The sequence below is a fragment of the Python bivittatus genome, unplaced genomic scaffold, assembly GCF_059951505.1.
Source record: "Python bivittatus isolate LINGU-HERP-01145 unplaced genomic scaffold, Pbiv_v1 ctg000440_np1212, whole genome shotgun sequence".
NCBI classification, from domain to species: domain Eukaryota; kingdom Metazoa; phylum Chordata; class Lepidosauria; order Squamata; family Pythonidae; genus Python; species Python bivittatus.
Window position 1 is genome coordinate 10814698 of NW_028277063.1, and position 72089 is coordinate 10886786.

The following is a 72089-nucleotide window of genomic DNA, read 5'->3' on the forward strand; positions in this document are numbered from 1 at the left end:
AAATGGAGTTGCACTCATAGTCAATAAGAGAGTGGGAAAGGCAGTAATGGGGTACAACCTCAAAAACGACAGAATGATCTCAGTGCATATCCAAGGCAAACCAGTCAACATCACAGTAATCCAAGTCTATGCCCCAACCACTGATGCCGAAGATGCTGAAGTTGACTGGTTCTATGAAGACCTACAACACCTTCTAGAACTAGCACCACAAAAAGATGTCCTTTTCATCATAGGGGATTGGAATGCTAAAGTAGGAAGTCAAGGAGTAATCGGAATAACAGGAAAGTTTGGCCTTGGAGCACAAAATGAAGCAGGGCAAAGGCTAACAGAATTCTGTCAAGAGAACAAGCTAGTCATAGCAAACACTCTTTTCCAACAACACAAGAGACAACTCTACACAGAGGTGGCAAGAATACACAGAAGAACTATACAAGAAACTATACATGGACATCACCAGATGGTCAGTACCGAAACCAGATTGATTACATACTTTGCAGTCAAAGATGGAGAAGCTCTATAAAGACAGCAAAAACAAGACCAGGAGCTGACTGTGGCTCAGATCATGAATTTCTTACTGCAAAATTTAGGCTTAAATTGAAGAATGTAGGGAAAACCACTAGACCACTCAGGTATGACTTAGATCATATTCCTTGTGAGTACACAGTGAAGGTGATGAATAGATTTAGAGGATTAGATTTGGTAGACAGAGTGCCTGAAGAACTATGGACGGAGGTCTGTAACATTGTACAGGAGGCAGCAACTAAAACCATCCCAAAGAAAAAGAAATGCAAGAAAGCAAAATGGCTGTCTGATGAGGCATGACAAATAGCTGTGGAAAGAAGGAATGTGAAAAGCAAGGGTGAAAGGGAAAGATATAAGCAACTGAATGCAGATTTCCAGAGAATAGCAAGGAGAGATAAGAAGGTCTTCTTAAATGAACAATGCAAAGAAATTGAGGAAAACAATAGAATGGGGAAACTAGAGATCTCTTCAAGAAAATTGGAGATATCAAAGGAACATTTAGTGCAAAGATGGGCATGATAAAAGACAAAAAAGGCAGGGACCTAACAGAAGCAGAAGAGATTAAGAAGAGGTGGCAAGAATACACAGAAGAACTATACAAGAAAGATCTTAATGTCCCTGATATCCATGCTGGTGTGGTCACTGACCTTGAGCCAGACATCCTAGAGAGTGAAGTCAAGTGGGCCTTAGGAAGCATTGCTAACAACAAAGCTAGTGGAGATGACAGTATTCCAGCTGAGTTATTTAAAATACTAAAAGATGATGGTGTTAAAGTGCTGCACTCAATATGCCAGCAAGTTTGGAAAACGCAACAGTGGCCACGGGATTGGAAAAGGTCAGTTTACGTTCCAATTCCAAAGAAGGGCAATGCCAAAGAATGCTCAAACTACCGCACAATTGCACTCATTTCACATGCTAGCCAGGTTATGCTCAAAATCCTACAAGCTAGGCTTCAGCAATACATGAACCGAGAACTACCGGATGTACAAGCTGGGTTTCGAAGAGGCAGAGGAACTAGAGATCAAATCGCCAACATTCGCTGGATCATGGAGAAAGCACGAGAGTTCCAGAAAAATATCTACTTCTGCTTCATTGACTATGCAAAAGCCTTTGATTGTGTGGATCACAACAAACTGTGGCAAATTCTTAAAGAGATGGGGATACCAGACCATCTTACCTGTCTCCTGAGAAATCTGTATGCGGGCCAAGAAGCAACAGTTAGAACCAGTCATGGAACAACCGATTGGTTCAAAATAGGGAAAGGAGTACGACAAGGCTGTATACTGTCACCCTGCTTATTTAACCTATATGCAGAGTACATCATGAGAAATGCCAGGCTGGAAGAATCACAAGCCGGAATTGAGATTGCAGGGAGAATCATCAATAACCTCAGATATGCAGACGATACCACCCTAATGGCAGAAAATGAAGAAGAACTAAAGAGCCTCTTGATGAGGGTGAAAGAGCAGAGTGCAAAAGCTGGCTTGAAACTCAACATTAAAAAAACTAAGATCATGGCATCTGGACCCATCAATTCCTGGCAAATAGAAGGGGTAGAAATGGAAGCAGTAACAGACTTCATTTATTTGGGCTCCAAGATCACTGCAGATGGAGACTGCAGCCATGAAATTAAAAGACGCTTGCTCCTTGGGAGGAAAGCTATGGCAAACCTAGATAGCATATTAAAAAGCAGAGACGTCACCTTGCCGACAAAGATCCGCATAGTCAAAGCTATGGTTTTTCCAGTAGTAATGTATGGCTGTGAGAGCTGGACCATAAAGAAGGCTGAGCGCCGAAGAATTGATGCCTTTGAACTGTGGTGCTGGAGAAGACTCTTAAGAGTCCCCTGGACTGCTAGGAGGTCAAACCAGTCAATCTTAAAGGAAATCAACCCTGACTGCTCATTGGAAGGACTGATAATGAAGCTCAAGCTCAGATACTTTGATCACCTAATGCGAAGAGAGGAGTCTTTGGAAAAGACCCTGATGCTGGGAAAGATTGAAGGCAAAAGGAGAAGAGGACGGCAGAGGATGAGATGGTTAGATAGCATCACTGAAGCAATGAGCATGAAACTGAGCAAACTCAGGGAGGCAGTGAAGGACAGGAAGGCCTGGCGCAATATGGTTCATGGGGTCACGAAGAGTCGGACACGATTTAACGACTGAACACAACAACATAAAGAGGGAGTGTAACCTTCCCCTCTTAAAACTTGGCTTTGCCTCCAATGCTGATCAATAAATCAATGTATACTTCAGTGAAAGTGTGCATCTCTCTGCTGTAAATAGACTCAGAAATTCTCCTATATTGTTAATGCTTAACTTGTTGTTCAAAGGTTGAGCTGCATGACTTTTTAAAAAACATTTATCTAGTTATATTTTTTTTCTTTGTTTACTGTATGTCTCCTTTTCATGCCTTCTCCTTCTCTTTCAACTGGCATGAATGAATTCCAGGAAAATTCTACTTTTCATACAGCAAGAAAATGGGGGAGCAGAGCAGTGTTAAATCTCTCCAAACATAGAAGATATTTGTAGAATGCAACTTTTATTCTTGTTAGTGTATCAAGAATTATACTTGTTATACACAAAAATGATTTTCACCAAGGGGCCACCATACAGTATGTATATCAAGTATCTTTCAGAATGAGTCCTGTGTCATGATGTCATATTGCATTTTGTAGTTTTAAACATGGCAGCCAACAGGAGAAAATATCTAGAGAAGCCTGAATGTATTGAGTTAAAACAAAATTTTAGCCATGTTTCTGCACTACAGACTGAATACATTTTGGGTAAACTTTCAGAATAGGAATCATAAACATAAATATCTAGCTTTTCTTTGTAGGGTTTATTTATATGCTACTTTAATAAGAAGAAATAATTCCATGTAACACCTCCTAGTTTAATAAGCTGAGACCAAAAACAGACTGTCTGTATATTACTAATATATTTATTCATAGCATTTTCCCCCTGAGAATTCCATACAGTCCTGCAGAAAAAAAAAAGTTAAGATTTTCTAATGAAAGTAATGATGACAAAATTAGGCATCCTTTAGAAATGCAGCAGACTACACACGAGCCTCATTTTAGGGCTGTTGTCTCAAAAAACTGTGATGGACCTTGGAAATATGAGGTATGGTCGATCCTGGATGATGCCCAGAGGCAGTGAGGTTTCGTGCATCTATAACATTTTCCTAACAACTAAAGGAAACAATATTTTTGACAATCAAGTTGAAGAATTGGATCAGACTCTATCAAAATTGCTACTGTGCCATTGTTCAGTTGTGCATAGATATATTTAACACTGCCTTATTATTCCCCATGGAAGTGGTTTTGAAAAGTTGAGGAAGCTCTGTCTGTCTGTATTTATTTGGCTTATGTTTCATTCCAATTAGACCAACTCTAATCTAGACATGAAAGGTAACCTTAGAATTCAGATTCAGAAGATGGTGTGTGACAGTTAATGAAATCAACCCTTTGGTTTTCTTTTGGTTTTAACTGTGTTTTATTAGTGCAGAGCTACTTGGGGAAATGAAAGAAAATATGTGGATGCCAAGATCAGCCAGGTAGCCATCATATGTCTGTATCCTTCATTCCTGCTCAGAACCAGGTTTCCTAAGTGTACAGCTATGGAGTCACAAGTGTGGAGTCTGAGTCTGCAATAAGAAGAGGAGGGGATGTGTTAGATAAGAAAGGATCACAAAGTCTGAAGAAAAGAAGAAAAGGAAATGAAAGGTGTAAGGTAATGTCTTCCTTATACTTTGTTGAGTAAAAGCTGAAGGGAAGGATGTAAAGGAAACATGGACCGTGCAAGAAAAGTAGAAATTTGTCTGCCATTTGCTGTGGATCAGTTTGATTTTGTCAGAGTCTGCACACTCAAACCCAAAATTCAGTAAATCCTCTGGAGACCAAAAGTTCCATCAGAGATTTCTTTATTCAGGAGAAGCATACAGCATCATAGTTTGTTGAGTCTAATTCTACATAGCAAAGCCTTGTCCTTTTAAGCCCAACTTCCCCCCCTTCTAGGTTTCTATTCCCGCTTGCAGCTCTTCGCACCTTGCCCTGGTTCTCACACCTCCTGGCCTTGGATGTCTGGTTCAAGATAGAGATAACGGCACCTGGCCTCCTTTTCCCCCCTTTTATGGCAGGTCAAGCAAACGGTTAGAATAACATTCCCAGTATTTCACTATTGATCTATGGTTAGCAATAAAAGCAAAAGTATGGTTAGCAATAAAAGCAAAGTAAAAACAATTGAAGGTTCTGATTTGCGTAGATCCTGACAGATTTAGTTTAGGGGAAAGTAATGCTTTATCTAAAACCTTATTTTTCCCCTTTAAAACCTTATATTACTTCATTCTATTGCTTTGAATGTTTTAAAGAATATCTGTTTTTTCCAACAGCATCTCTTTCTTAATAATTATTTATGGACAGTTTTAAAAATATGGCTTTAAAAGTGTGTTTGAGATCCTGTATCTCAACTATTTTAAATATTTACTGCCATTAGGCTATTTCTTCTGTCAGTTCACATGGTGGCCATGATAGCTACATCCTGAGAAAAATAGTTTGTTTTCAAGGAAGATCAGAGCATTGGTTAAGTTTGCATTCTTAAAATTCTTCTGAAGACGGCACATGCTGTGAGGTGGAATTAAACACTGAACACAGTATAACTTTTACATGATCTGCTGTCAGGTGGAATCTACCTTTGGAAAGGCACGATGGGAGATGAGATCAAAATTTGGGAGATAAAAAAAGAGAATTCTGACACATAGTAGAGTGAGAAAAAAAAAGGTAAGCTTAGTGTTGGTGCATGTTGTATAATTATAAAAATTATAATAATTTCAGGATAGTATTAGCTACTTCTTAAAGCTATATCTTCTAAAAATATATCATATCAGAAAGTACAGTGCAGAGATTGTGAAAAACTGTTATATGGTAACTGCTGCAATATAAGACATTGGTACTTTTAGGGAGAAACAGAGCTTCTCAATGTGAAATAAATCTATGTCTAACTTACATTTCATTTTCCAACAGAAGACCTCATAATGCCATGTTGAATAGAACAAGCATAGCAGGTTTTGTGCTTCTGGGATTTACTGGAAATCAAGAGGTCCAGACTTTACACATCACAGCCTTCTTGTTAATGTATCTTTTTGTCCTGGTGGGAAATCTACTGATTATTGTTTTAGTAGCAATCAATAGGTATCTGCATACCCCAATGTATTTTTTTCTAATTAATTTATCTATTGGTGACCTTGCTATCACCACCACAATTATACCCAAATCTATAGTTAATGCCTTGATGAACTCCAAATGGATTTCGTATTCTGAATGTGTGGTACAATTGTTTTTCTATGTTTCTTTTTTGTCATCAAATTTCTTCGTTCTTACTGTCATGGCCTATGACAGATACATTGCCATCTGTCACCCATTGCACTTTGCATCCATAATGAAGTGGTCCACTTGCCTCCACATGGCTGGAGGGGCATGGATGGTTGGATTTCTGCATGCAGCTCTACACGCAGGGAATATTTTTTCAATGCTTTTCTGCTCCAACATTATCAATCAATTCTTCTGTGAAGTTCCACAATTAATCAAGCTCTTTTGTTCTGATTCTTATCTTGGTGAAACCTGGGCTCTTGTCTTTGGTGCATCCTTGGGAGTTGGCTGCCTCTCATTCATTATCTCAACCTATGTGCGTATCTTTAGCACCGTGCTGAGAATGCCCTCAGTTGAGAGAAGGGAAAAGGCCTTTTCAACATGCATTCCTCACCTCATTGTTGTTTCTGTTTTCATTGGCAGTAGCCTCTTGGCTCACCTGATACTACCTGCTAGTTCTCCATCTAGGTTGGATGAAATATTTACTGTGCTCTATGCGTTGGTCCCTTCACTGATGAATCCAATAATCTACAGCATGAGGAACAAAGATGTCAAAGCCGCCTTTTGGAAATTTCTTGGTTGGCGGCATCTTAGCAAGAAAAATGTAAAGCTCTCTAAATTTATTCCCTCATCTAATTATGATATTAAGCATAATGACAACTTGTAAATAGATTAGGGTTCCTAATGTGGGGTTTTCTGTATAACTTGCTTATTTATGTGATTTACTCTAAATTGTGATCTGTTACATATGCAGAATTAAATCTTCCTTTATACACCATTTTTGAACATGAAACATGGTATTGAGATGGATAGTTAAATTAAGATTCTTGTATCTTGCTTTCTATAGTGTTTAGAAGTGCTTCTATATCCATATGCTATACTGAGGTGCTAGTATATGCTCTACTGTCACTACTGGACTCTGGGAATGCATTCTGGGTATATAAATAAGGAACTATAATTAAGAACCAGTCAGTACCAATTATTGTTTAATTCATGTGTTCAATGAGTTCCTAAAGCCACAATACTCCTGGATGTGGGGAGCAGTTCAAAGGGTAAACACAGGTATATTACTCTGTTTTCTGTTTTGGATGCAGCTGGGTGCACTTTGACATACCTGGCAGGCTCCCTTGAATACATGAAGATATTTATATAGAAGGGTTCTGTTTCCTGCAATTAGCATCTTTGACTTGTTGCCTTAATAATATTAAGCTTACTCAAGCAGCCAAATTCAGAGACACACTTTGGGAGCAGGGGGACCCATTCACATAACAAATGCATCAGTATTTTTTTTTTAATTAACATGGGAATGTTCTGAGTCTGGACAGTTAAGTTATGCTCCTTGAATCTAGCTTTCCATAAAAAAAACTGAAAACATGGAATTAAGATTGGGATCAGCAATGGCGGATCAATGCTTCTAAAGTTCGAAGACCCCCGAAATGTGTATTTTAAAAATTTACAGATCAGCCAATTCCCTATATTAGCAACTGAAGATCAAGTTACTATCAAAATAATCAAGGAGACCTCTGCTGTAGAATTAGTGGGAAAAGTATACTCTGTGTGAAAGACTTAAAAATTGTCATATATCCACCAGATTAAACTTGCAATGCTTTCTACATGTAGGATAACTTTCTAAGACATTCAAGATGTGGGAATTATATTTAGATGGAGCAGTGTCATGGTCTAACAAAAATATAAAATTTGATTGTTACCCATAAATATCTGATCCATTGCAAAAAAAGAAAAAAGATGCCCAAAGTTTCTATATAAAGTAACTGAATAATTCTTAGGAGGCCCATAGAAATTGATAAATTCAGTGTGGTTATCAAAACATTCAATCATATTGAGTTAAAAGAAAAATAAATAGTTCTGGGTTACATTTCTTGTGCCACTACAAATTTTTAAGACCCATTAATCAAAATTAATACATCCCCAGCAGTTCTTGAATTGCCACTAATATATTTTTGGTATTCCCATTTTTTATGGACAAATATAAGTTTCTTGTAAACAACTCCACAAATTCAGGTTTCATATTAGCTAATTTTGTAAAAATCTGTCACATTTTAGTAGTACATCAAAAACCTTTAACATTCAGGAAGTAACTAAAAGCAATAAAAACTGTAAATGGAAAAACCAATATTTCCAAAGATTAAGTAAAAAGAAAACTAAAAATTTGCCTGAGATAAACTTTTAAAACAATAACAAAATACTGAACAAAATCAATAAAGGAAATAGAGGAAGAGAAGGAGTAGGAGGTGGAGTAGGAAGGGGAGTAGGAAGAACTACTACAAGGATTTCAACAAAGAGCATCTTGAAAAACAGTGTAGGAATTCCCCCGCCCCCAAGACAAAATGGCTCATTTCCCTCTTTAAAAAATATGAAAAAAAAATTAAACATATATAAAAGGGCTGTGACTTCTTCCCAGACCAAAAACGACTTCTGAATTTCCAGATCAAAAAACCTCTTTAGTGCAGAATCCAGAGGCAAACAGAAATTGCTGGACAAAATAAAACACAACAATATTCAATCTCCTTTTGTCTTTTTAAAAATATTTTTATTCCACCTTTATTATTTTCATAAATAACTCAAGGCAGCAAACATACCTAATATTTCCCATCTTTCCCACAACAACAACCCTGTGAGGTGAGTTGGGCTGAGAGAGAGTGAGCGGCCCAAAGTTACCCAGCCGGCTTTCATGCCCAAAGCGGGGCTAGAACTCAGAGTCTCCTGGTTTCTAGCCTCAGTCCTTAACCCCTAGGCCAAACTGGTTTTTGTCTTGCAGCCAAATGAGCTCCAATAAATAGCTTGCATTTCTGAATTGTTTATGGAGGCAGATCTTGAAAAAAATAAATGTTGTTTTCTTGATATGTGATTCCAAAAATTCTGGATTAAGGAGTTTTCATCATGTCTTCTGACTGCTAGTTGGTGTTCAAGGATGCGCTCTGCCAACCTTCTGCCTGTCTGTCCTACATAGTGGTTGTTGCAGTCCTTATACTGTATGTTGTAGATGACTCCTGTTTTTTCTTCTTGTGCTTCTGGGTCTTTTGGTTTACTTAAGATATTTTGGAGTGATTTTGTTGGGTTGTGTGCTACAGAGATGCCATGTGGTTGTAATAATCTGTTGGTGGTTTCTGAGACGTTTCTAATGTATGGCAGTGTGATCCTTTTCATAGCTTGTGTAGGTTGTGTTGTAGTAGGTTGAGTGGTCAGGCACTTTTTGACAAAGGTGCGTGGATATCCATTTTATGGAAGATGTTGCATAGTATATGTATGTATTTTGTTGGAAGATGTTGTATTTTTCCAACAAAATGGATATCCACACAATTTTATCAAAAAGTGCCTCCTTAATCTCACAACACATGGACAGACTTAGCCATAGTTTTAACTGGGAAACTGTCAGCATTTTAGACCAAGCTAAATCCAAAAACGCAAGGGAATTCTTGGAAGCTTGGTATTCAGACAAGGCAGCCATCAACAGACACATAAACAGCATCTATGCACTATTCAAAAGAGACAGTAGAAAAGAAAACAAAAGACCAGGACATCTCCTTACCAGCAATCAACACCCAGATAAGCAGAGGTTACCACCAGGCACACAATCAAGCAGTGAACAATACCCTAATCAAGGAACTACCAGAGGAACAAAACAAAACCCCCACCCCCACCAACACTGGCAGGCCATGCCACAGTATATAAACAGAGAGTAAACCCCATCCCATTTTAGCACTGAAGAGGTTACCTAGCCGGGTAATGAAACGTTTGCATGAAAAACACCAAGCTCAGAGAACCCCAAGGACTCCACAGTTCAACCCTGATCTATGCATATTCACCTCTAGAGTTTAACATGACAAGCAGATGCAGACCATTTTCTTTCTGCTTTTTTAGTTTCTCTTGTGAGTCAGGAATGAATACAGTTTTTGTTTATTCTTCAACTTCAGCTTTCCCTTCAGATAAAGATGGGGGAATGATTCCTCTTTTCTCTGTCCTCTTAATTTTAGACCAAGAAATTTTCCCCACAAAGTAAGAAGTAAATGAAAGGAAAATAAGAGGAGATTTCTGCTTACCAATTAAGTAATAAAACAGTCAAAGGATGAGGAGATAAACCCTTAAGCAAGTGTAAAACATGGACTTCCAAATTGGAGCACCATCATATGACCAAAAAATGACAAAACTGAATAGTACACCAATAAATCAATGACATCAATAGAGGTCCATGAACAGACATATAAATAACACATTAGCAAAACAACTAGTATCAAATTAGCTGTATGTTACCTTCCTACAGGTTTACAGTACTGATTAATGCAAATCAATGTCTGTCCCTTCAAGTGAAAACTGAGAGATAAAAATGCTGGTCTTCCCACCTCTTCACTATCTCATGTCATAAAAATATAAACCGATAACATGCAGAAGGCCTATTTGACTCATTTGCCAAGATAATTGCTCAACTGGAATGAGCTTATTCCAAGAAAATGCTACTCTTCAAATGGAGAATGGAAAATAAGGGAGCAGAGTATGTGCTTCATCAGTTATAGAAAAGCCTTTGATTGTGTCAATCCTATCAAGCTGTGGAATGTGCTCATAAAAAAATGGGAATCCCATAAGATTTCGTTGTCCTCATGAGAAACTTATATACAGATCTGGAAGACACAGTCTAGGCAGGACATTGTGAAACAGACTTGCTCCAGGTTGGCAAAGGAGTGTGAAAAGTTAGCATACTTTCCCCTTATTCAACCTATATGCAGAATATACATGAAGGGAAGCTGGATTGGAAGAAGACAAAAGTGGTTTTATAACTGGAGGAAGAAACATCAATAAGCTGTGTTTTGCTGAGGACACTACCCTGATAGCTGAAAATGCAAAGGATCTGCAAGCCCTAGAACTAAAAATCAAAGAGCACAGTGAAAAAATGGGACTAAACTTAAATATAAAGAAAACCAAATTAATGACAACAGGTAGAACAATGAAGAATTGTTAGAATTGACAATGAAGATTTCGAAGTGATGGATAGCTTTTGCCTTTTAGAATCAACAATCAACAGTAAAGGATAGGAAAGCAGTCAAGAAATACGCTGCAGACTAGCACTTGGTAGAGCAGCCATGAAGGCCTTGGAAAAGATATTCAAATACTGTGATGTGTCTATACCTACAAGGAGGAGAATCTTGCAAGCCATGGTGTTCCCTGTGGCACTCTATCGAATTGAAAGTTGGACTTTAAAGGAGCAGGATAGGAAGTGTATTGATGCTTTTGAACTTTGGTGTTGTAGAATACCCACTGAAATATGGCAAGCAACATAAAAAAATCAGTCAAGGCTCTAACCAAGCTATGCCAGCAAATCTGGAGAATGACCAATGGTCAATCAATTGGAAGAGGTCAATCTGCATTCTGGTACCAAAAAAAAAAAAGAACACTTAAAAGAGTGTGCAAACTATCGTACAATATCCTTAATTTCATATGCTCAGGATATCCAGCGCTTAGCATTATTCAACACTAATTAGAGCCCTACATGGAAAAAGAGATACTAGCCACATTTCTTTGGACATATTATATGAAGACCCAGCTCTCTGGAGGAGGCTCCAATGCTGGGAAAGGTAGAAGAAAACAGAAGAGAATGACTGCTTGATGACAGGCATTGAGGATGAAGGCTTGGGCCCACATTCTCTGTGAATGGCTTGTCCCTTGACTCTCATGGTCCCTACCATTATCCATCAGCACCATGATTTTCCTGCCTGCCTCTGACCCAGCCAGCACGCTAACCTCCAACACTACACCCCCCGCGAACAACTCACCTCCCACCTCGTCCACAGTCAATCCTAGCACACATACAGTAGACAGGATAGTAAGCCCCAGGAAGCTTCAGACCAGTATTGAACCCTCAGCACCCTAAGCACAACCCACCAGCACCTTCCCTCCTCTGAACCTTTCCACCTCCACCACCCCCCCACAAACCACAGTTATCCCAGGGGGAACTGAGTTAAAAGACAGCCAAACAAACATATAACACCTATAGTAAGGCTCATCCCCTCGTTTGTCTCATACATCTACAGAATATAGATTTCTACATAGAGTTGGTTTCTGTATACTGCAGAAGACAGGTGGACTGTGTTTACAAGAATGTCTACAATAAAGGTATAATCTATCTACTTCATGACTATCACATTCAAATACAAGCAAGTTCTGAATATGGCGTTAAGTGTTTGAAGAGTCAAGATTTATTGCCTTATGCTGCATGAAGTCTGAAAGGAAGGTCTACATTTTTCTACTTTCAACAATTTGAGACCAAGTTTAAATCATGGTCACAGACAGTTTTCCAATTCTTCTAAAAATGGTCAAGTCACCAAAACCTTGCTCCATTATCAGAACCATGTAGTGATCCACATGGACCAGTTAGTTTAGACGAACAAGATAGACTACTGAATATATTTTTATAAACCTGATTCATGGCTTATGATATACTCAGATTGTAGAAATTGTGTTTTATTCATCACTCCAGTGTTAAATGAACAATGCCTTAGTGTAATGTATGAAAAAACCTCAAGTAATTGAGTTCCTTCTTTTGATATTAAAATCTTTTGACAATGGGAATGCATGACAAAAATATCCTTATAGACATTTGCACAAAGTTAATTTCTGCTTTCGTTTTGTTATTAATAGGAGGCTGCTTCCATTAAGCAGAAACCAGGAGCTCTCATTAACATTATGATAGCCAGGATGCTGCCAAACCAAGTCCTACTACCTTAAAAATAAGGGTCAGTAACAAGGGATATAGGATTGTAGGTCAGGACCTTCTCAAGTGCTGCCATTGGTGCAGAGTGGCAAGACTTTACTTCTGTCTCTTCAATCTTATTTTATTTCCTCAGAAACACTAAGGCAAGAAATGTAGTAAGTTCAATGTGAGGAAAAAGAGGATAGAAAACATCACCAAAAGATAATATCAGAATCTCCACAATTTAGACAGGACAGATTTGATATTCTTGTTCCTTATGCTGTAAATTATTGGATTGAATAAGGGTGGAAGTAAACAATATAGGACAGTTAATGTGAAATCGAAGTAATTTGGTGTGTTAGAGGGGGGTCTCAGATAGGCCAAGCACACTGTTACCAACAACATAGAAAAGACTATCAGGTGGGGAAGACAAGTGGAGATGGTCTTCTGCCTTCCTGTCACAGAAGGGATTCTCAACACTGCCTTGAAGATCATGGTGTAAGAGATGATGATAAAAATAAAGCAACCGAACCCTGCAGTGATACTAGCCAGAAGAAATCCAACTTCAGGTAGAGTGAATCCAGAGCAGGATAGCTTTAGCAATTGTGGAATTTCACAGAAAAACTGGTTGATAACATTAGAACAAAAATGGATGGAAAAGGTGACAATGGTATGCAACATCCCATAGAGAAGACTTGTGACCCACACCAGAATCACTATTTTGGTGCAGGCTTTCCAGTTCATCATCATCTCATAGTGCAGTGGATTGCAAATGGCAACATACCGATCATAGGCCATGACTGTTAGAATGAAGAAATCAGAAGCTTCAAAGGAGAGAAAGATAAAGACTTGTGCAAGGCAACCAAAATAAGAGATCCGTCTGGTGTTCATGAGAGAATTTATCATGGATTTGGGGAGAATGACTGAAACAATGCCCACGTCCTGCACTGCCAAATTCATCAGAAAGAAGTACATGGGGCTGTGCAGTCGATGGTCAAAAGCTACTGCAGAGATGATGAGCAGATTTGCTGTTGCAGTTGCCAGGTATAACATGAAGAATAAGAAGAAATGTAGAAGCTGCAGATGTCGATCTTTTGAGAATTCCAGGAGTAGAAAGTAAGTCAGTGTGGTTTCATTATCCATGTTTAAATTATAACCAAGATAAATGCTGCATCTGTGAGGAATCAAGCTGAAATATACCATTAGATTAAAACAGTGAAGCTATGCCTTGATACATACTGGGGAAAAAAAAGAAAACTAAAAAACAAATGTATGAATGTATTTGGTTTTACTGTATTTTTATACTGTGTTTATTCTATTTTAACTAATATTTAGTTGTTGATTTTATTTTAAACCACCCACAGTTAATTCCTCATGGGTGGTGTCTAAATTTGAAATATATATATATTTCATTATATATATATAAATAAAGTGACATGTACTAAAAGAGGACTACATGATTGAAAGAATGTCTATGTCCAATTGGAGCGCTCCCCATATATTTCAATCTATTGCTTACTAAAGAACCAACCAGGAACACTTTTCTTTTTTTCCCCCTTCCCCCTTCTCCCATCCTGATCCTTTTCATTGTTGTATTGGTTAAAATGATTACCTAGAATTTGGAAGAGCTTTCCAAGTCCATGTTTAGCCATGGAATTGCACTGGGAGAATTTAGACCATCCAGATTCTCAGCACTTTGATAGGATTGTGTTGTTGGTGAAAAATTGGAAGAAAGTGCTACATATAGTGTCTTGATCATCTGGAGGAAAGACAGGAAACAAAACTGTGAAACTCATATGCAAATTTTTACAGTAGTGTTTGGGACCAGAATCTCTGTAATGCCTGAATGTCTGTAATGCACATACACATACACATACAGAGAGGCAGAACTGTTTCATGAGATGCTCTGGGGGATATTTGGATTGAAAAATAAGATAATAATGCTTCAAAGAAACAAATAAACAGCCAAACAAATAAATATTGGCTGAGTAGTCTTTTACCTAAAGACATACACATTTAAAGAAGGAAAATTTGAACTTAAGATATCCATTACATCATTTGCTCCTCCTCTCTTTTAAACCGTTTCACAATTTGACTCAAAGTTTGCTGAACACTATGGTCGTGCAAAGAAGATTTTAAAAATTGTTTGCAGTGTTTAGTTGTCTTTTTAATCCAGAACTGCTATCCTTAAGCTTTAGAAGTCCCAGAAGAGACCCCACTTTGAAGAAAAGCAGAGTGCCTTCCGACTCTGCATTAACCATTATTCAAAATAAAAAAAAATACTTCGGGCACCAAGGGAAGAGGGACACCACAGTTTTTCTCCCCTAGCATGCTTTGATCTCTTCCATGGTCACACTTGGCTTTAGTTTTGAATAGTGCAATTAGATTACATTTTTTCCCTGATAATAATTTTATTAAAGAATGCATAAAACTGTGTTGAACATTTTCATTTTTCTATTGCCCTAGTTATAAGTAAATAAGTTGTTTATATTGCTTACTGTTCTTTAGTGTTAAATAATATTAATAATAATAATAATAATAGTTGTTGTTGTTGTTATTATTATTATTATTATTATTATTATTATTTTAAATCAGATTTTATATAGTTGTGGGGTCCAGATGAGGGATGCCCTGGAAGAAAGCTGAGTTTTTAATCTATTATTTCCCTTGCAGTAACGTATTGAATCGTAATTTCTTCTCAGTTAAGCAATGGATGGACCAAAGGAGAGTGTTGCTGGACTGCGCTTATGTTACCAGTTGGCCTTAATCTAACCCTGATGCCTCCAATAGTCCCTTCAGTGAAGTCCAGTGTACTATATCCTAGAAGCTACAGGAAATAAAAATAATATTAAAAGGGACTTGTTCCATGTCAAAGTAAGATTGGGCAGACATTCTCCCTCAACTTTTCCCATTTGCATTGTTGATTGCTGTGACGTTAAATATTATCCATGCTGTATTCCCCATAAATTTTCTACTGCTTACTACGTTTATCTTTATATCACTTATCTCATATATTAGTGAACAGATAATTTGATTATTTATTTATTATAATTTCATTTTGCAGTTCTGGAATGCACGAGCCAATTTAATAATGTAGAGTGTACAAATGACAAAAGAATTGCTGTTCAGGCAGACTCCAGTTCATAATGCAAGATTATAACTCATCTCCATATTCACCAGGTGCTATTTAAAAATATATGGTGAAAGTACATTCTAGCAGGACAAATGAGGAATAAGGAAGCTATATTAATAAGTCCCCTCTCCAAATTAACTGGAAGGTGCAGCTAGGATTAAGTTGGCTTTCTCCCACTCTCTGTCTTCAGTCTTTCCAAGTATCACACAAAGTTTCTAAAGCATCCATTCAGACTTTACCCTCTTCTTTACGTGGCTCCTGCTTAGCTCACTACACTTTGATCTATGTGGCCAAACCTATCCACCCCACCACACATTAGCAGCTTCTTTGTCGTAAAAGTAGGAGGAGACAAAATTATCCAGTTAAGATTTCTCAGATTGAATGTTAAGAAAAATTTCTAACAGTAAGAACAGCTTGATGGGGGACGAATAACCGAAGAATGTGATGATTTGTCTTCATTGGATGTCTTCATGAAGAATCTGGACATCCATCTATCAAAGATACTTTAACTTGGATCTATTCACTGAGTGGGGAATTGTATTTTATAGTCTCAATCACTTCCTCCATTCTATGATAGGTTTTGGTAATACTTTGTCATCACTCATAGTTTTCTCCTAGTTTCTTATTATATTTTAGTGTAGTTAATACAATAATATGCCACAGTAATGGTGTATTCAGATAGATCTTTCCACTGATTGATAAGTGCAGTGTTGGAGGTACAATTTCTTGAAATTTTTCATACACATCATATCATTCTATAATTCAGTATAGAAGCTAATTGAAAGCTAACTTGAAAAACAGTTGAATTTTCCCACCAAATAATATGGGACTGTTTGTCCCACCTTTTTCACTACAATATAAACACACCCTAAACTAACAATGAAGTGTTAATGTTCAGCACCCTTTTAAAGTATGTGAATCAAACATTTAACCAGATTTTTTTTTTAAAAAAACCTCATATGTGCAGATGGACCTAGAAATGATGTTAGGAATGCTAAGTTCAGCAATTAGTGATCAGGTCACCCAATGGAGGCTAAATTTGTGCAAACTGTAAAATATCTCTATTTTTAATATCCAGTCTGGAAGATATGCCATCATGTTAAGTATGCACTTGTTTTTTTTATTTATGAAGCATAGGTACCACCCTGTCCCCTGCAATAAATTTTCATTATTCTGATTCATAAGACCTTTAACCTACCTTTTATAGTCTAATTTCTGAAAATAAATTTGTCCTTGTTATCCTCACGACCCTAAACCCTTTTTCTATTATAGGGATACACTAGTTTCTAATTTCATTTCATTAAATCCTCTCCCTAATGTCAAAAGTATAGAAGTTAGTCTAATACAAATTCAAGTCATGGATGTGTAAGGCCAAGTTGCCCCAGATACCTGGAAATGGCTTTTCAATGGATATACAAATCACTTACAATTTTTCTTCACAGAGTTATTCTCTCTGTTGATGTCTGCTCTTTAGAATGTTCAATATTGGTCCAGTAATAGTTAAATGCTATTCTTGATCAGTCATGAAAAAGATGCATCATCAGTGGGAACCTTTAACTTTATATTTGGAAAGCTTAATTATACATTGATTTTACATCAGGCAATCATTTTGTTTCCCTCTAGACTATACAATGAAAACTAGCAAAATATTATAATGAGCTTCTGTACTTTTAACAAAATTAGCAATTAGCAGCTACTGCTTTCCATGTTCAAATGAGGATTAAGTGAGAAGACTTTCATGACAGATATTTTATAGCAGGTCTCATCACCTGGGATTCAATTTTACATCCCAGTTTGAAGTGATTCCATGCTCCATCTCAAAGCTATCTAAGCTGTGGCCTATCTTGTGATAGCTATGAGTTCTGTTAATTGGTTATGAATAACATCAATAAGTTCTTTAAGCATGAATTCTGGGTTTTCTATCCACTTCATTGAATGTCCCCAATCTGCAGTGTTAGTATTTCTGTCATTGCTGAGAACCAGAACGCTATGTAGTATTCAAAATGGGCCTGCAGCATGAAGTAGATTAGGAGTCCCCAAGTTTCTGGGTCATGCAGGAATTTTTGCAGCTTTATGTTAATGCTTATTTATCAGCAGATAAATGTTTGACTTTGGTTCTGGGTACTCTTTCTAGTTGTATTCTGTAGGGAATCCCCCGTTGCCCACCATTTTTATTTTCTAAAAATGCTTATGAGATCTTATACTCATAATACTTATACAGTGGTACCTCGGGATACGAACTTAATCCGTTCCGTGACTCTGGACGTATCCCGAGTTGGTCGTAACCTGAAATGTTCGTTAGTAGAGGCGTTCGTAACCCGAGGTACCACTGTATATGTATAATCTTATACATATTAAATATTTCTGGTTCTAGAAATTGCTTTTTTTCATTCAATTGTCTTTATTCAAGTATTTGTTTATTGGTAAGCAAAGCATTTTGTTAAAATAAATGAAGTCAAATAGAACAGGGAGCTTGGCAAATACTCATCCACCCCAGAATAAGTCAGAATTGAGAAAGCCAAAACTATCAATGATTGTTCTTGATGCTTGCTCCAGGTTGGAAAAAAAGTGCTACAGAATACTTGATTATGGGTTTATTCTCACAATCCTCATACTGTGGCACCTTTATAAAAGGTTTTCAAAAGTCATCTCCTTATGACAGGTGGAAAGATTTCATCATCCTTGACAAGCTTTTGGAAGTATCTTTTGGTGACAAATCTGAGTTTATAGCTTTGGATGTCCACTTCTGCATCCCATTTAATACAGAAGAACCATTAGCATTCAATGGATTTCCCCCTTTTAGGAATTTTGTGAAACTTTGTTTTATTCCTGTGAAGAGATTAAATCACTTTTCTATTAGCTTGTAGCAACACATTTTATGTATGTGTGTTTGTGTCTTTATGTGTGTGTGTGTGTATGTGTTTGTGGCACCCCTTCAATTTGTTGCTTTGTGGAAGAAATTAATGGGTTTTCTTCTCTGTCTGACAGTATAAAACCTTTAGGTGGTACCATCCTATCGTGCCTGACTGAGAGCTGTTCTACTGGCTCAAACGCCACTCTCCTCTTGTTCGGGTTGCTGTGCCACCATTTCTGCCCCTTGTTCTTTATAGTCTTTTCTTTATGTAGAGAGGCCAAAACCTATATTGAAAAGCCATTAATAAAGATCAGGAAATATAAATTCATTCCTGCAATTAAGGTTAAAGGTTGTAAGAAAATTTAAAAGAAGGCTGCAAATGTGTTAGAGCCAACCTCTATGAAAGAGCACTCAAGAAGCCATTCTCTGGAAGCTACAGAGAGCTGTTCACACACACAAACAGCCAGACAAACAGCCACACTCACATACACACCATTTATATGGCTGCCTACCTCACCAATGCAACTCTGGTTGACAAATAGATCTAAAATACAATATATATTTTAAAAATACAATAAAAATACCGTTCCCAACCAGCTAACAGAAAGTGGCTCCCAAAACACCATTCATCAAGTGTTTTTTAAAAAAAACATAATGGTGACCCTTTTTCATATATCACCCAAGATCTACTATCTTTGGGGAAAAAAAATTAGAAACATTTACTTCAGTCCAAGAAGAGGTAGAAAATCATGGCAACTACTGATTTTGCCTCTCCCAAAATATATTCCAAACGTGGTGTGACATCATAAGGTTGGTGTAATGAAAACTGGAAGCCATATTTGGATATGCATTTTCTATTATTGGTTAAAGGTTTTTTTCCCCTTGTAGGCTTAACGCCTCTCATTTTAAGTAATGACTTGGGTTTATGCTTAATGCAGTTCTGATGATGGGTCAGAGGCAGCCTTAAACAGCATGTCAAGGATTTGGAAGTCCAATTAGGTCTGGGCACTATATCCAGAGATGAGTTCTTGGGCAGTCATTCACCTTTTTTCAAACTGGGTGGGTATCAAAGCCAAATATCAATTCCCAAGTTCAGGACAGCCTTAACTCTGGTACCATTGAGGCCCTCACAGCAGCTGTTTTTGCAGAAAAAGTACGAGGTATTGCGGGTTAATGACACTGAAAGTTGCCGGCCAGAAATGGTCGACACTTCAGTGGTTCGAGTCCAGCCTTTGCGTTAACAGGGTGAGCTCCTGTTTCCTTCCCAGTTCCTGTCAACCCAACAGTTCGAAAACTCACGTGAGTAGATAAATGGGGACTCTCACTCCGGTGGGAGGAAAAATGCTGGCAGCGCCTTGCAAAAGGAGTCGGGAGCAGTTGCCAGTAAGCGCGAAAAACCATGTGCTCCCGAAAAGGGCGCGAAGCAACGGGAACCCCACCTCCTGCGCTCGCCAGCTGGGCTCTGCTCTAGGAAGGAGGCACTGGCAAACCACTTCCGAAAACACCTTGCCTTGAAAACTGCAAGGACTCGTCCAAGCAGTCACTGCAGAGTCGGTAATGACTGAACGCAGATAAAAAAAAAAAAAATCCATTAAGCAGAAACAGGAGCTCTCATTAACTTCTCCCAGACCAATTAGAAAGATTTTTAGATTTCTGGGCTCATTCATCTTATTGGATTCTGACACCAGATCAACTGAAGTCTGGAACAGCATTTGTCAAAATATGGTAGCCAGCATGCTGCCAAACCAGCTCCTAATATCTTAAAAAACAAGATCAGTAACTAAGGATACAGGATTGTAGGTCAGGACCTTCTCAAGTGCTGCCATTGGTCCAGAGTGGCAAGGCTCTGCTTCTATCTCTTCTATCTTCTTTTATTTCCTCAGAAAAAATAAGGCAAGAAATACAGAAAGTGCAATGTGAGGAAAAACAGGATAGAAAACATCATCAAAAGAAAATATCAGAATCTCCGTAATTTAGACAGGACAGATTTGATATTCTTATTTCTTATGCTGTAGATGATTGGATTGAACAGGGGTGGAAGTAAACAATATAGGGCAGTTAATGTGAAATCAAAGTAACTTGGAGTGCTAGAGGGGGGTCTCAGATAGGCCGAGCATACTGTTACGAAAAACACAGAAAAGACTATCAGGTGGGGAAGACAAGTGGAGAAGGTCTTCTGCCTTCCTTTCACAGAAGGAATTCTCAACACTGCCTTGAAAATCATGGTGTAAGAGACGATGATAAAAATAAAGCAACCCACTCCTGCTATGACACTGACCACAAGAAATCCCACTTCAGTTTCACTGAATCCAGAGCAGGATAGCTTTAGCAATTGTGGAATTTCACAGAAAAACTGGTTGATAACATTAGAACAGAAAGGGATGGAAAAGGTGACAATGGTATGCAACATTCCATAGAGAAGACTTGTAAGCCACACCAGAATCACCATTTTGGTGCAGGCTTTCCAATTCATCACCATCTCATAGTGCAATGGATTGCAAATGGCAACATATCGATCATATGCCATGACTGTCAGGATGAACAAATCAGAAGCTTCAAAACAGGCAAAGATAAAGACTTGTGCAAGGCAACTAAAGTAAGAAATGTGTCTGGTATCCATGAGAGAATTTATCATGGATTTGGGGACAATGATTGAAACAATTCCCACATCCTGCACTGCCAAATTCACTAGAAAGAAGTACATTGGGTTGTGCAGTCGACGGTCCAAAGCTACTACAGAGATGATGAACAGATTTGTTGTTGCAGTTGCCAGGTATAATATGAAGAATAAGAAGAAATGTAGAAGCTGCAGATGTCTATCTTTTGAGAATTCCAGGAGCAGAAAGTAAGTCAGTGTGGTTTCATTATCCATATTTAAGTTATAATCAAGATAAATGCCACATCTGCGAGGAATCAGAGGTGAGATACACCATTAGATAAAACAGTGAAGCTATCCCTTGATACATGCTGGGCAGAGAAAGTAAAAAATATAAGACAAATGTGACATCAATTAAAAGAGGACTACATGATTGAAGAATGTCTATGTCCAATCAGAACATTCTTCATATATTTCAATCCGCCACTTACTAAAGAACCAGCCAGAAACTTCCTGTTTTTTCCCCCTTTCCCATCCCAATCCTTTTCCTTGTTGTATTGGTTAAAATGGTTACCTAGAATTCAGGAGAGTTTGCCAAATCCATCTTTAGCCATGGAATTGCACTGGGAGAATTTAGACCATCCAGATTCTCACTACTTTGATAGGATTGTGTTGTTAGTGAAGAATTGGAGGAAGGGGTACTATAAGTAGTTCCTTGATCACCTGGAGGAAAGACGAGAAAGAAAATTATGAAACTTATAAGGAAATTAATATACTAGTGCTTGGGAGCAGAAACTCTTTAAAGTCTGAATGTGTGTAATGCACACAAACATACACATACAGAGACAGAATTGTTTTGTCAGGTGCTCTGTGGGATTTTTGGATTGAAAAATGAGATAATGCTTCAAAGAAACAAATAAATATTGGCTGAATAGTCTTCTACCAAAAGACATACTCATTTAAGGAAGGAAAATTTGAACTTCAGACATCTATTACAACATTTGCTCCTCCTCCCTTTTCAACTGTATCCCAATCTGGCTCAAAGTTTGCTCAACACTATGGTCATGCAAAGAAGTTTTTGAAAAATTGTTTGCAGGGATTAGTTCCCTTTTTAATCCAGAATTCTATCCTTCAGCTTTAGAAGTCCCAGAAGAGACCCCACTTTGAAGAAAAGTGGGGTGCCTCCCTACCCTGTATTAACCATTATTCAAAATAAAGACATGCTTGGGGCACCAAGGGAAGAGGGGCACCACAGTTTTTTCCCCTAGCATGCCCTTATCTCTTCCATTGTCACACTTGGCTTTAGTTTTGAATACTGCAATTAAATTACATTTTTTTTCCTGATACTAATTTTATTAAAAATGTGGAAAAAATCTTGAACATTTTCATTTTTCTATTGCCCTAGATATAAGTAAATACTTTGCTTATATTGCTTACTGTTCTTTTGTGTTAGATAATAATAATTTTAAAATAATGTGCGGTCCAGATGGGGGATGGCCTGGAAGATAACTGAGTTTTTAATCTATTATTTCCCTTTCAGTACTTATTGAATCTTAAGGTTTTGTCAGTTAAGCAATGGATGGACGAAAGGAGAATTTTGCTGGGCTGTGCTTAGGGTCCCAGTTGGCCTTAATCCACCCCTGATGTCTCCAACAGTCCCTTCAGTGAAATCCAGAGAATCTAATCCTAGAAGCTACAGGAGATAAAAATAATATTAAGAGGGACTTGTTCCATGTCACAGTGAGACTGGGCAGACATTCTCCTTCAACTTTTCCCATTTGCATTGCTGATTGCTGTGACTTTAAGTATTATCCATGCTGTATTCCCCATAAATTTTCAACTGCTTATTATGTTTGTCTTTATACCACTTTTCTCATCTCTTAGTGAATAGATAATTTGCTTATTTATTGATTATAATTTCATTTTGTGCTTCTGGAATGAATAAGCCAATTTAGTAAAATATAGTGTAAAAATCACAACACAATTGGTGCTCTGGCAGACCCCAGTTCATGATACAAGATTATAACTCTCATCTCCATACTCACTGGGTACTATTTAAAAATATATGGTAAAAGTACATTTTAGCAGGACAAATGAGGAATAAGGAAAGCATATTAATAAGTCCTCTCTCCTAGTCAACAGGAAGGTGCAGCTAGGATGAAGTTGGCTTTCTCCCACTCTCTGTCTTCAGTCTTCCAAGCATCACACAAATTTTCTAAAGCATCCATTCAGACTTTACATTCTTCTTTCGGTTGCTTCTGCTTACCTCACTGCACTTTGATTTATGTCTCCAAACCTATCCACCCACCGAACATTAGCCGCTTCTTTGTCATAAAAGTAGCAGAACTCAAAATTCTCCAGTTAACATTTCTCAGGTTAAATGTTAAGAACAGTTTCTAACAGTAAGAACAGCTTGATGGGGGACTAATAACCAAAGAATGTGATGATTTGTCTTCATTAGATGTTTTCATGAAGGGTCTGGACATCCATCTATCAAAGATACTTTACTTTGGGTCCATGCACTGAGTGGGGAATTATATTTTATAGCCTCAATCATCTCCTCCATTCTATGTTATGTTTGTGTAATTCTTTCTCACCACCCATATTTTTCTCACAGTTTATTATTACTCACATTAATTATTATTATTATTAATTATTATTAATTATTATTATTAATCACATTATTAGTGTGGTTAATACAATAATGTGCCACCCTAATGGTGTATTCAAATGGATCAATCCACTGATTGATAAGTGTAGTGTTGGAGGTACCATTTCTTGACTTTTTTCATACATTATATCATTCTATAATTCAATATAGAAGCTAATTTAAAGCTGACTTGAAAACCAGAGTTTAATTTTCCAAACAACTAATATTGAAGAGGGACTTTTTGTCCCACCTTTTTCCCGACAGCATAAACACATCCTACCCTAACAATGAAGTGTTAAGTTCTGCACCTTTTTAAAGTATGTGAATCAAACATTTAACCAGATTTATTTTTTTTTAAAAAAAACCTCATATGTTCAGATGGACCTAGAAATAACATTAGGGATGCTAAATTCAGCAATTAGTGATCAGTTCACCCAATGGAGGCTAAATTTCTACAAAGTGTAAAATATATCTCTTTTTAATATCCAATGTGGAAGATATGCCATCATGTTAAGTATGCACTTGTTTTTTTATTTATGAAGCATAGGTACCACCCTGTCCCCTGCAATAAATTCTCATTATTCTGATTCATCATACTTTTAACCTACCTTTTATAGTCTAATTTATGAAAACAAATCTGTCCTTGTTATCCTCACAACCCTAAAGCCTTTTTCTATTAGAGCAAAGCACTAGATTCTAATTTCCTTTCATTAAATCCTCTCCCTAATCTCAGAAGTATAGAAGTGAGTCTAACACAGAGTCAAGTCATGGATATGTAAATAAGGGCCAATTTGCCCCAGACACCTAGAAATCGCTTTTCTATAATCAATGAATATAAAAATCACTTACAATTTTTCTTCACAGAGTTATTGTCTCTGTTGATGTCTGCTCTTTAGCATGTTCAATATTGGTCCAGTAATAGATAAATACTATTCTTGTTCAGTCATGAAAAAGATGAATCATCAGTGGGAACCTTTGACTTTATATTTGGAAAGCTTAATTACACATTGATTTTACATCAGGCAATCATTTTATTTCCCTCTAGACTATACAATCAAAACTAGCAAAATATTATAATGAGCTTTTGTATTTTTAGTTAGCAATTAGCAGCTACTGCTTTCCATGTTCAAATGAGGATTAAGTGAGGAGACTTTCATGATGTATGCTTTGTAACAGGTCTCATCACCTGGGATTCAATTTTACATTCAGGTTTGAAGCGATTCCATGCTCCATCTCAAAGCTATCTAAGCCGTGGTCTATCTTGTGATAGCTATGAGTTCGGTTAATTAGTTATGAATAATGTCAATAAGTTCTTTTAGGCATGAATTCTGGGTTTCCTATCCACTTAATTGAATGTCCCCAATCTGCAGTGTTAGTATTTCTACCATTGCTGAGAACCAGAATACTATGTAATATTCAAAATGTGGCTGCACCTTTTGGGGCATGCAGGCATATTTGCAGCTTGTTGTTAATGCCTATTTATCAGAGATAAATGTTTGACTTTGGTTCTCGGTACTCTTTCTACTTGTACTCTGCAGGGAATCCCCCATTGCCCACCATTTTTATTTTCTAAAAATGCTTATGAGCCCAAATATATACTGTGTTAATTATTCCCGGTTCTAGAAACTGCTTTTTTTTCATTCCATTTTCCTTATTCAAGTATTTGTTTCTTTTGGTAAGCAAAGCATTTTGTTAAAATAAATGAAGTCAAATAGAACAGGGAGCTTGGCAGATACTCATCCACCCCAGAAGAAGTCAGAATTGAGAAAGCCAAAACTATCAACGATTGCTCTTCATGGTTGCTCCAGGTTGGAAAAAAAGTGCCACAGAACACTTGATTGTGGGTTTACTCTCACACTCCTCATACCATGGCACCATCATAAAAGGTTTTCAAAAATCATCTCCTTAAGACAGGTGGAAAGATTTCATCATAATCCTTGACAGGCTTTTGGAAGTATCTTTTGGTGATGAATCTGACTTTATAGCATTGGATGTCCACTTCTGCATCCCATTTAATACAGAAGAACCATTAGCATTCAATGGATTTCCCCCTTTTAGGAACTTTGTGAAACTTTGTTTTATTCCTGTGAAGAGATTAAAACACTTTTCTACTAGCTCGTAGCCACACATTTGGTCTCTCTGTGTGTGTCTCTGTGTGTGTGTGTGTGTGGTACCCCTTCAATTTGTTGCCTTGTGGAAGAAGTTAATGTCTCTTCTTCTCGGTCTGACAGGATAAAACCTTTAGGTGGCACCATCCTATCGTGCCTGATTGAGAGCTGTTCTACTGGCTCAAACTCCACTCTCCTCTTGTTCTGGTTGCTGTGCCACCATTTCTGCCTCTTACTCTTTGTAGTCTTTTCTTTATATAGAGAGGCCAAAACCTATATTGAAAAGTCATTAATAAAGATCAGGAAATATAAATTCATTCCTGGAATTAAGGTTAAATATTGTAACAAAATTTGAAAGAAGGCCACAAAATGTTAGAGGCAACCTCTAGGGAAAAGCACTCAAGAGGCCATTCTCTGGAAGTTACAGAGACATATTCACACATACACAAAACCACACAAACAGCCATTCTCAAACACACCATTTATATGGCTACCTACCTCACCAATGCAACTCTGGTTAACGAATAGAATTAAAATACAATATATATTTTAAGAATACAATAAAAACACTGTTCCTAACCAGCTAACAGAAACATGACTCACCAATAGTGAGTCACTCATCAATAGTGTTTTAAAAACCAATGTAACGGTGACCCTTTTTTATATATCACCCAAGATCTATTATCTTTGACAAAAAACATTAGAAATGTTTACTCCGGTCCAAGAAGAGGCAGAAAATCATGGCAACGACTGATTTGGCCTATCCCAAAATATATTCCAAATGTGGTGTGACGCCATGAGGTTGGTGTAATAAAAACTGTAAACCATATTTGGATATGAATTTTCTCTTAGCGGTTAAAGGGTTTTTTTTCCCCCTTGTGGGATTAACACGTCTCATTTTAAGTAATGACTTGGGGTAGGATATTGGATGAGAAATCGAAATACTATGATTTTCTATACTTAATGCAGTTCTTGTGATGGGATCAGAGGCAGCCTTAAACAGCATGTCAAGTATCTAATTAGGTCTGGCTGCTATATCCAGAGATGAGTTCTTGGGCAGTCATTCACCTTTTTTCAAACTGGCTGGGTATCAAAGCCAAATATCAATTCCCAAGTTCAGGAGAGCCTTAACTCTGGTGCCATTCAAGGCCCTCCCAACAGCTGTTTCTGCAGGAAAAGTATGGGATTTTCCATTTGAACAAAACTTTGCCCCTCTGATGAAAGAGTCTCTGAAACACTAAAAACCATGCCCTTTTTTTATTGCTTTTGTTACAGCGATGACCTGCTGCAGTTAATAATATCTCATTTACTCAGATTTCCAAGCCACCCGGATTCATTTTATTTAAAGTTCCTATTATCCAATCAAGGCAATCATATTTATCTTAATGTGGCTATGTTTTATTTTACTGTTTGTAAAATGTGTCACACCTTGACTACATCACTTCTACTATTGTTGGGTTTTAATGTGGTTTTTATTTAATGTGGTGTTTTATTTTTACTTTATGTCTTACACTTTGTTTTCTTTCTGTGTTTGAGGTGGTCCATGATTGTAATGAAGAATCATGCCTTGCCTTGTATATTGATCCAAGTAGAGTGCTGGCTTGAAATAAAATTTTCTGTGACCCATGTGAGCTCTGAGTGGCATCTTGCAGCAATTCTATTTGAAGTTCTTTAAAATGCTTTGTCTGAGAACCATCAACTCTTGACTTCTTCCCAAGAACAGTAGCATCTCACTTGAAAATCCCAATTTTCGTAATTCGTCTTTTACTTGATGTTTTCAAGAGCTGAAATATTTGTCTATCAGGATAACATGTATCAAACTTTGAGTTTGATAGTGGGCTTTTAGCCAACATCTGAGCAAATATAGCCATGCCCTCCCTTCTCTTTTTATAAGCACTGTCTCCCAACCTACAACAATGGGAGGCACAGATTTTACTCCTCCTCAGAATCCGCATGACCACTCCTTCGCCCGACTGCTTCATTTGCTGCAGTTCTGCCATTCCAGCAGATGGGGGGGTAAGGTCAGAGTGAGGACTGCTAGGTGCTGATGAGCCATTTCCGAATCTTCAGGAATGATTAAGGGCATAGCAACGGAGGAAATCTGAGAGCCCCGACAACCTGCGCAGGAACGATTCGATGATTGGGGGGGGGTAATGAGAGGACTTTAAATTGGGGTTTAGCATGTGGGGAATTTAGTTCCAGCTATTTTTTTGTGCCTTATTGCTGTGTACTACTGTTTTCTCAATAAATCTACTTGTCTCAGAACATGCATTGGTTTCGATGAGAGTTGCATTCATCGAGGACTGAGTACAGCGGTTCTTATATCTTAGGAAACTAGTTTGCGAGACATTATGGCCTTGTCTAAATATCTTGCTAAGTCATATAGTTACTTTGGCTTTGGTTTATCAGTTGTGTGACTCTAGTTAATATACAGTTTATATAATAATTATTTATGCCCTGGTGTGATCTGGGATCTCAGGATATTGTGGCTTACTCAAGAATCAATTGTTCAATGAACTATGATTTAATGTGATATATAACACCAGCCCCAGCAGTATATTTCCTAATGAAATTCCTCATTTTCATCTTAAAAGATCCTGTGTATCCATGGGAACAAAACGCTTACAGTCATTTGCACAAAGATAATGTTTAATTTGGTTTTTCCCTAATGAAAGACTGCCTATATTGCAGAAGCAAGACCTCAAATTGAATTCCAAAAATTATTGGAAAATGTTGAGAGTGTCAGCTCATCATTATATCTGATCTTGATAATAAAGCCTGGAATGGTGGTTTTCAACTTGTGGCACTCAGGATGCTGCTAAAGCAACTCACAGCACCCTGAAAAGTAGGGCCGGTAACTAGGGATATGGGATTGTAGGTCATCACCTTCTCAAGTGCTACCATTGATCCAGAGTGGAAAGGCTCTACTTCTGTCTCAGTTGTGTCTCCCTTTGATATTTCTCTCCTTTCCTCAGCAAAAGAAAGGTAAAAGACAGAGAAAGTTCAGTGTAAGGAAAATAGGACAGGAAATATTGTCAAAAGATAATATCAGAATCTCCACAATTTAGACAGGACAGATTTGATATTCTTATTTCTTATACTGTAGATGATTGGATTGAACAGGGATGGAAGTAAAGAATATAGGGCTGTTAATGCTAAATCTAAATAAGTTGGGGTGCTAGAGGGGGGTCTCAGATAGGCCAATAACACTGTTACGAAAAACATAGAAAAGACTATCAGGTGGGGAAGACAAGTGGAGAAAGTCTTCTGTCTTCCTTTCACAGAAGGGATTCTCAACACTGCTTTGAAGATCATGGTGTAAGAGACAATGATAAAAATAAAGCAACCCACTCCTGCTGTGACACTGACCACAAGAAATCCAACTTCCATTAGACTGAATCCAGAGCAGGATAGCTTTAGCAATTGTGGAATTTCACAGAAAAACTGGTTGACAACATTAGAACAGAAAGGGGTGGAAAAGGTCCCAGTGGTATGCAACATTCCATAGAGAAGACTTGTGAACCACACCAGAATCACTATTCTGGTGCAGGCTTTCCAGTTCATCACCATCTCATAGTGCAGTGGATTGCAAATGGCAACATATCGATCATAGGCCATGACTGTCAGGAGGAAGAAATCAGAAGCTGCAAAGGAGAGAAAGATAAAGACTTGTGCAAGACAACCACAGTAAGAGATATGTCTGGTATCCATAAGAGAATTTATCATGGATTTCGGGACAATGACTGAAACAATTCCCAGGTCCTGCAGTGCCAAATTCAGTAGAAAGAAGTACATTGGGCTGTGTAGTCGATGGTCAAAAGCTACTACAGAGATGATGAGCAGATTTGTTGTGGCAGTTGCCAGGTATAAAATGAAGAATAAGAAGAAATGTAGAAGCTGCAGGTGCCGATCTTTTGAGAATTCCAGGAGCAGAAAATAAGGCACGGTGGTTTGATTCTCCATGTTTAACCTATGGCTAAGATGAATGCCACATCTGCAAGGAATCAGAGGTGAGAGATACTATTAGATAAAAATAGTGAAGATATAGCTTGATGCATACTGGGCACAAAAAGGAAAAATACAAGGCAAATGTTACATAAATTAAAAGAGGACTGCAGGATTGAAAGAATGCTTATGTCCAATCAGAGCACTCTGCATATATTTCAATTCACCATTGACAAGTACCAACCAGAAACTCTTTTCTTTTTTTTTCTATTCCTCTATTCCAATTTCTTCCTTGTTGTTATGGTTAAAATGATTGTGTAAAACTCCAAAGTCTGTGAAGTATAACTTTAGCAGTGGGAGAATTTACATTGGTCAGTTTCGTAGCACTTTTATAGGATTGTGGGGCTAGTAAAGAATGGGAGGAGGGGGGTTGTATCTAGAGTGCCTTGATCTCCTGGGGGAAATGTAGGATACAAAGACACCCAAAGATAGAGAGGGAGAGAGAGAATTATTTTGTTAGGTACTCTAGGAGATTTTTGGTTGAAAAATAAGATAATGCTTTAAACAAACAAACAAATATTCATTGAGTATTATCTCTCTAATGACATACTCATTTAAAGAAGAAAAAATCAAATTTACTTAAGATATCCATTACATCTTTTAAGCTGTATTACAATTTGGCTCAAAGTTTGCTCAACACTATGGTCAATCCAAAAAGTTTTTTAAAAAGTTGTTTGCAGGGATTAGTTTCCCTTTTCACTGAGAACCAAAACCCTTCTGCTTCAGAAGGAGTTTGGCAGGCATTTCTAGTTCCAGAAGAGAGGAAAGTCAGGTGCCTTCAATAGTCCCTTTATTGAAACCCTGTGTACTGTAATTGTAACAGCTATGAGAAAGAAAAATAATATTAAAATCACATCAGTTATTGATAGGGACCCATCATCTTCTTTCTCTTCCAGTTCTTGGGAAACCTTCTAAGACTGGCCTTCAGACTTCAGAACTCTACATACAACATGCAAAGGAAATAGTTTCTCCCACCACCACCTCAGTCCAGAAACATGGCATTTATTTCACCATTCCCAATTAAAGTGGGATGTGTGTGAAAGGTTGCCCCCCACCCCTTTGTCCGTGCAGGTGTGAAAGTGATATCTTGCACACTTATCTCTCTCCTTGCTGTAGCACCAAACTTCCACAATTCCTAGTAGAATCCCCTAGTAGCAAGAGCTTATATCTTTCTCTTTCTGCCTAAACACCAGCTGAACAACTTATTTAAACTCCCCCCAGTTCTGCTGCTGCCATCTGAAATCCATGCCTTCATCTCTCGTTGAATTCCTTGTGCTACTCATTATTATCATTATCTCCAGTACCTGTTCCATGGATTCTCTAACTCTAGTCTTATTTCCTATAGAAATGAACGTGTAGCTCTCCAATCTTCATGCCTTTCTCTAAGTAAATTAAACTAGTTACTCTCTAAATTCCTTTACTTTTTCTTATGGAAGGGAATAATTCATTACATTCTCACAGATTTTTGCCATTTTGCATGTAGCTTTAAATATTATACATGCTATATTTCCCCCCAAATTGTCAGCTGCTTTATAGCATTTATCTCAAATATTAGTGAATAGATTATTTGATTATTCATTGATTATAATTTTGCTGTGGCAGACCCAAGTTCAGAATACAATATCATAACTCTCATCTCCATATTCACTGGATACTTTTTAAAAAATATATGGTTAAAGTACATTTTAGCAGGACAAATGAGGAATAAGGAAGCTATTCCCCTCTCCCAATCAACTTTAGTCTTAATGAAAGGGGCAGCTAGGATGAAGCTGGCTTTCTCCCACACTCTGTCTCCCATCTTTCCAAGAATCATATGAAGATGTTAAGAGTGGAGCTAAACATCCAATCAGACTTTGCCTTCTTCTTTATGTCGCTTCTCTTTTGCTCACTACACTTTGATCTATGGGACCAACCCACCCACCCACCACATAATAGCAGCTTCTTTGTCATAAAAGTAGGAGGATAAAACATTCTCCAGACTGAATGTTAAGAAAAGTTTCCAGCAGTAAGAACACCTTGACCACCCCCTCTCCTGCAATCAATTCCCAATATTCTGCTTCGTAATACTCTTACTCTATCTTTTAGGGTGCACATTTCTGAACATAAATCTATCTTTGTTGTCCTTCTAACCCTAAAATATTTTTCAGTTGTAACAAAGCACAACTGGTTATAATTTCATTTTATGAAATCCTCTCCCCAATGTCAAAAGTATAGAAGTGAGTCTAATACAGTGTCAAGTCATGTAGCTGTAAATAAGTGCCAATTTGCCCCAAAAAGCAGGAAATGTCACTATGCTAATCACTTACTATTTTTCTTCACAAAATTATTGTCCAGTGATGCATACATGCTGTTGAATTCTTGTTCAGTCATGGAAAACATATATCATCATTGGAAGCCTTTAACTTTATATTTGGCAAGCTTAAATATGAGTTGACTTCACATTTGGCAATCATTTTGTTTCCCTCTAGACCATACAAACAAAACTAGCAAAATATTATAATGAGTTTCTGTATTTTTAAGATAATTAGCAATTAGCAGCTACTGCTATCCATGCTCAGATGTGGATTAAGTGAGAAGACTTTCATGGCGTATGTTCTAGAACAAGTCTCATCACCTGGGATTCTATTTTGCATCCAGAATTGAAGCAATTGCATGGTCCATCTCAACGCTATCTGTGGGCTATTTTGTGATAGCTATGAGTTCCATTAATTAGTTAGGAATAGTGTACAGTTCTTTTAGGCATGAATTCTGGGTTTTCTATCCATTCAATTGAATGTCCCCAATCTGTAATGTTAATATTTCTGGCATTGCTGAGGACAAGAATGCTACGTATGTAGTATTCAAAATGTGTCTGCACCATGAAGTAGATTAGGAGCCCTCAAACTTTTGGGGCATGCAGGCATGTTTGCAGCTTGGTGTTAATGCCTATTTTTTAGTAGATAAATGTTTCAGTTTGGTTCTGGCTACTCTTTCTACTCGTATTCTCCAGGCTATTCTCGATTTTTAAAGTATCTGTTTTTTTGAAGCAGCATCTCTTTCTAGATACTTACTTATGGACAGTTTTAAAAAATGTGACTTTAAAAGTGCGTTTGAGATCCTGGATCTCAGCTATTTTAAATATTTACTGCCATTAGGCTATTTCTTTTGGTAGTTCACATGATGGCAGTGATCACTAAGTCCTGAGAAAAATACTTGGCTTTTTAGGGAGATCAGAGAACTGGTTAAGTTTTCACTGTTAAAATTCTGGTGAAGGTGACACTTACCATGATGTTCAATTAAACATTTCACAAAGCATGGCATTTACATCACCTGCTCTCAGGTGGAATCCATGTTAGGAAAGACAAGATGGGAGATGAGATTAAAATTTGGGAGATAAGTGAAAAAAGAGAATTCTGACACATAGTAGAGGAGGAAAAAAAGTAAGCTTAGTGTTGGTGCATGTTGTATAATTATAAAAAATGATATTAGTTTCAAAATAGTATTAGCTAGTTCTTAGAGCTATATCTTCTAAAAGTACAGTGGTACCTCTAGTTACGAACTTAATCCGTTCCGTGACTCTTTTTGCAACTCGAGTTGGTCTCAAGTTGAGGTAAAGTTTCCCATAAGGTTCAATGTAAATACGGTTAATCCGTTCCGCCCTCCGAATTTGGTCGCACCACGAGGCAAATTTCCCCATAAGGTTAAATGTAAATACGGCTAATCCGTCCTCTGAATTTGGTCGCACCCCGAGGTAAATTTCCCCCATTAGGTTCAATGTAAATACAGCTAAACAGTTCTGAAACATATGCATTTTATTTTTAAACCTCAAAAACCTTCCAAACACCACAAAAACCTTCCAAACGCCACAAAACACACCACAAGCCTCACCGAACGTCTCCTTGCTACCGCGATCCCACAGGAAGCCGTGACCACATGGCAGCAGGGAAAATGGCCGCGGATCCGGTTCGTAAGTAGAGGCGAGTTTGTAAGTAGAGGTAAATTTTTGGGGCTGGAGCTGGTCATATCTAGAAAAATTCATAAGTAGGGTCATTCGTAAGTAGAGGTACCACTGTATATCATATCAGAAAGTACAGTGCAGAGACTGTGAAAAACTGTTATACTGTAACTGCTGCAATATAAGACATTGATACTTTTAGGAAGTAACAGAACTTCTCAGTGTGAAATAAATCTATGTTTAATTTACATTTCATCTTCCTACAGGAGACCTTATAATGCCATGTTGAATAGAACAAGCATAACAGGTTTTGTGCTTCTGGGATTTCCTGAAAATCAAGAGGTCCAGACTTTACACATCACAGCCTTCTTGTTAATGTATCTTTTTGTCCTGGTGGGAAATCTTCTGATTATTGTTTTAGTAGCAATCAATAGGTATCTGCATACCACAATGTATTTTTTTCTAATCAATTTATCCATTGGTGACCTTGCTATCATCTCCTCAATTATACCCAAATTTATAGTTAACGCCCTGATGAAGTCCACATGGATATCATACCCTGGATGTAGAGCAAAAATGTTTTTCATTCTGTTTTTCCTTACAACTAACCTATTCCTTCTCACTGTCATCGCCTTTGATAGATAGTACATTGCCATCTGTCATCCACTGCACCTTGCATCCATAATGAAGTGGTCCGCTTGCCTTCAAATGGCTGGAGTGGCATGGGTGGTTGGATTTCTGCATGCTGTGCTAGATGCAGGGAACATTTTTTCAATGCCTTTCTGCTCCAGGATCATCAATCAGTTCTTCTGTGAACTTCCACAATTCATCAAGCTTGTTTGTTCTGATTCTTACCTCAGTGAAATTTGGGCTCTTGTCTTTGGTTCATGCTTAGGAGTTGGCTGCCTCTCATTCATTATCTCAACCTATATCCGGATCTTTAGCACATTAAATTTTGCTTTCCATAACCAGATAAAAACTAAAAGACAAATGGAATAAAGATTGGGACCAGCAATGGAGGATCAATACTTCTAAATTTCAAAGATGCACTTAAATGAATGCTTTAAAAAAATAACTGATCAGTGAATTCCCTATATTAGCAACTGAAGATCAACGTACTATCAAAATAATCAAGGAGAGCTCTGCTGTAGAACTGGGGCGTGGGGGGGGGGGGGGGGAGGAAGTATACATTATGTGATAGACTTAAAAATTGTTGTATGTCCACCACATCAACTTGTAATACTTTCTAGATGTGGGGTAACTTTCTAAGACTTTCAAGATGTGGGAATTATATTTAGATGGAACAGTGTCATGATCTAACAAAAAAAATATAAAACTTGATTAAGTTACCCATAAATGTCTGATCCACTGCTAAAATAAAAGATGCTCAAAGTTTCTATGTAAAATACCTGAATAATTCTTGGGGGAGCATAAAAATGGATAAATGCAGTGTGGTTATCAAAACATCTAATCACATTTATTTAAAAGAAAAATAAATAGTTCTGGGTTGTATTTCTTGTGCCAATACAAATTTTGAAGACCTATTAATCAAGATTACTATGTCCCAAGCAGTTTTTGAATTGCCACTAATACAATTTTGATATTCCCATTTTTTATGGACAAATATAAGTTTCTTGTAAACAACTCCACAAATTCAGGTTTTTTATTAGCTAATTCTGTAAAAATCTGTCACATTTTAGTAGTACATCAAAAGCCTTTGACATTCCAGGGAGCAACTAAAAACAATATAGTTTAAAAAATGTAAATGGAAAAACCAATATTTTCATTAATCAGGGAAATAGAAAAATAATAATTTGCCAGAGATAAACTTTTGAAACAATAAGAAAATATTGAACAAAATCAATAAAGGAAATGGAGGAGGAGGAGGAGGAGGAGGAGGAGGAGGAGGAGGAGGAGGAGGAGGAGGAGGAGGAAATACTACAAGGATTTCAAGAAAAGGCATCTTGAAAAACAGTGCAGGAATTGCCCAAAAGTCAAAGTGCCCTATTTCCATCTTAAAAAAATATGAAAAATATTAAACATACATAAAACGACTGTGACTCCTTCCTGGACCAAAAACCACTTCTGAGCTTCCAGACCAAGAAACGTCTTTAGCCCAGAATCCAAACGAAATTGCTGGACAAATTAAATAAAAATACAAAAGTAGTTCAATCCCCTTTTGTCTTGCAGCCAAATGAGCCAAATGAGCCAAATGAGCGGCTTAATGACGCTGAAAGTTGCCGGCCAGAAATGGTCGACGCTTCAGCGGTTCGAGTCCAGCCTTCACATTAAACAGGGTGAGCTCCTGTTTCCTCCCCAGTTCCTGTCAACCCAACAGTTCGAAAACTTATGTGAGTAGATAAATGGGTACTCTCACTCTGGTGGGAGGAAAAATGCTGGCGGCACCTTGCAAAAAAGGAGTTGGGAGCAGTTGCTGGTAAGCGCGAAAAACCGCGCGCGCCCTAAAAGGGCGCGAAGCAACGGAAACCCCGCCTCCTGCGCTCGCCAGCTGGGCTCTGCCCTAGGAAGGAGGCTCTGGCAAACCACTTCCGAAAAACAGTTGCCTTGAAAACTGCAAGGACTCGTCCAAGCAGTCACTGCAGGGTCAGCAATGACTGAGCGCAGACAAAAAAAAAAAAAAAATACTGTAGCTTGCATTTCTGAATTGTTTATGGAGGCAGATCTTGAAAAAAAATAAACATTATTTTCTTGGTTTGTAATACCAAATATTCCGCTTCCTGATGTGAATCCGCAATATGATGCTAACTGAGAGCTACCTGCAAATTCCTTTAGAAACAAGGCAGACTATGAGAGCCTCATTCTGATGCTATAATCCCATGTGGTAAAATCTAGAAATATATAGATATGCTCAGTTTTAAACGTCTTTGATGCACTTGCATGATGCCAACTCTCAGTGATTTTTGTTCATCGATGACAATTTCTTAATTATGAAGGGGGAAGTGATTAGGAATGAAACTGAAAGATTGCATCAGTCTTCAAAACTTACTATTGTGCAATGAGTCCCTTGTGCATGGGTGACTTCAGGAACGCCTCGCTATTTCATATGAATTGGTAATGTTAAGGAAACAGTGTCTGAGCCTCACCAATTTTGCAGCATTATAAATTCAGAGAATAAATCTAGGCATGAAAGCCATTGTAAAATGTAAATTTTCAATATGGTGCATTACAATGAGCAAAATCAAGCTTTTTCTCTTTCTTTGATTTTAACTGTCACCTATTAGTGCTGAGGCACTTGGAGAAACGATAGAAAATCTCTGGATGCCAAGGTCAGCCAGATCTCCCTCCTACTTTATGTTCCTCTCCTCTCATTCTGCTCAAAAGCAGCTTCTTCTCCAGGTGTGCCTATGAAGTCACAAGCACGGCAAGAAGAAGGTGAGAGGATGTGTTAGAAGTGTAAGAAATAGAAAGGATTGGAGAAGAGAAAAAGGCAATGGAAGATATCAGGTAATGTTTTACTTCTACTTTATTAAAGATTGAAGGGAATAATGTGGAACTCTTCAGACTGTGCCAGATAACTCAGAATTGATCTGTCCGCATCAGCTTGATTCAGCCTAGAGAAAAATCAATCAGTAAATATTCTATTTGTATCTTCAAACCTTATTTTCCCTCCTTTGGTTCTCTGTTCCGCTTTTTAAATCTTTCTATTGATTTCTTTCAAATTTTAAAAAATAAATAATTCTTTCAATTTTACTTTATATAATTATGGGCATTGTCACTACATTATTTTCAGTCAGTTATCCTCAGATATTGGCATTTCTACTTATTTCCGCAGATGTTTCTGCTGCCGTGTCTACTGTTTTCCATCAATATTTCTTTTAAGGTGTTTAGTTAAAGTCCACTTAAAATATATGAGTGGAAAGATGTATTTAATGCATTGACATTTCATTAAATGCATCTTTCTATTATTGTATTATGATAGTTTACTGCCATATACTTCTCCAAGAAATTTGGAATTGCTTAGCTTAATTCTGCATTTTAAAGAAATTCTTGTTTAAAAGAAATAATTTTGGGTGTGGTTGTAAGACCTAGTTTTTTCCTGCCCCTAAAGCATCTAGAGTACTGTGCAGAAAGAAGGCACTTTAAACTGAAAATTTAGAAACTTAACATTTCTGTATCTCCATAATCAGGGGACATTGTATTTCCAGTGTCATTATTAAAGCATGTTTAACACTAAGATACAGCAAAATAAAAGTACAGTGATGTGATCTCCTCTCAGGTGGAATCCACCTTAGAGATGGGAAGGTGGGAACTGAGAAGAGAACTTGGGAGATGGGTCAAAACAAAGAGGTCTGACAGGTAGCAGAGATGAAGAAAGGCAGGATTAGTGTTAGCATAAAAGTATATTTAGAAACTGTATGATGTGTAATAAGAATCAAGTGGGAAATGAGGAGGGGGGTGAACTCAGTGGTAAAGAATATATTTTGCTTACATGAGATCCTATAGTTTCTCTAGGTAGAGTTTGGAAACATGTTGATTAATTATAAAGATTCTATTAATTGTTTTGTAAAAGGTATTTTTCATGCCTTTAGAAAACACATACAGTCAGGTCCAGAAATATTGGGACATCGACACAATTCTAACATCTTTGGCTCTATACACCACCACAATGGATTTGGAATGAAACAAACACAATGTGCGTTAACTGCAGACTGTCAGCTTTAATTTGAGGGTATGTACATCCAACTCAGATGAAAGGTGTAGGAATTACAACAGTTTGCATATGTGCCTCCCACTTGGTAAGGGACCAAAAGTAATGGAACAATTGGCTTCTCAGCTGTTCCATGGCCAGGTGTGTGATCTCCCCTCAGTACCCCAATTACAATGTGCAGATAAAAGGCCCAGAGTTCATTTCAAGTGTGCTATTTGCATTTGGAATCTGTTGCTGTCAACTCTCAAGATGAGATCCAAAGAGCTATCACTATCAGTGAAGCAAGCCATCATTAGGCTGAAGAAACAAAACAAACCCATCAGAGAGATAGCAAGAACATTAGGCATGGCCAAAACAACTGTTTGGAACATTCTCAAAAAGAAGGAACGCACCAGTGAGCTCAGCAACACCAAAAGACCTGGGAGAAACGGAAAACAACTGTAGTGGATGACCGAAGAATTCGTTCCCTGGTGAAGAAAACACCCTTCACAACAGTTGGCCAGATCAAGAACACTCTCCAGGAGGTAGGTGTATGTGTATCAAAGTCAACAATCAAAAGAAAATTTCACCAGAGTGAATACAGAGGGTTCACCACAAAATGTAGACCATTGGTGAGCCTCAAAAACAGGAAGGCCAGATTAGAGTTTGCCAAACGACATCTAAAAAAGCCTTCACAGTTCTGGAACAACATCCTATGGACAGATGAGACCAAGATCAACTTGTACCAGAGTGATGGGAAGAGAAGAGTATGGAGAAGGAAAGGAACTGCTCATGATCCTAAGCATACCACCTCATCAGTGAAGCATGGTGGTGGTAGTGTCATGGCGTGGGCATGTATGGCTGCCAATGGAACTGGTTCTCTTGTATTTATTGATGATGTGACTGCTGACAAAAGCAGCAGGATGAATTCTGCAGTGTTTCGGGCAATATTATCTGCTCACATTCAGCCAAATGCTGCAGAACTCATTGGACGGTGCTTCACAGTACAGATGGACAATGACCCAAAGCATACTGCAAAAGCAACCAAAGAGTGTTTGAAGGGACAGAAGTGGAACGTTATGCAATGGCCAAGTCAATCACCTGACCTGAATCCCATTGAGCATGCATTTCACTTGCTGAAGACAAAACTGAAGGGAAAATGCCCCAAGAACAAGCAGGAACTGAAGACAGTTGCAGTAGAGGCCTGGCAGAGCATCACCAGGGATGAAACCCAGCGTCTGGTGATGTCTATGCATTCCAGACTTCAGGCTGTGATTGACTGCAACGGATTTGCAACCAAGTATTAAAAAGGGAAAGTTTGACGTATGATTATTATTCTGTCCCATTACTTTTGGTCCCTTAACAAGTGGGAGGCACATATGCAAACGGTTGTAATTCCTACACCGTTCACCTGAGTTGGATGTACATACCCTCAAATTAAAGCTGACAGTCTGCAGTTAAGGCACATTGTGTTTGTTTCATTCCAAATCCATTGTGGTGGTGTATAGAGCCAAAGATGTTAGAATTGTGTCGATGTCCCAATATTTCTGGACCTGACTGTATATTAAACATATCAGAATGACACAGAATGCTGTTTACAAATAATGTAAACTACTGATGCTGATATTTGTCAATATGATATGATATTATATATATATTATATATATATATGATATTAATATTATACTATATCATATTATACTGTATTATATTGCATTATATTATTAATATGTGCATTTCATTTTCCTACAGGAGAGAGTACAAAGTCCTATCTAATGGAACAAATGTAAGAGATTTTGTACTTCTTGGATTTTCTGGAAGTCGAGAGGTTCAGATTTTATACATGATAGTCTTTCTGATTATGTATCTTTTTATTCTGGTGGGAAATCTCCTGATTATTCTTTTGGTAGTGCTCAGTAGTGATCTGCACACCCCCATGTATTTCTTTCTGATCAACTTATCCATTGGTGATCTTGGTTCCACCTCGATCATAATTCCAAAATCTGTACTTAACACCTTCATGAACTCCACATGGATATCATACCCTGGATGTGGGGCACAAATGTTTTTCGTTCTGTTTTTCCTTACAACCAACGTGTTCCTTCTCACTGTCATGGCCTATGACAGGTACATCGCCATCTGCCACCCACTGCACTTTGCATCCATAATGAAGTGGTCCACTTGCCTCCAAATGGCTGGAGGGGCATGGGTGGGTGGATTTCTGCATGCTGCGCTACACACAGGGAATATTTTTTCAATGCCTTTCTGCTCCAACATCATCAATCAGTTCTTCTGTGGACTTCCACAATTAATCAAGCTTGTTTGTTCTGATTCTTACCTCAGTGAAACCTGGATTCTTCTCTTTAGTTCATCCTTAGGGGTTGGCTGCCTCTCATTCATTCTCTTGACCTATGTGCGGATCTTTACCACTGTGCTGAGGATGCCCTCAGTTGAGAGAAGGGAAAAGGCCTTTTCAACATGCATCCCTCACCTCATTGTTGTTTCCTTATTTCTTGGCAATAGCCTCTTGGCTCACTTAGCTTACCTGATGCCAACCTTTCCACCCAAATTGGAGGAATTGTTTACTGTGCTATATACATTGGTCCCTTCCCTGATGAATCCAATAATCTACTGCATGAGGAACAAAGATGTCAAAGCTGCCTTTTGGAAATTCTTTGGTTGGGGGCATCTTAGCAAGCATAATGCAAAGCTCTGTCACTTTATTCCTCCATCTAATTATATTAAGCATAATGACAACTTGTAAATAGATGAGAGTTCCTAATTTGGGGTTTTCTGTAAAACGTGCTTATTTATGTGATTTATTCTAAATTGTGATTTGTTACATATGCAGAAATAAATGTGTCATTATATACCATACTGTGTTTTATTAGCATGAAACATGGTTCCAAAATGGACAGCTAAGTTATGATACTTGCATCCAGAGAACTAACTAAAATGAAGATTGGGATTAGAAGTCATTATGTATCTATATGCTACAGTGAGGAATTCCAATCATGAAAGATCTTCAGAGATGTAGTGCATACATTTCAGATTTATGTATGTGTTTTAAGTAAAAGGGGAGTGCAGCTACTTCTATATGGGAAATAATAATTTCACACTGGAAGTCAGTTTCAGAAATAATAGATGAGATAATTCACACGATCTCTTAATCAGCCTCTGGAAAGATGTTATAGATTAAGACAAGTTTGATATTGGGTGTAACAAGTAAGTAGGGCTTATCCCTTCAGTTTCTTTTGTTCTTGATTTTAAAACTGTATTGATCAGTTTTACCTTCAACAGACAGTATTTGGGTGACAGCATAGAGATCAGTCAGTTTTATTGTAGACAGAGTGAGCATGAAGTTGGTCTTTCTTGTTCAGTTTATTAGATCAGCCTGAGGATGTACTGTCTTCTCCAAGCAGGGGTTGTCAGAATAAAGTTGCTCTATCCAGTTCTCACCTTCAGAGAGAAGATTGACAACGCTGACATTTCTTGTTCAGTGCGTAGCATCAGACTAACACAGTCACAGTTCTCTCTTCTCCAGATAGGAAACCAGTCAAAACTCTTATCTCTAGATTATCCCTCACCTCTTCCTCTGACCACTTGGTTCTTGTAGACCCTTTTGTGGTTTTGTGTAAAATTTTGTGTGAGTCAGTGACATCTGAGCAGAGTAGAGTAGAGTAGAGTAGAGTACAGTAGGGGAAAGGAAAGGAAAGGAAAGGAAAGGAAAGGAAAGGAAAGGAAAGGAAAGGAAAGGAAAGGAAAGGAAAGGAAAGGAAAGGAAAGAGGAGAGGAGAGGAGAGGAGAGGAGAGGAGAGGAGAGGAGAGGAGAGGAGAGGAAAGGAAAGGAAAGGAAAGGAAAGGAAAGGAAAGGAAAGGAAAGGAAAGGAAAGGAAAGGAAAGGAAAGGAAAGGAAAGGAAAGGAAAGGAGCATTGGTAGCCCATAAAAAGTATACTAACACTGTGAGATTAAGCATGAGCCATGCGGATGTACCTCGAACTTTTACCCTATACTAATTGTTCATAGAATATTCTTGGAAAATAAAGATTTAATTGTTCATAATCATGTCTGAATAAGTAAGTGTCAGAATATATTAATATGCCATCCCCATGCTAACTGGAGAAGAACTGATAAGAGAGGAGATACCATTCACTCTCAGAATGCTCAGTCCATCATTTTAGAATGGTGGCATTTAAATTATCTTGATCTATCCCCAAAATTAACTTGGAAGAAAATAAGGCATTTCTGATCTACAGGTGTGCTGTTTTTGTTGTACTTTGTAAAGTTATATCGGCCTGGTTAGTAACAATAAACTTTACTAATCTGCCTTGAACCTGACTGCCTGAGGTCAAAATCCTCCTCTATTTCCATAAGGCGCTAATAGCATGACAAATTCCAAAGTATTCTTATAGTCAGTGAAGATATTAGCAGGTTTATCCATAGCAATATGACAAGCTTGAGTTAAGGTAGTCCTCAGCTTATGACAGCAATTGGGACTGGAATTTCCATCTCTAAGCGACGTGGAGGTAAAGCACAACTACATTGCTTAGTGGTGGCAATCTCTGTAGTCCCAGTTGCCATCATTAAATGAAACCCATGGTCATTAGGCAAGGCCACGTCCTGCTCACTTCCCGCAACCAAAGTTAGTGGAGAAGCTGACAGGAAGTCCCAGGCCCGCAGGCATGTAAAAGGCTGCTGCTGGATAGGGGAGGGAGGGAGGGGGTGCACAAGATACACCACGTGAGTGGCCAACACAGCATGAGTGCAGAGGGACTGCGGGAGACTTACTTCACCAACTTGCGACCTTCCCTGCTAACTTCCTCATTGACTTTCTGGGGAAGCCTCTAGGGAAGGTTGCAAATGGTGATCACATGATTGGGGGGGGCACTAACCGGTCATAAAGTGGAAACTGATTGCCAAGCACCAAGATCACAATCACGTGACCACGGGGATGCTGAAATGGCCGGAACTCTGAGGATCGGTCATAAGCACCATTTCTTTAGTGCCATCATAACTTGGAATGGTAGCTGACTGCATGGTCATAGGTTGACGTCTATCTATACATTCAGCTACTTCAGCTCCCAAGGAAGGTGCGAAGGGTTCCACCCAGCAAATATCATTTAGGGAGACAACTGAAGCTCCTGTAAAGCAGATTCCGTCAACCATAAAGGAAGACCCATCCCTATTAGTTTTTCAATTATTAAAAGATCTGAAATTTAATAAACATGAATTCACATTTCAAATGGAAAGAAACTTTTCTAGATATATTTTGAGTTCATTAAACAAACATTAGTATCAAAATTATATTTACAGACAAAATTAATACAAAAAAGTGGGGGAAGTGAGGAGAAATTTACTGTAACCCAAATATAAAACAAAAAGTAGTTGATGCTGAAAGTTCTCTTCCTTGATTCTTTGTGGGGTGGGAGTGGGGAGAACCTATTGTAACAATGAGAAAGAAATGAATGTCTCTTACTGCAGGTTTTCCCCTACATGTTACCATTTGCATTTAACATCTGGAAATGGTCACCTCCTGGGTGAGGTATTATCAATATAGTGATGAAAATTAGTTGTCTACCTCCATCCTAGGCTGGGCCAGAAATGCTGTTGAAGTTTCAATCTGGTGTTCAGAAGTTGGGTGGGCCCAGATGGAAAGATTCAGGCTAAGACTGAAACTTAGTGAGAAAGAGTTTCTATTGTCAAACAACTCTGTTACCTCCAGGTTTAACTCTGGATCAAATGCCTCCCTACTAAAAGTCGAGGAGCACAGTTAAACATTGGGACTAAAGTTAAATATAAAGAAGACCAAATTAATGACAACAGGTAGAACAACCAACCTTTGAATTGACAATGAAGATATTGAAGTGGTGAATAGCTTCTGCCTTTTAGGATCAACTATCAACAGGAAAGGAAAGGAAAGGAAAGGAAAGGAAAGGAAAGGAAAGGAAAGGAAAGGAAAGGAAAGGAAAGGAAAGGAAAGGAAAGGAAAGGAAAGGAAAGGAAAGGAAAGGAAAGGAAAGGAAAGGAAAGGAGTCAAGAAATACACTGCAGACTAGCACTTGGTACAGCACCCATGAAGGCCTTGGAAAAGATATTCAAATGCCGTGATGTGTCGATACCTACAAGGAACAGACTCTTGCAAGCCATGGTGTTCCCTGTGACACTCTATGGAAGTGAAAGTTGGACTTTAAAGAAGTAGGATAGGAAGAGTATTGATGCTTTTGAACTTTGACATTGTAGAAGACTCCTGAGAGTATCACGGACAGTCAAGAAAACAAACCAATGAATTGTTGTACAAGTCAACCCAGAGTTCTCACTTGATGCACAAATGAGCAGGCTCAATTTATCCTACTTTGAATGCTTTACATGAAGACTCAGCTCTCTGGAAAAGGCTGTAATGCTGTAGAAGGTAAAAGAAGAAGAGGACAGACAGGAGCAAGGTGGATGGACTCAGAGAGGCAATAAGTGCACTGTTGGGAGATATGAAATAACAGGTTAGAGATAGATTGTCTTGGAGAAATTCTATGTGGTTGCTAGGAGTTGAAAATGACTTGATGGCCATAATGAATGAATGAATGAATGAATGAATGAATGAATGAATGAATGAATCAATCAATCAATCAATCAATCAAAACTCACCATTTTGTGCAATGGGTGAGCCTGAGAGAGTGACCTGGCATTAAATAGCAAGAGTTGCACCCTCAGGCCACCTAAGGCTTGGGGACTAGGGATTGAGAATGATGATATTGGGCCCACATTCTCTGTGAATGGCCTGGCCCTTGACTTGCACAGTTCCTCCCATTGCCCATGAGCACCAGGATTTTCTTGCCTGCCTGACCAAGCCAATACACTAACTTCCACCCCTCCCCCGGCCAGCGTACCTCCCACCTCATCCACAGTCACTCCTAGAACACTCACAGTAGACAGGACAGTAAGCAGCAGGAAGTTTTTCATTGGTATTAAGCGCTCAGCACTCTAAGAACAACCCATCAGCCCCTTCTCTCCCCTGAACTTGTTCACCTTCCCCCCCAAACCACTACATCCTTGGAATATAGATGTCTATGTAGAGTTAGATCTCTGTGTACTGCAGAAGGTAGATGGACTGTTTTTACAAGAATGTATACAAAAAAGCTAATTTCTACCCACTTCATGACTGTGACCTTCAACCACAAGCAAGTTTCTGAATATATGGTTAAGTTTTTGAAGAGACAAAATTTATTGCCATATGCTGCATGAAGTCTGGCAGGAAGGTCTGCATTTTTCTACTTTCAACAATTTGTGAGACCAAGTGTAAATCATGGTTACAGAAAGTTTTCCAGTTCTTCTAACAATGATCAATTTCACCAACCCTGTTCTGATAACCATCCAGGCAGACCAGTTTGGATGATGAACTAGCTAGACCACTTAATATATTTTTATAAACCTGATTCATGGCTTTTCATATACTGATATCTTAGAAATTGTGCTTAATTCATCACTCCACTGTTAAATGAACAATCGCTTAGTGTAAAGGAGGAAAACACTCCAGTAATTCAATAACCCAGCTGAATCCCTTCTTTTGATCTTAAACTCTTTTGACATTAGGAAAGTATCACAAAAAAATATCCTTATAGACTTTTGCACAAAGTTAGTTTCTGCTTTAGTTTTGTTCGTAATGGGAGGCTGCTTCCATTAAGCAGAAACCAAAGCTCTTATTAACTTATCCCAGACCAGTTAGGAAGATTTTTAGATTTCTGGGCTCATTCATTTTATCTGATTCTGACACCAGATCAACTGAAGTCTGGAACAGTATTTGTCAAAATATGGTTTGCCAAACCAGCTCCTAATATCTTAAAAATCGGGATCAGGAACTAGGGATATAGGATTGTAGGTCAGGACCTTCTCAAGCACTACCATTGGTCCAGAGTGGCAAGGCTCTACTTCAATATCTTCTATCTTCTTTTATTTCCTCAGAAAAACCAAGGCAAGAAATGCAGTAATTTCAGTGTGAGGAAAAAGAGGATAGAAAACATCACCTAAAGAAAATATCAGAATCTGCATAATTGAGACAGGACAGATTTGATATTCTTATTTCTTATGCTATAGATGATTGGATTGAACAGGGGTGGAAGTAAAGAATATAGGGCAGTTAATGTGAAATCGAAGTAACTTGGAGTGCTAGAGGGGGGTCTCATATTGGCCAAGGAGACTGTTACGAAAAACACAGAAAAGACTATCAGGTGGGGAAGACAAGTGGAGAAGGTCTTCTGCCTTCCCTTCACAGAAGGGATTCTCAACACTTCCTTGAAGATCATGGTGTAAGATACAATGACAAAAATAAAGCAACCGAACCCCACAGTGATACTAGCCACAAGAACTACAACTTCCATTAGACTGAGTTCAGAGCAGGATAGCTTTAGCAATTGTGGAATTTCACAGAAAAACTGGTTGACGACATTAGAACAGAAAGGGGTGGAAAAGGTGCCAATGGTATGCACCATTCCATAGAGAAGACTTGTGACCCACACCAGAATCACTATTTTGGTGCAGGCTTTCCAGTTCATCACCATCTCATAGTGCAATGGATTGCAAATGGCAACATATCGATCATAGGCCATGACTGTGAGGAGGGAGAAATCAGAAGCTTCAAAACAGGCAAAGATAAAGACTTGTGCAAAACAACCAAAGTAAGAGATGTGTCTGGTATCCATGAGAGAATTTATCATGGATTTGGGGAGAATGACTGAAACAATGCCCACGTCCTGCACTGCCAAATTCACTAGAAAGAAGTACATGGGGTTGTGCAGTCGACGGTCAAAAGCTACTACAGAGATGATGAGCAGATTTGCTGTGGCAGTTGCCAGGTATAACATGAAGAATAAGAAGAAATGTAGAAGCTGCAGATGTCGATCTTTTGAGAATTCCAGGAGCAGAAAGTAAGTCAGTGTGGTTTCATTGTCCACGTTTAAATTATGACTAAGGTAAATGCTGCATCTGTGAGGAATCAAGCTGAAATATACCATTAGATTAACACAGTGAAGCTATGCCTTGATACATACTGGGTACAAAAAGGAAAACTATAAGACAAACGTGACATCAATTAAAAGAGGACTACATGATTGAAAGAATGTCTATGTCCAATTGAAGCACTCTCCACATATTTCAAACCATCACTTACTATAGAACCAGCCAGACACACTTTTCTTTTTTTCCCCCTTCGCCCATCCTGATCCTTTTCATTCTTGTATTCTATCCTTAAGCTTTAGAAGTCCCAGAAGAGACCCCACTTTGAAGAAAAGCAGGGTGCCTCCCTACCCTGCATTAACCATTATTCAAAATAAAAAATACTTCGAGCATCAAGGGAAGAGGGGCACCACAGTTTTTTCTCCCTAGCATGCCCTGATCTCTTCCACTGTCACACTTGGCTTTAGTTTTGAATACAGCAATTAGATTACATTTTTTTTCCTGATACTAATTTTATTAAAAATGTGGAAAAAATCTTGAACATTTTCATGTTTCTATTGCCCTAGATATAAGTAAATACTTTGCTTATATTGCTTACTGTTCTTTTGTGTTAGATAATAATAATTTTTAAATAATGTGCGGTCCAGATGGGGGATGGCCTGGAAGATAACTGAGTTTTTAATCTATTATTTCCCTTTCAGTACTTATTGAATCTTAAGGTTTTGTCAGTTAAGCAATGGATGGACCAAAGGAGAATTTTGCTGGGCTGTGCTTAGGGTCCCAGTTGGCCTTAATCCACCCCTGATGTCTCCAACAGTCCCTTCAGTGAAATCCAGAAAATCTAATCCTAGAAGCTACAGGAGATAAAAATAATATTAAGAGGGACTGGTTCCATGTCACAGTGAGACTGGGCAGACATTCTCCTTCAACTTTTCCCATTTGCATTGCTGATTGCTGTGACTTTAAGTATTATCCATGCTGTATTCCCCATAAATTTTCAACTGCTTATTATGTTTGTCTTTATACCACTTTTCTCATCTCTTAGTGAATAGATAATTTGCTTATTTATTGATTATAATTTCATTTTGTGCTTCTGGAATGAATAAGCCAATTTAGTAAAATATAGTGTAAAAATCACAACACAATTGGTGCTCTGGCAGACCCCAGTTCATGATACAAGATTATAACTCTCATCTCCATACTCACTGGGTACTATTTAAAAATATATGGTAAAAGTACATTTTAGCAGGACAAATGAGGAATAAGGAAAGCATATTAATAAGTCCTCTCTCCTAGTCAACAGGAAGGTGCAGCTAGGATGAAGTTGGCTTTCTCCCACTCTCTGTCTTCAGTCTTCCAAGCATCACACAAATTTTCTAAAGCATCCATTCAGACTTTACCCTCTTCTTTCGGTTGCTTCTGCTTACCTCACTGCACTTTGATTTATGTCTCCAAACCTATCCACCCACCACACATTAGCTGCTTCTTTGTCATAAAAGTAGCAGAACTCAAAATACTCCAGTTAACATTTCTCAGGTTAAATGTTAAGAAAAGTTTCTAACAGTAAGAACAGCTTGATGGGGGACCAATAACTGAAGAATGTGATGATTTGTCTTCATTAGATGTTTTCATGAAGGGTCTGGACATCCATCTATCAAAGATACTTTACTTTGGGTCCATGCACTGAGTGGGGAATTATATTTTATAGCCTCAATCATCTCCTCCATTCTATGTTATGTTTGTGTAATTCTTTCTCACCACCCATATTTTTCTCACAGTTTATTATATTATTTTAGTGTGGTTAATACAATAATGTGCCACCCAAATGGTGTATTCAAATGGATCTTTCCACTGATTGATAAGTGTAGTGTTGGAGGTACCGTTTCTTTATTTTTTTCATACATTATATCATTCTATAATTCAATACAGAAGCTAATTTAAAGCTAACTTGAAACAGAGTTGAATTTTCCCACCAAATAATATAGAAGAGGGACTTTTTGTCCCATCTTTTTCACTATAGTGTAAACACATCCTACCCTAATAATGAAGTGTTAAAGTTCAGCACCCTTTTAAAGTACGTGAATCAAACATTTAACCAGATTTTTTTTTAAAAAAAAAAAACACTTATGTGCAGATGGACCTTGAAATGATGGTAAATTCACCAATTAGTGATAAGGTTACCCAATGGAGGCTAAATTTTTGCAAACTGTAAAATATATCTCTTTTTAATATCCAATGTGGAAGATTGGATTAAGTTCTGTTAATTATTTATGAATAATGTCAATAAGTTCAAGTGCCATCATGTTAAGTATGCACTTGTTTTTTTATTTAAGGAGCATAGGTACCACCCGGTCCCCTGCAATAAATTTGCATTATTATGATTCATAATACTTTTAACCTACCTTTAAAGTCTAATTTATGAAAACAAATCTGTCCTTGTTATCCTCACAACCCTAAAGCCTTTTTCTATTATAGCAAACACTAGATTCTAATTTCCTTTCATTAAATCTTCTCCCTAATGTCAGAAGTATAGAAGTGAGTCTAACACAGAGTCAAGTCATGGATATGTAAATAAGGGCCAATTTGCCCCAGACACCTAGAAATCGCTTTTCTATAATCAATGAATATAAAAATCACTTACAATTTTTCTTCACAGAGTTATTGTCTCTGTTGATGTCTGCTCTTTAGCATGTTCAATATTGGTCCAGTAATAAATGCTGTTCTTGTTCAGTTATGAAAAAGGCGCATCATCAGTGGGAACCTTTGACTTTATATTTGGAAAACTTAATTACACATTGATTTTACATCAGGCAATCATTTTGTTTCCTCTAGATCATACAATCAAAACTAGCAAAATATTATAATGAGCTTCTGCATTTTTAACATAATTAGCAATTAGCAGCCACTGCTTTCCATGTTCAAATGAGAATTAAATGAGAGGACTTTCATGACATATGTGTTGTTACCGGTCTCATCACCTGGGATTCTATTTTACATTCAGTTTTGAAGTGATGCCATGCTCCATGTCAAAGCTATCTAAGTTGTGGGCTATCTTGTGATAGCTATGAGTTCTGTTAATTATTTATGAATAATGTCAATAAGTTCTTTTAGGCATGAATTCTGGGTTTTCTATTCACTTAACTGAATGTCCCCAATCTGCAGTGTTAGTATTTCTGCCATTGCTGAGAACCAGAATGCCATGTAATATTCAAAATGGGGCAGCATCATGAAGTAGATTAGGGGCCCCCAAACTTTCAGGGCATGGAGGCATGTTCAGTGAAGCCATGAGCTATACCATGCAGGGCCACCCAAGACGGACAGGTCATGACAGAGAGTTCTGACAAAATGTGGTCCACTGGAGAAGGAAATGGCAACCCACTCCAGTATCCTTGCCAAGAAAACCCCATGGACAATGTTAAAGGGCTAAAAGATATGACGCCGGAAAATGAGCCCCTCAGGTCGGAAGGTGTCCAATATGCTACTGGGGAAGAGCAGAGGGCAATTCCAAGTAGCTCCAGAAAGAGTGAAGCGGCTGGGCCAAAGCCGAAAGGACGTTCAGCTGTGGATGTATCTGGAAGCGAAAAGAAGGTCCGATGCTGTAAAGAACAATATTGTATAGGTACCTGGAATGTAAGATCTATGAACCAAGGCAAGCTGGATGTGGTCAAACATGAGATGACAAGATTGAACATCGACATCTTGGGAATCAGCGAACTGAAATGGACGGGAATGGGTGAATTTAATTCGGGTGACCATTATATCTACTACTGTGGGCAAGAAACCCTTAGAAGAAATGGAGTTGCACTCATAGTCAATAAGAGAGTGGGAAAGGCAGTAATGGGGTACAACCTCAAAAACGACAGAATGATCTCAGTGCGTATCCAAGGCAAACCATTCAATATCACAGTCATCCAAGTCTATGCCCCAACCACTGATGCTGAAGAAGCTGAAGTTGACCGCTTCTATGAAGACCTACAACACCTTCTAGAACTAGCACCAAAAAAAGATGTCCTTTTCATCATAGGGGATTGGAATGCTAAAGTAGGAAGTCAAGGAGTAATCGGAATAACAGGCAAGTTTGGCCTTGGAGTACAAAATGAAGCAGGGCAAAGGCTAATAGAGTTCTGTCAAGAGAACAAGCTAGTCATAGCAAACACTCTTTTCCAACAACACAAGAGACGACTCTACACATGGACCTCACCAGATGGTCAATACCGAAACCAGATTGATTATATACTTTGCAGCCAAAGATGGAGAAGCTCTATACAGACAGCAAAAACAAGACCAGGAGCTGACTGTGGCTCAGATCATGAGCTTCTTACTGCAAAATTTAGGCTTAAATTGAAGAATGTAGGGAAAACCACTAGACCACTCAGGTATGACTTAGATTTGGTTTCTCTTAGTGGTTAAAGATTCCCCCCCCCCTTGTGGGATTAACACCTCTCATTTTAGGTAATGACTTGGGGTAGGATATTGCATGAGATATGGAAGCACTATGCTTTTCTATACTTAATGCAATTCTGATGATGGTTTCAGAGGCAGCCTTAAACAGCATGTCAAGGTTTTGGAAGTCCAATTAGGTCTGGGCACTATATCCAGAGATGAGTTCTTGGGCAGTCATTCACCTTTTTTCAAACTGGGTGGGTATCAAAGCCAAATATCAATTCCCAAATTCAGGACAGCTTTAACTCTGATACCATTCAAGGCCCTCCCAACAGCTGTTACTGCAGGAAAAGTATGGGGCTTTCCATTTGAACAAAACTTTGCCCCTCTGATGAAAGAGTCTCTGAAACACTAAAAACCATGCCCTTTTTTATTGCTTCTGTTACAGCAATGACCTGCTACAGTTAATAATATCCCGTTTACACAGATTTCCAAGCCACCCGGATTTATTTTATTTAAAGTTACTATTATCCAATCAACGCAAATATATTTCTCTTAACGTGGCTATGTTTTATTTTACTGTTTGTAAAATATGTCACACCTTGACTACATCACTTCTATTATTGTTGGGTTTTAATCTGGTTTTTATTTAATGTTGCGTTTTATTTTTACTTTATGTCTTACACTTTGTTTTCTTTCTGTGTTTGAGGCGGTCCATGATTCTAATGAAGAATCATGCCTATATTGATCCAAGTAGAGTGCTGGCTTGAAATAAAATTTTCTGTGACCCATGTGAGCTCTGAGTGGCACCTTGAAGCAATTCTATTTGAAGTTCTTTAAAATCCTTTACCTGAGAACCATCATCTCTTGACCTCTTCACAAGAAGAGTAGCATCTCACTTGAAAATCCCAATTTTCATAATGTGTCTTTTACTTGATGTTTTCAAGAGCTGAAATATTTGTCTATCAGGATAACATGTATCAAACCTTGAGTTTGACAGTGGGCTTTTAGCCAACATCTGAGCATATATAAACATGCCCTCCATTCTCTTTTTATCAGTGCTGTCTCCCTTCTACAACAATGGAAGGCACACATTTCACTCCTTAGTAACAATTTTACAAAACATTATGGCCTTGTTTAAATATCTTGCTAAGTCATATACTGTAGTTACTTTGGTTTTGGTTTATAAATTGCATGACTCTAGTTAATATACACTTTATATAATCAGAATTTATGCCCCAGTGTGATGTGGCATCTCATGATATTGTGGCTTACTCAATAATCAATTGTTAAATGAACTATGATTTATTATTATTATTCCTCATTCTGATCTTAAAAGATCCTGGGTATCCATGGGAACAAAATCCTTATAGTCATTTGTACAAAGATAATTTTAATTTGGTTTTCTCCTAATGAAAGACTGCCTTTATTCAGCAGAAACAAGACCTCAAATTGAATTCTAAAAATTCTTGGAAAATTTTGAGTGTCAGCTCTTCATTATATCCGTTCTTCATAGTAAAGGCTGGAATGGTGGTTTTCAACTTGTGGCACTCAGGATGCTGCTAAAGCAACTCATAGCAACCTGAAAAGCAGGGCTGGTAACTAGGGATATGGGATTGTAGGTCATCACCTTCTCAAGTGCTACCATTGATCCAGAGTGGAAAGGCTCTACTTCTATCTCAGCTGTGTCTCCCTTTGAAATTTCTCTCCTTTCCTCAGCAAAAGAAAGGTAAAAGACAGAGAAAGTTCAGGGTGAGGAAAATAGGACAGGAAATATTGTCAAAAGAAAATATCAGAATCTCCATAATTTAGACAGGACAGATTTGATATTCTTATTTCTTATACTGTAGATGATTGGATTGAACAGGGGTGGAAGTAAAGAATATAGGGCTGTTAATGCTAAATCTAAATAAGTTGGGGTGTTAGAAGGGGGTCGCAGATACGCCAAGAATCCAGTTACCAAAAACATGGAAAAGACTATCAGGTGGGGAAGACAAGTGGAGAAGGTCTTCTGCCTTCCTGTCACAGAAGGGATTCTCAACACTGCCTTGAAGATCATGGTGTAAGAGACAATGATAAAAATAAAGCAACCCACTCCTGCTATGACACTGACCACAAGAAATCCCACTTCAGTTTCACTGAATCCAGAGCAGGATAGGTTTAACAATTGTGGAATTTCACAGAAAAACTGGTTGATAACATTAGAACAGAAAGGGGTGGAAAAGGTCCCAGTGGTATGCAACATTCCATAGAGAAGACTTGTGAACCACACCAGAATCACTATTCTCGTGCAGGCTTTCCAGTTCATCACCATCTCATAGTGCAGTGGATTGCAAATGGCAACATACCGATCATATGCCATGGCTGTCAGGAGGGAGAAATCAGAAGCTTCGAAGGAGGTAAAGAGAAAGAGTTGAGCAACACAACCAAAGTAAGAGATGTGTCTGGTGTCCATGAGAGAATTCATCATGGATTTGGGGACAATGGCTGAAACAATCCCCAGGTCCTGCACTGCCAAATTCATTAGAAAAAAATACATGGGGCTACGTAGTTGGTGGTCAAAAGCTACTACAGAGATGATGAGCAGATTTGCTGTGGCAGTTGCCAGGTATAATATGAAGAATAAGAAGAAATGTAGAAGCTGCAGATGCTGATCTCTTGAGAATTCCAGGAGCAGAAAGTAAGCCACGGTGCTTTCATTACCCATGTTTAACTTATGAGTAAGATGAATGCCACATCTGCAAGGAATCAGAGGTGAGAGATACCATTATAAAAAAATAGTGAAATTATGGCTTGATGCATACTGGGCACAAAAAGGAAAAATACAAGGCAAATGTTACATAAATTAAAAGAGGACTGCAGGATTGAAAGAATGCTTATGTCCAAGCAGAGCACTCTGCATATATTTCAATTCACCATTGACAAGTACCAACCAGAAACTCTTTTCTTTTTTTTCTATTCCTCTATTCCAATTTCTTCCTTGTTGTTATGGTTAAAATGATTATGTAAAACTCCAAAGTGCCTGTGAAGTATAACTTTAGCAGTGGGAGAATTTACATTGGTCAGTTTCATAGCACTTTTATAGGATTGTGGGGCTAGTGAAGAATGGGTGGAGGGGGGTTGTATCTAGAGTGCCTTGATCTCCTGGAGGAAATGCAGGATACAAAGACACCCAAAGATAGAGAGGGAGAGAGAGAGAAAGAGAATTAGTTTGTTAGGTACTCTAGGAGATTTTGGTTGAAAAATAAGATAATGCTTTAAACAAACAAACAAATATTCATTGAGTATTCTCTCTCTAATGACATACTCATTTAAAGAAGAAAAAATCAAATTTACTTAAGATATCCATTACATCTTTTAAGCTGTATTACAATTTGGCTCAAAGTTTGCTCAACACTATGGTCAATCCAAAAAGTTTTTTAAAAAGTTGTTTGCAGGGATTAGTTTCCCTTTTCACTGAGAACCAAAACCCTTCTGCTTCAGAAGGAGTTTGGCAGGCATTTCTAGTTCCAGAAGAGAGGAAAGTCGGGTGCCTTCAATAGTCCCTTTATTGAAACCCTGTGTACTGTAATTGTAACAGCTATGAGAAAGAAAAATAATATTAAAATCACATCAGTTATTGATAGGGACCCATCATCTTCTTTCTCTTCCAGTTCTTGGGAAACCTTCTAAGACTGGCCTTCAGACTTCAGAACTCTGCATACAACATGCAAAGGAAATAGGTTCTCCCACCACCACCTCAGTCCAGAAACATGGCATTTATTTCACCATTCCCAATTAAAGTGGGATGTGTGTGAAAGGTTGCCCCCCACCTCTTTGTCCGTGCAGGTGTGAAAGTGATATCTTGCACACTTATCTCTCTCCTTGCTGTAGCACCAAACTTCCACAATTCTGCTTTTTTTCCCCTAGTAGCAAGAGCTTATATCTTTCTCTTTCTGCCTAAACACCAGCTGAATAACTTATTCAAACTTCCCCCAGTTCTGCTGCTGCCATCTGAAATCCATGCCTTCATCTCTCTTTGAATTCCTTATGCTACTCAATGATCTCCAGTCCCTGGTCCACTGATTTTCTAACTCCAGTCCTATTTCCTATAGAAATGAATGTGTAGCTCTCCAATCTTCATACCTTTCTCTAAGTAAATTAAGCTAGTTACTCTCTAAATTCCTTTACTTTTTCTTATGGAAGGGAATAATGCATTGCATTCTCACAGATTTTTGCCACTTTGCATCTAGCTTTAAATATTATGCATGCTATATTTCCCCCCAAATTGTCAGCTGCTTTATAGCATTTATCTCAAATATTAGTGAATAGATTATTTGATTATTCATTGATTATAATTTTGCTGTGGCAGACCCAAGTTCAGAATACAATATTATAACTCTTATCTCCATATTCACTGGATAGTTTTTAAAAATATATGGTTAAAGTACATTTTAGCAGGACAAATGAGGAATAAGGACGCTATTCCTCTCTCCCAATCAACTTTGGTCTTAATGAAAGGGGCAGCTAGGATGAAGCTGGCTTTCTCCCACACTCTGTCTGCCATCTTTCCAAGCCTCATATGAAGATGTTAAGAGTGGAGCTAAACATCCATTCAGACTTTGCCTTCTTCTTTAGGTTGCTTCTCTTTAGCTCACTACACTTTGATCTGTGTGACCAACCCATCCACCCACCACATAATAGCAGCTTCTTTGTCATAAAAGTAGCAGGAGTCAACATTCTCCAGACTGAATGTTAAGAAAAGTTTCCAACAGTAAGAACAGATTGACCACCCCCTCTCCTGCAATCGATTCCCAATATTCTGCTTCATAATATTCTTACTCTAACTTTTAGGGTACACATTTCTGACCATAAATCTATCTTTGTTGTCCTCCTAACCCTAAAATATTTTTCAGTTGTAACAAAGCACTAGGTTATAACTTCATTTTATGAAATCCTCTCCCCAATGTCAAAAGTATAGAAGTGAGTCTAATACAGTGTCAAGTCATGTCGCTGTAAATAAGTGCCAATTTGCCCAAAAAAGCAGGAAATGTCACTATGCTAATCACTTACTATTTTTCTTCACAGAATTATTGTCCAGTGATGCATACATGCCGTTGAATTCTTGTTCAGTCATGGAAAACATATATCATCATTGGAAGCCTTTAACTTTATATTTGGCAAGCTTAAATATGAGTTGACTTCACATTTGGCAATCATTTTGTTTCCCTCTAGACCATACAAACAAAACTAGCAAAATATTATAATGAGTTTCTGTATTTTTAAGATAATTAGCAATTAGCAGCTACTGCTATCCATGCTCAGATGTGGATTAAGTGAGAAGACTTTCATGGCGTATGTTCTCATCACCTGGGATTCTATTTTGCATCCAGAATTGAAGCAATTGCATGTACCATCTCAATGCTATCTGTGGGCTATTTTGTGATAGCTATGAGTTCATTAATCAGTTATGAATAGTGTAAAGTCCTTTTCGGCATGAATTCTGGGTTTTCTACCCATTCAATTGAATGTCCCCAATCTGCAATGTTAGTATTTCTGGCATTGCTGAGAACCAGAATGCTATGTAGTATTCAAAATGAGTCTGCACCATGAAGTAGATTAGGAGCCCTCAGACGTTTGGGGCATGGATGCATGTTTTCAGCTACGTATGTATTAGTGTCTATTTATCAGCCCATAAATATTTGAGTTTGGTTCTGTCTACTCCTTCTAATTGTATTTTTCAGGATATCCCCCACTGCCTACCCTGCTTTATCTTGGGTTAGGATGATGCATGAGAAGTGGAAGTGCTATGATTGTCTATACGTAGCGCAATTCTGATGGTTAGATCAGAGACAGCATTAAACAGCATGCCAAGGATTTGGAAGTCCAATTAGGTCTGGCTACCATACCGAGAAATGTGTTCTTGGGCATCCAGTCGCCTTTTTTTAAAGCTGCGTGAGTATTGAAGTCAAATATCAGTTCCCAAATTCAGGAGAGCCCCAAATTTGGTTCCATTCAATGCCCTCCCAACAGCTGTTTTAGCAGGAAAAGTAGGGGGTATTCCATTTGTACAAAGACTTTGCCCCTTTGATGAAAGAGTCTCTGAAATACTGAAAACCATGTCCTTTTTTATTGCTCCTATTGCAAAGATGACCTGCTGCAGTTAATAATATCCCATTTACTCAGATTTCCAGGCCACCCGCATTCATTTTATTTTCTATTATCCAATAAATGCAACCATATTTCTCTAAAGTTTTGCTTTACTGTTTGTAAAGTATGTCACACCTTAACCAAACCAGTTTTATAAATCATCCAACCCATGTTATAAACCTAAATGCTTTTCTTCTAGGGACCACCATATAATATGGATGTCAAATATCTTTCAGAATGAGTCCTATGTCATGGTGTCATCTTGCATTTTGGAGTTTTAAAGATGGCAGCCAGCAGGAAAAAATATCTAGAGAAGCCTGAATTTATTGAGTTAGGACAAAATTTTAGCCATTTTTCAGCACTGCAGGCTCAATAAATTTTGGGTAAACGTTCAGAATAGGAGTCATAATCATAAATATCTAGTTTCTGTTTGTAGGGTTTATTTACCTGCTATTTTATTAAGAAGGAATAATTTCATGTAACACCTCTAAGTTTAATAAGCTGAGACCAAAACAGATTGTCTGTGTCTTCTGTTTATTATCATATTATTATATTAGAATATTATTATATTGTGTTCCATACAATCCTGCAGAAAAAAAAAGTTACAATTTCCTAATGAAAGTAATGACGACAAAATTAGGCATCCTTTAGAAATGCAGCAGACTACATGAGAGACTCATTTTAGGGCTGTGATGGACATTGGAAATAAAGAGGTATGCTCAATCCTGGAAGATGCCCAGAGGCATTCAGGTTTTGTGCATCTATAACATCTTCCTAACAATTAAAGGGAACACAACATTTTTGGCAATAAAGTTGAAGAATTGCATCAGACTCTATCAAAATTGCTACTGTGCCATTGTTCACTTGTGTGTAGATAAATTTAACACTGCCTTATTATTCCCCCTGGAAGTGGTTTTGTCTGTCTGTCTGTATTTATTTGGGCTTTATGTGTCATTCCAATTGGACCAACACTGATCTAGACATGAAAGGTAACCTTAGAATTCAGATTCTGAAGATGGTATGTTACAGTTAATAAAATCAACCCTTTTGTTTTCTTTTGGTTTTAACTGTGGTCTATTAGTGCAGAGCTACTTGAGGAAATGAAAGAAAATCTCTGGATGCCAAGATCAGTCAGGCGACCATCATATTCTTCTATCATTCACTGCTGCTCAAAACCAGGGTTCCTAAATGCACAGCTATAGAGTCACAAGTGTGAAGTCTGAGTCTGCAATAAGAAGAGGAGGGGATGTGTTAGATAAGAAAGAATCACAATGTCTGAAAGGGAGAAGAAGAAAGGAATGGAAGATGTGAGGTAACGTATTTCTTAGAGTTTGTTGAGTAAAAGCTGAAGGGAAGGATGTAAAGGAAACATGGACCATGCAAGAAAAGTAGAAATTTGTCTGCCATTAAATTGATTTGTTTGCCATCAATTTGATTCAGTTTAGGGGGAAAAGAAATAAAACTATATACACTCAATCTACAGCCTCAAATCTTATTTTCCCCTTTAAAACTTTCTACTACTTCATTCTAAGGCTTTGAATGTTTTTAAAAGTATCTGGTTTTTTCGAGCAGCATCTCTTTCTAGATACTTTGGACAGTTTTAAAAAATGTGACTTTAAAAGTGTGTTTGAGATCCTGCATCTCAGCTATTTTATATTTACTGCCATTAGTCTATTTCTTTTGTTAGTTTACATGATGGCAGTGATCACTAGGTCCTGAGAAAAATACTTTGTTTTCGGGGGGGATCAGAGGATTGGTTAAGTTTTCACTGTTAAAATACTGGTGAAGGTGACACTTACCATCATGTGCAATTAAACATTTAACAAAGCATGACATTTACATCATCTGCTCTCAGGTTAAATCTACCTTAGGTAAGGAATTCTGACACATAGTATAGAAAAAAAAGGTAAGGTTAGTGTTGGTGCATGTTGTATATTTATAAAAAAATATATTAATTTCAGGATAGTATCAGCTACTTCTTAAAGCTGTATCTTCTAAAAATATAACATATCAGAAAGTCCAGTGCAGAGACTGTGAAAAACTGTTATAACTGCTGCAATATAAGACATTGGTACTTTTAGGGAGAAACAGAACTTCTCGGTGTGAAATAAATCTACCTCTGATTTATGTTTCAACTTCCTACAGGAGACCTCAGAATGCCATGTCGAATAGAACAAGCATAGCAGGTTTTGTGCTTCTGGGATTTACTGGAAATCAAGACGTCCAGACTTTACACATCACAGCCTTCTTGTTAATGCATCTTTTTGTCCTGGTGGGAAATCTTCTGATTATTATTTTAGTAGCAAAATAATAGAAATTTGCATAGCCCAATGAATTTTTTTCTAATCAATTTATCCATTGGTGACCTTGCTATCACCTCTGCAATTACTTCCAAATCTATAGTTAATGCCCTGATGAACTCCAAATGGATTTCATATTCTGAATGTGTGACACAAGTGTTTTTCTATGCTTCTTTCCTCTCATCAAATTTGTTCCTGCTCACTGTCATGGCCTATGACAGATACATTGCCATCTGTCACCCATTGCACTTTGCATCCATAATGAAGTGGTCCACTTGCCTCCAAATGGCTGGAGGGGCATGGGTGGCTGGATTTTGCTTTGTTGTTCTGATTCTTATCTCAGTGAAACCTGTATTCTTGTCTTTGGTTCATGCTTAGGAGTTGGGTGCCTTTCATTCATTCTCTTGACCTATGTGTGGATCTTTACCACTGTACTGAGAATGTCCTCAGTTGAGAGAAGGGAAAAGGCCTTTTCAACATGCATCCCTCACCTCACTGTTGTTTCCCTATTTGTTGGCAATGGCCTCTTGGCTCACTTAGCTTACCTGATGCTGACCTTTCCACCCAAACTGGAAGAATAATTTACTGTGCTCTATACTTTGGTCCCTTCACTGATGAATCCAGTAATCTACAGCATGAGGAACAAAGATGTCAAAGCTGCCTTTTGGAAATCCCTTGGTTGGGGGCTTCTTAGCAAGAATAATGCAAAGCTCTGTCACTTTATTCCTCCATCTAATTAAGATATTAAGCATAATGACAACTTGTAAATATACGAGGGCTCCTAATTTGGACTTTCTCTGTATAAACTGCTTATTTAGGAGATTTACTCTCAATTGTGATTTGTTACATATGCAGAATTAAATTTGTCATTTTATACCATATTGTTTTTTTATTAACATGAAACATGGTTCCAAGGTGTATAGTTGAATTATGGTTCTTGCATCCTGCTTTCTATAGAGAACTGTCTGAAACTATGATTAGAAGTATTTTTATATCCATATGCTATAGATAGGTGCTAGTATATGTTATATTTTCACTGCTAGACGCTGGGAATGAATGCTGGGTATATAAATAAGGAACTATAATTAGGAACCATTCAATACCAATTATTGCTTTATTCGTGTGTTCAGTGGCTTCCCAAGGCCACAATACTCCTGGAGGTGGGGGCTCAGACCACTTCAATGGGTGATCATTTGTATATTGCTCTGTTTCCTGCTTCTGGAATGAGCTGACTAGACAAACCCAACCACCTCTTCCAGGTTGTGAAGCCAACTCAGAAAGGAAGCTTCAGGGACCAAGGAAACTGTGATTCTGATCCCTAGGAAGGCAATATACCTGGGCGTGGGGAAGGAGGAAAGTCAGAGTTAGGGTTAGGATAAGGCCCAGTATATTGCTGTGACAGGACTTGTCACTTGGTGGTTGAACTGACTGACGTCAAGATCATTCCATGTGGGAGTTCTGACTGCAGACAGCTCAAGGAAGTTTCTTTCACAGTTAAACAAAAGACTGGCAAATGTGAGTATGTGTGTGTTGGTGTGTGCAATCAGAACGGGCTGCCATTATACACAGTTCCCCTGGGTGATTTCAAGTTTTGATGGAGAGAATGACATGAAGTGGGCATTTCTTCTTACCTTTTTCATTCTAAAGAACATGCCTTTTAGAGGAGATTTCTGTCCTGAAGCAAAAATATTGCTAGTCCAGGTAGGTTCACCTTAGAAAAATGGGGATCAAAAGAAATAAAACTCACAAGGGGAAAAAAAACTTATTAAAAGAGAAAAAGGGGGAATATTAAATGATTGATGGTTCTGAAAACATTTCCCAGGCTATTTCTTCTGATTAACAAAAGAGGTCCAAGGAAGACCAGATGAATCACAGAAAAGCATATGCCTGTTGTTTTGACTAACGAAAGAATGGCTTATGAAAAGTTCATGGCTCTGGCAATATTACCTTATGTGGGTAATTTCTGCTACATCTGGGGTCTAACTTGTCATACCTGGTATGAAGGTATCAGTTTTAGTATAGAAGGGAACCGTTTCCTGCAATTAGCATCTTTGACTTCTTGATGTCAGGCCCAGTCCAAGAACAACGATGAAATGGTCCAGTCAAGTATTGTTCCTTTATTTGCTTACACCTCAAAGATAGAATCTTGCCAAACTAAATCTATAGTACAGAAACTAGTGGATATACCCTGGGAGATTCTAGGAAGTGGCTACCCTGAACATCTTACTCTTCCCACACTCCCCCAGCAGACTGTGTTGTCTTTTGTCTCCTTGCCCCTGCTGCAATGCACCCCCTCCTTCCTGATAGCCTTGATCTCCCACATCACTTTCCTCCCAATAGATACATTCCATCACAGTTGGCTTAATAATATTAAGCTTATTCAAGGCTCAAGTCAAATTCAGAGGCAGACTTGGAGAGCAGTAGGACCCAATCAGATAACAAGTGAATTAGTATGTAAGTTTTTGTTTTAATTAACATGGAGAATGTTGTGAGTCTGAATAGCTGTTACTCTCCTTAAATTTGCTTTCCATAAACAGATAAAAACTAAAAGACAAATGGAATAAAGATTGGGACCAGCAATGGAGGATCAATACTTCTGAAGTTCAAAGATGCACTTAAATGAATGTTTTTAAAAAATAACTGATCAGCCAATTCCCTATATTAGCAACTGAAGATCAAGGTACTATCAAAATAATCAAGGAGAGCTCTGTTGTAGAATGGGGAGGGGGGGGGGAATATACTGTACGTGATAGACTTAAAAATTTTTGTATGTCCACCACATCAAGGTTGTAATACTTTCTAAACATGGGGTAACTTTCTAAGACTTTCAAAATGTTGGAATTATATTTAGATGGAACAGTGTCATGATCTAACAAAAAAAAAAAACTTGATTAAATTACCCATAAATGTCTGATCCACTGCTAAAAAAAAAAAATAGATGCTCAAAGTTTCTATGTAAAATACCTGAATAATTCTTAGGAGGGCCATAGAAATTGATAAATGCAATGTGTTTATCAAAACATCTAATCATATTGATTTAAAAGAAAAATAAATAGTTCTGGGTTGCATTTCATGTGCCAATAAGATTACGATGTTCCCAGCAGTTTTTGAATTGCCACTAATATATTTTTGATATTCCCATTTTTTATGGACAAATATAACTTTTTTGTAAACAACTCCACAAATTCAGGTTTTATATTAGGTAATTCTGTAAAAATCTGTCACATTTTAGTAGTACATCAAAAGCCTTTGACATTCTAGGAAGCAACTAAAAACAATATAGTTTAAAAACTGTTAATGGAAAAATGAATATTTTCATTAATCAGGGAAGCATAAAAATAATAATTTGCCAGAGATAAACTTTTGAAACAATAAGAAAATATTCAACAAACTCAATAAAGGAAATGGAGGAGGAGGAGGAGGAGGAGGAGGAGGAGGAGGAGGAGGAGGAGGAGGAGGAGGAGGAAATACTACAAGGATTTCAAGAAAAGGCATCTTGAGAAACAGTGCAGGAATTGCCCACAAGCCAAAGTGGCCTATTTCCATCTTAAAAAATATGAAAAATATTAAACACACATAAAAGGACTGTGACTCCTTCCTGGACCAAAAACCACTTCTGAGTTTCCAGACCAAGAAACGTCTTTAGCCCAGAATCCAGAGACAAACAAAATTGCTGGACAAATTAAACAAAAATACAAAAGTAGTTCAATCCCCTTTTGTCTTGCAGCCAAATGAGTTCCAATGAATAGCTTGCATTCCTGAATTCTTTATGGAGGCAGCTCATGAAAAAATAAACATTATTTTCTTGGTTTGTAATACCAAATATTCTGCTTCCTGATGTGAATCCACAATATGATTCTAACTGAGAGCTACCTGCAAATTCCTTTAGAAACAAGGCAGACTATGAGAGCCTCATTCTGATGCTATAATCCCATGCGGTAAATTCTAGAAATATATAGATATGCACAGTTTTAAACATCTTTGTTGTACTTGCATGATGCCAACTCTCAGTGCTTTTTGTTCATCAATGACAATTTCTTAATTATGAAGGGGGAAATGATTAGGAATGAAACTGAAAGATTGCATCAGTATTCAAAACTTACTATTGTGCAATGAGTCCCTTGTGCATGTGTGACTTCAGGAACGCCTCGCTATTTCATATGAGAGTGATTTGGTAACATTAAGGAAACTGTGTCTGAGCCTCACCAATTTTGCAGCATAATAAATACAGAGAATAAATCTAGGCATGAAAGCCATCTTAAAATGTAAATTTTCAATATGGTGCATTACAATGAGCAAAATCCAGCTTTTTCTCTTTCTTTGATTTTAACTGTGACCTATTAGTGCTGAGGCACTTGGAGAAATGAGAGAAAATCTCCAGATGCCAAGGTCAGCCAGGTATCCCTCCTACTGTATGTCTCTCATTCTGCTCAAAAGCAGCTTCTTCTCCAGGGGTGCCTATGAAGTCACAAGCACGGCAAGAAGAAGGTGAGAGGATGTGTTAGATGTGTAAGAAACAGGAAGAATTGGAGAAGAGAAAAAGGCAATGGAAGATATCAGGTAATGTTTTACTTCTACTTTATTAAAGATTGAAGGGAATAATGGGGAACTCTTCAAACTGTGCCAGATAACTCAAAATTGATCTGTCCACATCAGCTTGATTCAGCCTAGAGAAAAATCAAACAATAAATATTCTATTTGTATCTTCAAACGTTATTTTTCCCCCTTTGGTTCTCTGTTCCACTTTTTAAATCTTTCTATTGATTTCTTTCAAATTTTAAAAAATAAATAATTATTTCAATTTTACTGTATGTAATTATGGGCATTGTTGCTACATTGATTTCAGTCAGTTCTCAAATATTGGCATTTCTACTTTTTATTTCCACAGATGTTTCTGCTGCCATGACTATTGTTTTCCATCAATATATTTTTAGGGCATTTAGTTAAAGTCAGCTTAAAACATATGACTGGAAAGATACATTTAATGCATTGACATTTCATTAAATGTATCTTTCTATTATTGTATTATCATGGTTTACTGTCATATATTTCTCTAAGAAATTTGGAAATGCCTAGCTTAATCCTGCATTTTAAAGAAAGTCTTGTTTAAAAGAAATAATTGTGGGTGTGGTTGTAAGACCTAGTTTTTTCCTATCCTTAAAGCTCCTACAGTATTGTTCAGAAGGAAGGCACTTTAATGTGAAAATTTAGAAAATTAACATTTCTGTGTCTCCATAACCAGGAAAGATCGTATTTCCAGGGTCATTATTAAAGCATTTTTAACACTAATGTACAGCACAGCAAATCTATAGTAATGTGATCTCCTCTCAGGTGGAATCCACCTTAGAGATGGCAAGGTGTGAACTGAGAAGAGAACTTGGGAGATGGGTCAAAAGAAAGAGGTCTGACAGGTATTAGAGGTGAAGAAAGGTAGGATTAGTGTTAGTATAAAAGTATATTTAGAAAATGTATGGGGTGTAATGAGAATCAAGTGGGAAATGAAGGTGGGGGGATGAACTCAATGATAAATAATATACTTTGGTTACAGGAGAACATAAAGTTTCTCTAGGTAGAGTTTAGAAACATGTTGATTAATTATAAAGATTGTTTTGTAAAAGGTGTTTTTCATACTTTTAGAAAACACATATATTAAACATATCAGAATGACACAGAATGCTGTTTACAAATAATGTAAACTACTGATGCTGATATTTGTCAATATGACATTATATTAATATTAGACTATATCATATTATACTGTATTATATTGCATTATAGTATTAATATGTGCATTTCATTTTCCCACAGGAGAGAATACAAAGTCCTCTCTAATGGAACAAATGTAAGAGATTTTGTACTTCTTGGATTTTCTGGAAGTCGAGAGGTTCAGATTTTATACATTATACTCTTCCTGATTATATATCTTTTTATTTTGGTGGGGAATCTCCTGATTATTCTTTTGGTAGTGCTCAGTAGTGATCTGCACACCCCCATGTATTTCTTTCTGATCAACTTATCCATTGGTGATCTTGGTTCCACCTCGATCATAATTCCAAAATCTGTACTTAACACCTTCATGAACTCCACATGGATATCATACCCTGGATGTGGAGCACAAATGTTTTTCATTCTTTTTTTCCTTACAACTAACCTGTTCCTTCTCACTGTCATGGCCTATGACAGGTACATTGCCATCTGTCACCCACTGCACTTTGCATCCATAATGAAGTGGTCCACTTGCCTCCAAATGGCTGGAGGGGCATGGGTGGGTGGATTTCTGCACGCTGCGCTACACACAGGGAATATTTTTTCAATGCCTTTCTGCTCAAACATCATCAATCAGTTCTTCTGTGGACTTCCACAATTAATCAAGCTTTGTTGTTCTGATTCTTATCTCAATGAAACCTGGATTCTTGTCTTTGGTTCATGCTTAGGGGTTGGCTGCCTCTCATTCATTATCTTGACCTATGTGCGGATCTTTAGCACCATGCTGAGGATGCCCTCAGTTGAGAAAAGGGAAAAGGCCTTTTCAACATGCATCCCTCACCTCATTGTTGTTTCTGTATTTGTTGGGAATGGCCTCTTGGCTCACTAAGCTTACCTGATGCCAACCTTTCCACCCAAGCTGGAGGAATTGTTTACTGTGCTATATACATTGATGAATCCAATAATCTACAGCATGAGGAACAAAGATGTCAAAGCTGCCTTTTGGAAGTTATTTCGTTGGGGGCATTTTAAGAAGAATAATCCAAAGCTCTGTAAATTTATTCCTCTATCTAATTATGAACTTAAGCATAATGACAACTCATAGATAGATTGGGGTTTTCTGTATAACTTATTTATGTGATTTATTCTATATTGTGATTTGTTTCACATGCAGAATTAAATTTGTGATTATATACCATATTCTGTTTTATCAACTTGAAACATGGTTCAAGTTAAATTATGATTCTTGCATTCTGCTTTCTATGGAGAACTACCTGAATTTAAGACTGGGTTTAGAAGTTATTATGTATCCATATGCTACAGTGAGGAATTGCAATAATGGACTTGCTTCACAGATGTAGTTCATACATTTCAGATTTATGCATGTATTTTAATTAAAGGGGGAGAGCAGCTACTTCTAAATGGCAGATGATTACTTCACACTGGAAATCAGTTTCAGAAATTATAGATGAGCTACTTCACACAATCTCTTAATCAGCCTCTGGAAAGATGTTGGATTAAGACTATTTTGATGTTAGGTGTAACAAGTGAGTAGGGGTTATGTCTTCAGTTTCTTTTGCTCTTGATTTTAGGAGAAGGCACATTGATCATGTTTTCCTTCCAGACAGAATTTGGGTGATAGCATTTAGATGAGTTTTATTTTATTGTACACAGAGTGAGCATGAAATGTGTCTTTCTTTTTCAGAAAGAAGAAGAAAGATTCTTTCTTTCTGAAGAACAAAACTTTGATTCTTATTAGATCAGCCTGAGTATGTACTGTCCTATCCAAGCAGAGGATGTCAGAATAAACTTGCTGTATCCAGTTCTCACCTTCAGAGGGAAGATTGACAGTGCTGGGTTTCTTGTTCAGTGGATAGCATCAGTCTGACACAATGGTCATTCTCTTTTCTCTAGATAGGCAGCAAGTTGAAACTCTTATCTCTAGATTATCCCTCACCTCTTCTTTTGACCTCTTTGGTCTTGTAGACCCTTTTGTGGCTTTCTGTCAAGTTTTGTGAGTCAGTGACAGCTGAGCAGAGTAGTAGGAGAGGAGAGGAGCAGAGTTGAGCATTGGTAGTCCATAAAGACTAAACTAATACTGTGAGAATAAGCATGAGTTTTGTCGATGTACCTTGAAATTATACCTTATACTAATTGTTCATAGAATATTGTTGGAGAATAAAGTTTTAATTGCTCATAATGATATCTGAATAAGTGAGTGTCAGGATATATTGATATGCCATCCCCATGCTAGCTGGAGAAGAACTGCTAAGAGAGAAGATAACATTCACTATCAGAATTCTCAGTTTATCATTTTAGAATGGTAGCATTTAAATTATTTTGTCTATCCCCAAAATTAACTTGGAAGAAAACAAGACATTTCTGATCTATATCTACTGAATGTTTGTTGTTGTTGTTGTTGTTGTTGCTGCTGTACTTTGTAAAGTTAAATCTGCCTAGTTAATGAAAATAAACTTTACTAACTCTGATTTTCTTTCCACCATAGTAGTAACATGTTCCTCTAACTAAAGCATGAAGGTATCCCATCGTTCTTAAAGTAGCTGTTCTCATAATGATGCTTTAACTTGGCTCCTAAGGTCAAAAACCTCCTCTGTTTCCATAAGGAACCAATAGCATGGGAAATATCAAAAGCATACCTATAGTCAGTGAAGATATTAACAGTTTTGTCTCTAACAGTAAGACAGGCTTGAGTTATGGTAGTCCTCGGCTTATGATGGCAGTTGGGACCAGAATCCCACAGTCATTAGGTAAGGCAACTTCATGCTGTCAACCAAAGTCAGTGGGGAAGTCAACAGGAAGTTGCAAGTCCCAGGCCTGCAGGGAGGTAAATGGCTGCTGCAGGTCTGGGGAGCAAGTGGGGGGATGTGTGAGGTGGTGGGGGAGAGGCAAGGAGGGTACATGAGTACCTGAGAGGCTCAATGTGGTGTGATAGGGTGCACAAAGCTGTGTGAGGTTACAAGGGATGGTTGGGACAGTGTGAGCGGGTAAGAGTGTGTAAGGAGTTCTGCAAGAGGCATTGCACAGGTTGGGGAGGATGTGCGATGATGTGAGGCATTGTGAGGGAATGCATATGAGAGGTGCAGCATAGGTCAGGGAGGGTTGGGGAGGGTGCGTGAGGTTATGAGGGAATGCGTGAGTGGCCTGGCATAAGTCAGAGAGTGTGCATGAGGGTTGGTGAGTGGGTGCATGAGAGACACTGTTCAGATCAGGGAGGGCAGGGAATGTATATGAGTGCATCAAGGTGTCTAAGAGGTGCAGTGCAGGTCAGAGAGAGCTGGGGAGGGTGCGTAAGGGTGCGAGGTGGTCATGAGAAGTACTGCATGGCTTGGGGATGGTTTGCAAGGGTGTGAGGTAGTGCAGGAGAAGTGCAGTGCAGGTCAGGGAGGGTGTATGAGGGTGCCAAAGTGGCATGCTATAGGTCAGGGAATGTTGAGGAAGCTGCGTGAGGAGGGTGCAAGGTGGTGTACGAGAGTTTCGGTGCTGGTCAGGGAGGGTTGGGGAGGGTATGCACATTTGCAAGGGTTTGTGTGAGAGGTGCAGTGTGGGTCAGGGAGAGTGCACAGAGGTGCTCAAGGAGCTGCCACGGCACAAGGACACAGTGCACAGGTGGGGGAGACTCACCCAAGCAACTTGCAACCTTCCCTGCTGGCTTCCTCATTGATTTTCTAGGGAAGCTGGCAGAGAATTTTGCAAATGGTGGTAACATGATTGATTGGTCATAAGTGCAAATGGGTTGCCAAGCACTAAGATCACAATCATGTGACCATGGGGATGCTGAGACAGCCAGAACACTGAGGTGTGAAGTTCTTGGGGTTCTCTGAGCTTGGTTGTTTTCTTGCAAATGTTTCGTTACCTGGCTAGGTAACATCTTCAGCACTGGCTAGATTAAAGCCTTTGGGGCATCTAGTTGCTGATGTTACCTACAAGAAAAGAAAACCTGAAGCTGCAAAGATAGAATTACAGTAGGAGCATGGAACGTAAGAAGTATGAACACAGGAAAGCTCAACACAGTGAAATATGAAATGAAACAACCACAAATGGACATCTTAGGCATCAGCGAACTGAGATGGACTGGGATGGGACACTTTCACTAAGAAGACTGTTTATTCCTCAGGACATGAAAACCAAAGAAGAAATGGTGCTGTTGCTTTTATATTTAGGAAGGGCATAGCAAGAACAGGACTTGGCTACATTGCAGTCAATGACTGAATAATATCGATTAGACTTCATAGACAACCATTTAATATGAGGATCCTTCAAGTATATGTTCCAACCACTGATGCAGGAGAAGAGGAGGTTGATGACTTCTAGGATCAAGTTCAATTCAAAATGAACAGAACATGCAAGCAAGATGTGCTACGTGTGATTGATGACAGAAATGTCAAAGTTGGAAATCTGGAAAAGGAAAATGTATTTGGACTGTATGGCTTAGGAAACTGAAATGGAGCAAGAGCTTCTGGGTGAGTTATGGTGGACCGAAGACATCTCTGCAGACAGGGTAGATGATGATTGTGGTGAAGAATGAGGGACTGGCAAGTAGACCAGTCATTTGGAATCTCTCTGGAGAAGGAGAGGATGAGAGATTACCCACAAGTACTCCAAACGGCAGCGTCTTGCGAGGGATCATAGAACAATGATCCTCTGTGGGATTGAACACCAGGAGATGAGGGAGATGACATCTTGCTCTCAGCCATGGTAAAACCCTTAAAAAGGACACTAAGCCAGCTGCACTGACTTTCTAATCACTTTGGGAAGTGATCTGTTTAACTATCCCATGGATATTAGGGACTTTGAAAACCCCAAGTATTCCTCTGTGTCCTGCAGTTTTGTTGTCATGGCATAGCTGTAGTACTTCCTCCCTTAGGGGAAGAGAAACAAACATTGTCCATTGTGCAACAGCTGCCTTCCCTCCACTATGAAAGGTGAAACAGAATCTTGTTGGGCTCCCTGAAGGTCATTCATCTGGGCTGTGGTATATGCATTCTGCTGCTGATCAAAGCGATCAACAGCTTGTCTTCCTGCTCCCAGACTTTTGTGTTGGTCTGATTTTCAGTGTGATTCAAAGTTGCATGGCTGCAGTATTTTTGCTTGTGGGTGGGGGCAGGATGACTGGGGAACCTTGTACTCTGACTTGCTTGAGAAGGTTTCCGAAAGCTTGTTCTGGGAGCCTGGAATGTATGAGATGTAAAAGTGGGAGAAAAATTGTGCCCACCTGATTTGCCGAGGGGTGAGAGATTGGGTGTTTTGCAGAATCTCTAAATTTTTGTGGTCTACATGTACTTGTATGGGGTGTGCTGCCCCTTCCAGTGGGTGTCTCCATTGTTGAAAGGCATTTTTTAATGCTAGTAACTCTTTATTGAAAATGCCATAGTTCCTTTCTGCTAGGAGGAGCACTCTGGAGTAAAGGGCACATGTGAGTAAATCTGCCCCCCAACTTCTCTGCCTGGAGTTGAACCACTCCAACTGCCACATCTGAGGTGTCTGTATGCATTTTAAAGGGGTGGGAGGGGTCAGGGTGACAGAGGAGGGGTTGAGAGCTGCTTTAACTGTTGAAACACTGTTTGCTCTTGGGTTGACCATTGCCAACCCTTTCTTAGGAGCTGGAATAGTAGTTTCACAAGCTGAGCAAAATGAGGGATGTAGAAATTAGCAGAACTCAGAAAGTGTTGCACATCTTTTGAGTTATGGTGTGTGTGTGTGTGTGTGTATACCATGACAGAATAGCCTGTATCTTTGCTGGATCCATCTCTATGCCTTCTTTGCAGTTTCTGTAACCCAAATATCCCAGTTGATACAGATCGAATGTGCATTTTTCTAGTTTAGCAAAGAGCTTGTCCTATAATTTTTACAATGCATTTTTTACATGGGTTGCATACAAGGAGGGATCTTTCAAATAAACTAATATGTCATCCAAGTATATGACTACATATTTACCTAAAATGTCTGCAAATATTTGATTTATGAGTCTAGGAAAAAACAGCTCCGCGGTAAACCAGGCCAAAAGGCATCACTGTGTATTCACACTTTTGATATCTTGTATCAAAGGTTGTTAAATGCTCATGCCCTTCTTTCATTCTGATTAGGT

At 38.1% G+C, this 72089-nt stretch overlaps 8 protein-coding genes across 8 annotated transcripts; 3 read left to right on the forward strand and 5 right to left on the reverse strand.

Moving 5' to 3' along the window:
• The first annotated feature begins 5729 nt into the window (after positions 1-5729).
• On the forward strand, positions 5730-6557 carry LOC148215809 (olfactory receptor 14J1-like). Its single transcript, XM_088142521.1, has one exon. The coding sequence runs from the start codon at positions 5730-5732 to the stop codon at positions 6555-6557; it is 828 nt and encodes a 275-aa protein (XP_087998647.1).
• A 6264-nt stretch (positions 6558-12821) lies between these two features.
• On the reverse strand, positions 12822-13736 carry LOC112542473 (olfactory receptor 14A16-like). Its single transcript, XM_088142553.1, has one exon. The coding sequence runs from the start codon at positions 13734-13736 to the stop codon at positions 12822-12824; it is 915 nt and encodes a 304-aa protein (XP_087998679.1).
• Positions 13737-20537: 6801 nt separating this feature from the next.
• On the reverse strand, positions 20538-21452 carry LOC103053963 (olfactory receptor 14C36-like). Its single transcript, XM_007441888.4, has one exon. It carries the CDS (start codon positions 21450-21452, stop codon positions 20538-20540), a length of 915 nt encoding a protein of 304 aa, XP_007441950.4.
• Positions 21453-28982: 7530 nt separating this feature from the next.
• LOC148215810 (olfactory receptor 14C36-like) lies at positions 28983-29915 on the reverse strand. The gene has a single exon (XM_088142554.1). It carries the CDS (start codon positions 29895-29897, stop codon positions 28983-28985), a length of 915 nt encoding a protein of 304 aa, XP_087998680.1. The 5' UTR covers positions 29898-29915.
• Positions 29916-40457: 10542 nt separating this feature from the next.
• On the forward strand, positions 40458-41285 carry LOC148215811 (olfactory receptor 14C36-like). The gene has a single exon (XM_088142522.1). The coding sequence runs from the start codon at positions 40458-40460 to the stop codon at positions 41283-41285; it is 828 nt and encodes a 275-aa protein (XP_087998648.1).
• Positions 41286-46549: 5264 nt separating this feature from the next.
• Positions 46550-47524, reverse strand: LOC148215812 (olfactory receptor 14C36-like). Its single transcript, XM_088142523.1, has one exon. The coding sequence runs from the start codon at positions 47522-47524 to the stop codon at positions 46550-46552; it is 975 nt and encodes a 324-aa protein (XP_087998649.1).
• Positions 47525-53640: 6116 nt separating this feature from the next.
• LOC148215813 (olfactory receptor 14A2-like) lies at positions 53641-54573 on the reverse strand. The gene has a single exon (XM_088142555.1). It carries the CDS (start codon positions 54553-54555, stop codon positions 53641-53643), a length of 915 nt encoding a protein of 304 aa, XP_087998681.1. The 5' UTR covers positions 54556-54573.
• An 11696-nt stretch (positions 54574-66269) lies between these two features.
• On the forward strand, positions 66270-66872 carry LOC148215814 (olfactory receptor 14C36-like). The gene has a single exon (XM_088142524.1). The coding sequence runs from the start codon at positions 66270-66272 to the stop codon at positions 66870-66872; it is 603 nt and encodes a 200-aa protein (XP_087998650.1).
• The last annotated feature ends 5217 nt before the right edge of the window (positions 66873-72089 follow it).

Bases quoted from the DNA above. Each gene is read 5' to 3' on its own strand.
- LOC148215809 (XM_088142521.1), top strand. From the start codon at position 5,730: ATGTATTTTTTTCTAATTAATTTATCTATTGGTGACCTTGCTATCACC.
- LOC112542473 (XM_088142553.1), bottom strand. From the start codon at position 13,736: ATGGATAATGAAACCACACTGACTTACTTTCTACTCCTGGAATTCTCA.
- LOC103053963 (XM_007441888.4), bottom strand. From the start codon at position 21,452: ATGGATAATGAAACCACACTGACTTACTTTCTGCTCCTGGAATTCTCA.
- LOC148215810 (XM_088142554.1), bottom strand. From the start codon at position 29,897: ATGGAGAATCAAACCACCGTGCCTTATTTTCTGCTCCTGGAATTCTCA.
- LOC148215811 (XM_088142522.1), top strand. From the start codon at position 40,458: ATGTATTTCTTTCTGATCAACTTATCCATTGGTGATCTTGGTTCCACC.
- LOC148215812 (XM_088142523.1), bottom strand. From the start codon at position 47,524: ATGGTATATTTCAGCTTGATTCCTCACAGATGCAGCATTTACCTTAGT.
- LOC148215813 (XM_088142555.1), bottom strand. From the start codon at position 54,555: ATGGGTAATGAAAGCACCGTGGCTTACTTTCTGCTCCTGGAATTCTCA.
- LOC148215814 (XM_088142524.1), top strand. From the start codon at position 66,270: ATGTATTTCTTTCTGATCAACTTATCCATTGGTGATCTTGGTTCCACC.